The following is a 62,231-nucleotide window of genomic DNA, read 5'->3' as shown; positions in this document are numbered from 1 at the left end:
GCCTTCTGCATTGTAGAGGATTCGCGCTTTTTCAACGGAATACATCGAACTCCCGCCTCAAGAATACAAATTCATAGCAGTCGGTCTCATTCGTACATAAATCACTAGGATGTTTAAAGCTCAAAACATTTAATTTGGGAGTTTTTTTTTTTTTTTTGACTGTTTTAATTAGGGAGTTACTTAGGGGAGCTGCGCTCTTGCAAGGTGAGAAAGATGAGGTAGGTGTGTAGATCAACTACTTGTACCAAGTCCGCTTGCAAGTTTCTAAGGCTTTAGTACAAGATACTCAAAGCTCATGAAAATGAGGGAGTTACTTTGGCCTGATGGAAATAGTTCAAATAAACGGGTTTGGTTTAAATAAACTTGCTAAATGCTGCAACGTAATTCACGCGATTCACAAGATTGGCGCGCTTTCATTGCTGGGTTGCGGTGCAAAATCCGAATCCCCTGCCTATTTGGAAAGCAGTCTTGGACATGAAAATTGTGGTAATAGGGTTGTGCTATGGGGCTTTATAATCTTTTTCCTCATGGGCCAATATAATCTTTTTTGATGTGGAAGGGCCAAAATAATCTTATCCAGAAGAATGTTTGCTTACAATGATCTGAGAACTACTTACAGCGAGTGGACCGATAGCCAACGCTTTTTGTGGAGGATTCAGATCCTCTCACCACAGCCAGTGACCTAATTCTCGCGAGCTCTAGCCTTCTTTTCCGCAACATCTCTCCAGTGTCCAGAGGTTGAGATATTGATGAAGGGCAGGACTGAGCCAAAGCCCGAGGGGCACAATAGTACAATACATTGCCGTCTAGCTCTGGAATAGGACGGACGGGATATGACTGAAACTTTAGCGTGAGGCTCCATTGGTCCGAAGCCCATGGGAGGATTAGATCCTCCAACGCAACGATATCTGGCCCAACGAATTAAGAAGGCACAATATCGAACAAAATAGAGAGAGAAAGAGAGAGGCGCCGGAGTTCAGGAATATTAACAGGGAAAGAGGCGCCGGCGACTCTCCATTCCAACCACATTAACAGGGAAATCTGATTCCAACTCAAATTCCAGGTAGTTTATTCTTGCGAACCAGGGCCATGAGATGATCCGAGGGACCACAATCCTATTGGTTAGTTGTTGTAAATTAAAACACCTTCTACATCCCCAAGTGAAGCTCGGGCTGAGCTTCTCATATACAAGCTTGAATCCTACCACCTGGTTCACCTTTTGAGTTATGAATTTGCTTATATCTCGAGGTGACCCATATAATCAAGAAGACGAATGATGCTGCAGATTGGATGGCCTGACCAGTCACTGATTGGATGGGCCTTTTATATAGCCAGCCACTCCATGGGCATATTATAGGGATATTTGTCTACTATTACCTATTCAACTTCCGACTATCTTGTCCCCAGGCTCCTCGGATTGTATTTACCATAGGGTGAGATGAGACACCCGATATATCCCAAAAAAAAAATAGGAAGGGTGGGGGGTTTATATCCCGTTGATCCATTTCGGATCTTGCAAGAATTGGACCAGAATCACAGAATACCACACCAATCTCGACCTCACCTGGTCCTTCCTGGAGGCAACCCACACTCTCCATCTCTGTTGAGCTCACATCGGATTAATGGCCAACCCAAATCACATATGGGCCCACAGAGCTTCTTGTGACTTAGGACTTAATCCAGGTTGATGCGCTGAAGGCCCAGTCCACTAGACATGCTCTACTCCATAAAGCCCTAAACATAGATTATGTGCTGACTAGAGCCACCGGAAATTCTGCCATACATGCCTTTCTGATTGTTGCTCAACTACATTTACCGTTATGAATGATAAGGTTAGCAAATTAGTAAGGTAAGATTTTATTGAGGGCCGAGGCTTGTCTCTAGATTTTCATGTCAATAGAGGAGGAAGAATACAATAGCAGGCATCTATAGGCCTCCCAATTTTCCGCATAATAACTTAACAGCAGAAGAGAAGTTTGACCATTTTGCATGTTAATATGAAACTTATTGTGGCCAAAGGCTCGTAGGTTGGCATGTGAGATATTATCCATTATAGTTTATGGATCTCACGATTTTATCTTTCAAAAAATATCTTATGTAGAAAGGATGATTTCTTTCTATATAAGTTAGAATCTTCTTTGACTCACAATCAATGTGGGACTAATAATATCCTTCTTTCTACATTATAATATAACTTTTCACTCAAAGAAAGTTTGTGTATGAAAGGGAGGTATCCTCTTTATTTTTTACGGTATCCTCTTTATTTTTTACTACAATCTCTAGTAAAGAAAGAGTCCGTGCACGGACAGGAGGTTTCCTTCTTCCTGATTTTAGAGCTCTTTAAGGCTTTACAGTTACAATGTGGTCCCTTACCTATAGTATCATTGTTGCGATAAAGGACTCATGGTACGATAGAGAAGATATTGTCCGTTCTGATCCATAAATCTCATAATTTTATCTGTTAAAAAATGATTCACGTGAGAAGGATGACTTTTTTCTATATAAATTAAATTTTTTTTATAATTAATATAAAATTAATAATACCCTCCATTTTATATTATAATATAATTTTTATGATATAAATTTTTTTTTAATAATATATGATTATTGTGAATAATAATTCACCTACCAGACCATGAGCACTTGGCCGCAAAGGGCTTAATTTGACTTATATGCAGAATCTTCTCGCTTCTTAGCGTCAAATTTAGATTACCAGAAACAACTGGCTTATGAAGTTTGAATTTATAGATCCTTCATTATAATATTTTTGTACAATCTTCTCAAGTACCAAGGTGCTCCCGAGAACCAATACAACAAGTGAACCAGATTTCCAAGCCTCAAATTTGGTTCCCTGATATTAAGAGGACGGACGGGACACCGAACAGCACATCGAGGAGACGCAGTAATTGCGTCACTGTGATGCAATAAAGTGGTCTTGCTTGTCGGCATGGTGCTTTTGGTGGATGTTTGCATTGTTTCACACAAATTATGAACAATATAACCTCATCGATTCTCTAAAAGACTTTTAGATGCTAAATTAATGTTATCGTAGTGGATGGGAGCATTTAATCAGGGACCCTTGTACCTGAAAGAAGACTAATATTCAAAAAGTTCACTCTTGCAAGCTGTCGCAGCTCGTCAACAAACAAGAATGATGTAGAAGCCAATGGTGGGCAGTGGAGGATAAGGTACTAACGTAAAAAAGAGTGACATTTCCATAAATAAAGGCCACAAGGCTTTCACTGGAAGGTGGTGGCCATAGGGACGTTTAAGAAACCGGGAGGTCTGACCTCTCTACTTGAATCACAACCTCACTCCATCCCTTGGACGATTCCCAGCTTCATTGTGTTCCAGTTGGGCATCTCCACAGCACACTTTCTGAAGGAAAACACTTGTCAAGATGGGGCCCCATTGGCTCAAAAGTAAACCAAGTGACGAGAGAATTCTTAGTGCATCATATACTGAGCTGAAAACTGCAGTTGTTGGAGGTCTGACATTTTTATCATAGTCTCCATCGGAGGAAGTGTTCCCATGTAGCTTGCTATAGAACATTGGCAACTGGTCGATATCACCGACTGATCAATTAGGACGATTCGATTCACACTCAAAATAGCTGGCCTGAAGCCACTGGATGCCACACATTCTACTGCCTTTATTTTAGTACCAGGTGACCTTGTTTGAGATATCCCTTTAGGTGGGGGTGGGGGTGGGGGGGACAGCTGAAGTGAACCAGTAAGTGTGTGTCCATTGTTGAAGAGCACCATGATTGGTGGCCAACAATTAATGGGGGGACCAAGCACATCCCATGACTCTAGTTTATCCAGGGTTTGTGAGCCACTGCAGAGGTATAACAAAGAATACCAGTGACTCAAGAATATAGAATTACATAGCAACATCATTCCATTATCTTCTTCTTAGCCCACTTGTTATTCCACTTCTCTTCGTTCATCCAAGAAAGCACTTGTGACTTCTTAATTCTTCTATATGTTTCCAAGCAATTATTGTAGAGCTTCATACGTCCTTCTCATTCAGAGTCCCTTTTGTCTAGCTGAGTTGTTAGACACTTTGGACACTGCCATGCTTTAGTTGTCACAGAAATTAAAATATAAAGAAAGTAATCTTTTTCATGTATCTGTTCTTAGCTTTCGCTTGCTTGTGGCCGCCTGTGTCCCATCGTCGGAGGCCTAGTCACTATTCCGTTATGGCAGATCCAATGTCTCGGACCTTTAGATCTTGGTGGAGATTGCTTTTGCACCAATAGAAATGTACAATCTGCTTTTGTGGTTGCTACACGTTTTAGCCACTTGTATAGTTTGATATGGAGATATGTTTAAATGACCAGTTTATGGAACCAAAAGTCTCAAAGCATGGAACCATGTGTTTAATAGTATTTCCATCTTAATAACTTTAAAATGTCGCTCATTGAAAATTTTCTTGATATCATGATGATGAAAAAGTAGGCACAATGTAGGATGTAATTTGTATAGGTTATTTCACCTTAGATAGCTTTTGATGCCATTCGATGACATGTGAAATGTTAATTATCCTGATTCATATTATGTTGGGTCTATATTCTTCCAAATCCAGCTATAAAATGGCTGAATTAATTTGAGTCCGTTGTTATGTGCCAACTGGTGTTGCAAACATAAGTGTGAAAGATTAGCTGCATGAATCGGGGTTCATCCTGGTAATTTGCTATGCTCCTCTTATTAAATAGGTCTAAGATTCCAGTCATCATGATGTCCATTTGAGAAATCAAATTTGGAGCTGCAGGTTTCGAACTTTAGGGAAAAGACATATTCGAAACTTATAATTTCAAAATGTCGTGATTTGATTATTTTTTCATGAAATCCATTTCATCAAAATTGGCAAGTTTTAAAATTTGAAAAATAAGTCCTATAAAAGATATACCATTCTTTGCATTTCGATATATTTTTCTAAAATTATACTTCATTATTATTTATTTTAGAAAAACTCGTAGACAGCCAAACAACCTCAAGGTATCGAATACTGGTGACCATGGCCTGATGCCTGATATTGGCCTGTCCTAGTTCATCGAGAACGAGAGGGGAAAAAAAGGCAAAAAAACAGAGATTTCACAGGGAATCTTGTTCTATTTCGAACACGCAAAACTCTTAGTGTGGAGAACATCCAGCTAGCTGTGACACACTCGTATAGCTGCTAGCAAATCAACGAAATCAGCCGACTCGGTGGTTGGAAGGAGATCTTGTTGGTGCAACCGCGTTTCAAAGTTCAAAATCACCTTAAAAAAAAGGGTGTTTGCCGCGTAGTCTAACGTCAAACATCCAGGAAAGGGAGTGAGGAACCCCAGTGGTGACGTTTTATTTGTTTCTGTGCAACTATTTCCTCCTAACTTCGCTACAAGTGCTGTGCTTTTTCCAAAGACCAGATCCATCGCGTGAGCAGTGAACTTCAGCAAAGTGACGTGCCTTGGGGTCATTTATCCCGGGAATACTCTCGTTGAAGCATACTTAACTGTTGAATTCTAATAAGATTAAAAGAATTTACAAAGATGATCAACAGAAAAGATAAAAAATTGATGTGCCTTTATAGTCTTGACCTAGGTGGATTAATGTAGGTGCGAGCAAGTTCTGAGACTACTGATGAGACTAGGTTAGACTAAGTGCAACGGGGGGAGAAGGAGAGATTTTTTGAAGTAATCAACAAAACATCCTCATGTATAAGACTTTTCTTTCTATGTTTTGCTGACCGATCATCAAAGATCCAAACCAACCAACTTCGTATTATTTTGAGCTGAAGTGAAATGGTGATGGTGGTCACCACCATTTCGTAAAATTGATGGAATGATACGTTAAACTTGGAAGTTTATCAGTGAATTAGATTGTCGACTTCGAAATTTCTAACTTGAATTCTTGCATCAACCGGTCTTATAGTCATCCACATATTAGTTTGTGTGGACAAATCTTGCTCTCAAACTTCTATCAACAAATGAAAATCTTGATAGATTTTAAAGCTTTTGATTTATCTTAAAGTTTTTGCGGAAGGAATACTTAGATCAATGTCACCATTTTTCAAAATGATATGAGGGATGAAAGGCCAACCACTTCTAGATGGAAATAGTTATATAATATGGCAGTTACTAGCCTACAGAGTTGAAATGCTTGTCATAACAAAAAGAACTACATATGCCAACTAAAATAATGTTTCTATATATTTTAATTAACATGAAATGTAATTAACATGTGTGAATCATTTGTGAATTCCTGCATATAAAAGTCAAGTGGATGGCACCTTGATAAAGATATATATTAAAAAAGACTTCAATACATATTAATAGACATGATTGTTATAAATGGTAATTCTTGCTCAGATGGGAAGGCATGATACCTAACAAGCATTCACTCATAATACATATTATTAAATATGATAGAAAAAGGCCTATTGAGGATAGATAGAAAACAAATATGACAAATGAAATTAGGCTGAGAGAGATCATGCATATCTATTACTATTTATAGTAGAACACAGATTTTAAACAAAATGAAACTTGAAGAGAAGGTTTAAATGTTCTTGGAAAAAAAGTGATGGCCAAAATCTAGCTGAAAATATTCAGTATTCGAAAATCTCTCTCTCTCACACTCTCTCTCTTACAATATGGCAAAAAGTTAATTACATGCTACAACTATGCAAACATTTGAAAATTTTTATAGAAAATCTAAAGGTCAAATTCATTCATATTTACATCACAGCATGAAATCATATTGTCATTATTCAAATATTAGTTGATTATACTCAAAAAGAAATAATCTTTTAGCCCCTTCTATACCAAATCGGGTTGAAAATGTCTGATATTTTTTTTTTTAAAATGGACTTATAGCAATTCCTTCTAAATGATTACTATGATTAAGGTGATGTGTGATTTAGGATTCACATACGAGATGCATATCACATTTATGTGTGTGATTATTTAAAGATAAATAAAGTAGCTAAACATGCACTTTGGAGTGATTTCAAAGAATCAATCGGACCAAGCTTTGGCTTCATCTTGACTAAACTTACGACCGAGGCTTTAGCTCTAACCTCGAGACCTAAATTGGGTCGGATTTGAGTTTGCACCTATGTCTCAAAATAATCTTCACTTGTTGAGAGCTCACACCCAGCTAACTTAGTTTCATGAAAAATTATTGATTGGATCAGGTCCACTACAGAGTTGGTGGACCAGTTCAACCACAAATGAAGACGACTAAACACCGAGGAAAATAAAAGGAGGGAGAAAGGAGCCTCAGTTTCTCTTTCTCCATATCTGTTTGTGGTTGGACTGGTCCACCACCTAGTCCAACTGAAAATTTTTTTATTTTTGACATTACTAGTTAGTCTCCATAGTGTGATAAGAATGTGGATACAAAAGAATTCCTTATAACATGATATCAGCATGCTCATAGGAGTGATTGACACGGGGAGGACCACCAATTCCTTTCCTAAAGCACTAATGATGTGGTAAGATTCCAATGTACTAGAACCATTAGGACATATTTGAGTGGCCTTTAACTAAAAGCATGGTCATCACAAAGGAAACGGGCGTGAGAAACGACATGCAATCCGGGAGTAAGAAAAGATGGTCGGAAAGGGTTCCAAGTTTTTTTTTTTTTTTTTCCTTAAATCATTATTAAAAGAGATGGATAACTTACGTGAAACACACTAGAGATCAAAAGAGCACCACGAGAAACTACTACGTAATTACTTTCTAGCAGCTTCCCATCTGTTTCTCTAAAATGTTGGTATCTGATTTTTTTTTTTTTTTACTTGCTAGTTATAAAGGGACTAGAGTAGAAAGTTAATTACTTGGCTTGGCTTGCAAGACTAATGGGTGTCTAGAATTTACCTGTAAAAACTATAGATGCGACTGGAAAGAATCAAAAGTTACTTGTGGAAAATGCTCGACTACCCTTGCGTCAACATGGCTTAATTTCGTTGTCATTGCACGTTTTGATCAGCCAATATTTAAGCAACAAATTAAAACTTTATGGTCTATGAGGTAGCTTCCTCTCCCATGCTCTGGGGAAAGCAAGCATAGATTCAACTTACTTGACCTACTGTATGCTTCCAGAAGGAAGGAGATATTGATGAACATTGCGTAGAAATTTCTCAGCAGTCACATACCCTCAAAATATATACGTTGGAATCACTTCCCTTGGGCATGATGTTGTAGAAGTGAACAGACTATGGCATAAAATTCCATGCCTAGATAGAAATGAGTCTTTAAGGTAGGATTATTCACTATAGGTGGTGGAAAATTTGAAGTACTACTAGCATTTTTCTTTTTTCTCTCTGAAATTGTAGTTTGAGTGATTGATTCAGCCCTACCAAAGCTCAAACAGAATGCATAATTCTTTCTATCTCATGCCCCCAAGGGCATCATTGTCTGTTGATCTAGCAAAAGAAATACACAAACATTAAATTTGGATATGTTTCTGCATTATAATGATTTTCCATTCAGGTTTATTTCTTCTCTTTGCGTGTAACAAAGTTGATGAAGCTACGTAGACATAAATTTACAAATAGACAGATCTTACGGTTTATTTCCTTCTCCTTATTCTGAACGTTTCATGTACTCCGTTCAGAACAAGGTAAAAGAAAGAGAAGAAAAAAAGAAGAAAAGAGAAAAAAAACTAGAGCCTCTCTATTTAATTATTTTTTCAGCTATCGAATTGAACAAAGAAGCTTCCAAAGAAAACTGAGATCGAGTACATTCTTCCCTTTTATTTCATTTGTGTACACTAATTACAAAACCATGGAATAAGCAATCGGAACAGCTTCTAGTTCCATGATTCTTGATCCCCGGCAGTTCTTTGATACAGCTGGTTTAAAGGATCAAAAGCTAGTTCCCCATCTCCATTATTAGGGATGGGATCCCATTGACTGAAGTCATCCATTCCATAGAAGTACATGGGATCTGGCCACTCCATGCAAGGAAATTGGATCTCTTCAGCTTTCACTGATGGACTAGACGAAAGGCATGATGATGGTAAGGAAGTAGAGGAATAGGAGGCAGTAGAAGCACATGGTACTATAATCTCATGCGGTTGAATCATGGGCACTTCATCAGTACAAAAACCAGGGGATTTCTGAAGAAACGTGTCAGTCTCTATGAAATCAAATGAACTCGACACCGACACGCTCTTCTCTTCTTCTTGGCTCTGCGAGCACTGCAGGATTATGTTCTCACTTCTCTTGTCTTCACCAGCTACGACACCTACTTGTTCTTGCTGCTGCTGCTGCCCTGTTTGGTGGTGGTGTTCATCAGTAGAAGAGATGGGCCTGTGAGTGATGGGATCAATTCCCATCTTCCTCAGCTTCTTCTTAATGTGGGTGTTCCAATGATTCTTTATCTCATTGTCAGTTCTACCAGGGAGGTGAGATGCAATCTTAGACCATCTGCAAGGGCAACAGGGGACCAGAAGCTTGTTCTTATTAATAGTTAGCAGTTGAGGGCCAACAGAACTAGATTAGTTAATTTGAATAAACAGAGACAATTAATTATGAACAATAGAAAGGAAGAGGGGAGAGTGACTACTTGTTTCCAAGACGAGAATGGAGTTCAATGACCAATTTCTCCTCAGACTCCGATAGCAAGCCCCTCTTCAGATCAGGTCTCAGGTAGTTGGTCCATCTTAACCTGCAACTCTTTCCACACCTCAATAAACCTACACCAATACACCCTGACGTATCAAGCTTCATTCACAGTAGTCATTAGAAAAAGCACTTGAGAATAATATCCATATTTTCCCCCACCAACCTACATATTTTTCGAACAGGACTCATTATTCTTTGAAGGAGACTTTCACCATTGCCAAAAGCAAAACTAAGGCAAACTTTAGAAATAAATTCGCTAAAACAAGCGTACTAAAATTTAATTTTCTTGTTTCTCAATCAGCAGCATGCTCTCTTCTCTCTCTCTCTCTCATGTTTCCGAGAGGAAAAGGAGAGGAACTCATAACCCCATCACCTGTCCACCTTTCTGAACACCAACATCTATTAAGGGTTCAAAACATGTAAGAACGTAACCTGAGAAACCCAAAACCAACTTGTCCAAGACCCAAAGCAAAAGATTTCTCAAAAGGAAAACATCAAAGAAAACGAAACATAGGCTCCTCCTCATGTCTCAGCTGTATTTGTGAAAGCCAGAGGAAGAAAAGGGGAAGCCAAGGAAACAGAGGAGGGGGGGAAATGGGTACCTGCTAGTTTTGGGACAGCTCTCCAACAGCATTGGCCATTGGTGAGGATGAAGTCGATCAACTTCTTGTCCTCCTCAGTTGTCCACGGCCCCTTCTTCAGCCCCACCTTATCACAACATGGCTGCCTTCCCATTCTATCCTTCAATCAAATCTCTACAGCCAAAACAGAGAGCGAGAGAAAATTCCAGGCCAACTAGCCAGTTCCACGGCTACCAACCTTTATAAGTTGCACCAAGTACCCCCCGAGGGCATTGGCTAGAACCAGGAGAGCTCTTGTTTACACCAAGATTCATGCACACGTGTCAGAGAGCGGGGACTGGGGAGGTGGACGGCGTCACACGTGTGAAGTCGGTCTCTGACAGCGCCACCTCATCTGCTGCCTTTGCTTGCTTTTCAAGCCAGGACCCAAAAAGTCCACGTAAAGTTTTCTTCGAAGGTGAAGTGGGAATTTTGATGGTAGAAAGCTGAGGGGATCATTTCTTTTTTACTCTCTGCTCTTCACCTCCTTTCATTGAATTCATATGATAACTTTGTGAATTACATATTTATGAAGCTACGAATTTAGTCGAGTCACTGAAGCATCTCCATTTGTGTGATACAAGTGCTGGTGATACTAATCTAAAGAATAATTATAGTAGTACAAAAAAAAGAAGCTAATTTATATTATCTTGCTTGACTTCAAAGTACAGTATGAATAGCATTTTGCGTCACTCCGATTAACTCAGCAATATTCTTTCATATTTGGAATTTAGTAGACAAACGGTTCAGCTCATGTGAATCACTTCTACAATAAGATGGTAATATTATGAAGTTTCTAATGGTCGTATCACTGTTTATTGCGGCTGCGACAACAATTGTTCACCCTGTATCTTGGTGCGGTTAATACTACTAACTAATAGTCCCAGAAACTACTACTTGTTAAATCATATGCAATCTAGGTATGTCAATGTTTCTTAGAAACATTCAAGGACAATTTCCTAAACGTAGTTTCCTTCACTTTCTTGGACCACATTTTTAATCCTCTTTTTCATAATATCCAATCCATAATAAGCATGATATTTTCTACACTTTATTACAAACTTTCAAGGACAACAATCCCCTAAATATACGTTCCATCACTTTCTTGGACCATATTTTTTTCCCCTCTCATTCATATTATTCAGTTCTTCCATGGAACCATAATAAAAATGACGTTTACACATTATTGAAGTCGTGACATTACACTTTATTACAAACTTTGAACCATAAAGATATGTCATGTCCATATGTTAGAACTTAAAACTCGGGCAATCCCAGAACTTGCGTCTGTTGTTGAGAGTAAATAACCCAAATAACTCCCATATATTGAAACTAATTTTGACAATCTTTTGGATGTAGGACCTTTTGTTTTCATGGATACGGTATTTGGACCTACTCTAAATTTTACAAGTCACATGCACGCTAGACAAATATATTTATTAGTAAGAATTATAAAATGGCAAAGCGACGTGCGTACTCATCCTCCAGCTCTCTTTATTCAAAGATAAAGGAAAGAACTACTTTGACCGGCCAAGTCTCCATGGACATCAATGTTTCTGAAAGAATCATGGAGTTTTTATCACAGTCTTGGTTCTTCTTGCCTAAAGGCTCAACAATGACTTGCAGATGCTAACCAATAGTCTCAGAAACTACTATTTAATAAATCATATACGACCTAGGTATATTAATGTTTCTTAGAAACTTTCGAGGATGACAATTTCCTAAATATACTTTCCATCACTTTCTTGGACCACATTTTTTATCCTCCATTTCATAATATCCCATTCTTTCATGGAAATATAATAAAAATGATATATACGCTTTATTACAAATTTTCGAGGACAGCAGTTCCCTTAATATACTTTCCATCACTTTCTTGGACCACTTTTTTTTCCCCCCTCTCATTCATAGTATCCAATTCTTTCATGGAAACATAATCAAAACGACATTTGCACATTATTGAAGTCATGACAATTACACATTATTACAAACTTTGAACCATAAAGATATGTCAGGTCTATACGTTATACATTAGAACTTAAAATCGGGGCGATCCCTGAACCTTTGTTTGTTGAGAGTAAATAACCCAAATAACACCTGTATATTAAAACTAATTTCGATAATCTTTTGGACGAAGGACCTTAGTTTTCATGGATATGATATTTGGACCTACTCTAAATTTTACAAAACACATGCATACCAGACAAATATATTTATTAGTAAGAATTATATAAAATGGCAAAGCAATATGCACTCATCCTCCAGCTTTCTTTCTTCAAAGGTGGAGCAAAGAACTACTTTGACTGGCAAAGTTTCCATGGACATCAATGTTTCCGAAAGAATCATGGACATTTTGATTACTACCTTGGGTTCTTCTTGCCTAAAGACTCACCAATGACTTGTAGATGCATGCTTGGTGGACCAGGCTTGGGCTTATCCGTCAACCTACCAGCCTTTTGAATAATAAGGGATGATGCATTGAATATTCTTTAGCACGATATCCATTAATTATCATGTTTTTAATCAATTACCATGTGGGATGCTGAAATGCCTCCTTGGATCCTGTCTGGTCAAGCATGGTTATATTGGATCGTGCGTTTTGGTTGAACCCATTCCAAATGGAAATGGGTCAGCTTGGTTAGGTCGAGATCCATGGATTTATGCTTCTGAGCAGGTGTAATCAAGTCTAGCTTGTTAGTGGTTGATCTACTGCATCTTGAAATTGCAATATTATTTTTTTTTAAAAAATAAATCTAGCATTTGAATCATGGGCCACTTCCAAGGATAAGTCCTCACCGGAGAGGTGACAACTAAGCTAATAATATAATTTTTCTTGAATTTTAAATACTTACTGGTTTGGATATGATTATAATTATTTATTTTTCATAAGAAAATGGGGGTCAAGCTCACCTAGGGTTGTATTTAATTTTTCAGAGGCCATATCTCATCCAAAAGGATAAGGGGTCAGAACTCTTGTTTTGAATTTCATCCACAAGGTAGGATAAGTGGGTCATCAGCTCATTTCATTTTTAGACAGGTTTGGAATGATTTAATCAATTTGAAAGCTGGTCCAAACAAAAAAAAAACAAACTAACAAGACTAAACTTATATGTCAGAATGAGGTGACAAATTTGGAATCTCTTCACGACTAAAATGTGGTATAAACCGCCTTTGTATTATCTTCCGGTCCCAATTTTATTTTCTTGGAAGAATTATAAATAGTCAAACATTCTTATTTTAAATTTGCACTATGAAAAATGCCACATAAAAAGGCAAAGTGAAAAATAAAAGCTATCATGTATATATATACATGCGTGTGTGATTTTAATTTGCTATGAGTGGTATCTAGCTTTGTGTAAATATGAAACTATCAATTAAGAAAGTGGTGATTTTAGCTCAGATTTAACTCAAATTTAGGTGGTAGATCTTGGCAACATACTTTTCAATTTTAAGAACTTGGGTTATTTATTTCACTTCTCATTTACCTAGATGTAGCATACCTACTTGGGGAGACTTTACAGTTGCTTTGTTGAAATCTATCTCATAAATGATAACATTGATATATGGTAATCTCAGGCATCGTCGGAAAGACTATGCAATTCCATTATTTTTAGAATAAAGGAAGTTTTGCCTGGGCCAAGTTCCATGGTTTTGATCATCTACATTAACGGGGTGTTTGGTTCATATATAACGGGAAATGGAATCGGAATCAAAATAGTTAAATTTTTTGAAGCGTTTAGTTCGTGACTGGAATTAGAATGAAAATTTGAATACTTAAAAAAGAGTAAAAATTGAGTTTTAGGTGGATTGAATCATTTCCATGCCATCTTAGAATCAGAATCATAAAGGAACTCCTCACGATCAAATAGTTAGAATGGGAGTCACCTATTCTCATTTCAATTCTAGAGTCCAACTCTCTCCAACCAAACAGTCCAACTCTCTCCAACTAAACACCCTCTAAATTATTTCTACATAAAAAATTTACGCTTCTTTTCTGTGAGTTGTTGAATTATTTTTCATATTGGCTATTAGTGGTGTTAGTACTTGGTTATTATGATTTTGGCCGTCTATTTAATTTATGCAAAGAGGGAAAATTCTTATTTTCTCTGTACGTTGATTGTTTCCAACTATTTTTTCCCATCAAGGAGGAGAGGAGTTGGAATCCCCTTGAAATGTCATTAAATAGCCTCTCAAATCTATACATCCTCACATGGTGAGAATGGCAATGGCATTCCACTGGAAAGATAAAGACAGACAAAGTGAGAAACAATAGAGTTGATTCTCTCCTCTCAAGAGGGATTCAACGAAACTAGAAACGGAGAAACCTAGTGTATTTCACTCATAAAAACTGAAAAGCCAGGTTCCATTTATAATGCAGCTTGGCAGCAGCTCAAGGACCATACATACTCCTTTTCAGGTCTAGTATCCTTCTCCCAGGAGGTGGCTGCCCTAACTAAATATTGGAACAAACAAGAGCCTACAAAAACCTATATAGCCCCATCAATAACTATATATCCTTCTCCCAAGAGGTGGCTGTCCAACTATATATCTCTTACCTTCAGGAAAAAAAAAAAAGAAAAGAACTATATCTCATGGAATTAGCCTTTTTTTTTTTTTTTCTTCCCTTTTTAGTATGGTATAAGGTGTAGCGTTGGCTGGTTAATGGGAAACATTGGAGTATGATCTTGTTTTAGTTTTGATGCTACAAAAAGTGATTATGTCTATATAGATAGTTTCAAGCCAGCAATCTTCAAACATCTAAATATTCCTAGAGCTGGCGGTATGTTCCATACTTCCATCTTAGCGAAAAATTTACAGGTCGTCTGCGGCAAACCATAATTTAATCCAATAAAAGTAATCAAGATGAGAACAGCGGCAGTACATTGTGTAATCGATGTCTATACACTACTAAACATAAATATTCAAAAAAAAAAAAAAAAGAAAGATAATTAAAACATAGCCTATGCTAAGTATCCCTGATACCAATTATTTTAGTAATCCATTTGTTATTATCATATGACCCTTTCATTTGTAGGTCAAATTCCTATCCAGTATAAGTCATCTTTATATTAAATTTTAATCTTTTTCGTTCAATCAAATAAAATCACACACGCGTATGCATATACACACACATACACATATTGAATTGATATTTCTATTTGTTTGCAATACTACCGTGAGCTATCAGATAACAAGTACTGAAGATCTGTAGTGCTCCTCCATATGATGAATCCCAACTAGGATACCTTTTTGTTTACTGAATCTGTTGCGGCCAATCTCCTCGTCGTCTGATCGCCGAAAACGAGCGCCTGCAAAAGAAGTCTGCACTAACCGGAGATGACTCCAGCAGAGACCCTCCGACGATCAAGTCAGAGAAGAAACTAGGCAACAGTAGACAAGAATCAAGAAACTCAACGAGAGAGAGCGAGAGCTAGGGAGGAGGAGGGATTCAAGGGGTTCGAAAAGATCTCCTAGCACAGTTGCCTTCCCCGATATATATAGTGGAGCGCGATATGGCGCCGTCATTAATGACGCAGACAATGGAAGAATTGTCAAATCGTCGAGGACTGTCAGAGCCACCGTGAGGTTGTCAAATCGCCGTGGGACTGTCAAATCACTAGGGTTGACCCATGCCTTAAGTGGGATAATGTCCCAAGGCGGCTGTGCCGCATGCCGGTGTCAGGACTGGCAGCCTCCAGCAGTCGTACGGTGTTTGGAGGAGCCGACCGACTATAGGTCGACGGCTGGTTGAGGGGCATCGAGCGGAAGCCCGGGAACCCTCCGGCAATCAGTCGGGCGCGTTGTGGGAGTCGGGCATCGGGCTCCATAGTTCGACTGATCGAGAGCGAAGAAGATCTGCCCGACCGACGTATACTCGGTCGGTCGGCGACGGCAGCCGTCGGTCGACAGAGTCGGACGCTGGTCATGTAGACCTGACGATGAGTCGACGTGAGTGGGATCGATCGGTATACCCCAACAGGGTCAACGTTAACAATAGCTCCGAGCATGCATCATACGATGGGTCTGACAAGTTTTTTTTTTTTTTTTTTTTGGTTTCGCCCTCTTCCCCTAAACTAATATGTACAGAAGATTGCAAGATTCGAAGGAAAATGCGGTGGTGAATTGACCACTCACGTACTTTCAAGATTGTCAACAGCTTGAAGCTGTATTATTTTGCCTTTTTAGCTTAATAAGTCTACTTAATAAAGATACTTATTAAATATGCGGAAAAAATGAAAGGATCTGAGATCAAAGGACCATTTTAATAACATATCTATGAATACTTGAAGAACTGAGTGTGAGCAGACTCCTGAAGCGATCAGAGCCGGACGAAGTGGTACTCGGTAACATCGAAGTGGTAATGAGAAGCACATGCGTGGCTAAGATGGGAAAGTTGAGCAACGAGTACACCGACGGAAGAGTGAGACAACCGGTAACAAGAATCATGCAACAAAGCGTTAGGAACTAGAAGCTCTGCTGAAACCACCACGCCCAGTTCAGAACGAGAGAGAGAGACTTTTGAATCTCTGAGGTTGTAAGAGCACGGACTCCAGAGATGCGATATTAGATCAGTGCTAATCGCACCTCCCATAAAGTTTAACATCTGCTCACAATTAAAATAAGAATTAGAAGTTCATGTACATTTCACTGTTTTTGGAATTCTCACATGTCCAATAGTTAACCTAGTCATTTGGATAATTTCGGCCCCAACGTGGTGCGGCGTACCAATGGGCTCTAAGTTGCTTCTCTCACAGGCCAGACGATGTTCTCGCATGCACTGTCATCAAAAATTAAAATGCACGTCCAGGATGGGTCAAAGTAAAAAAACCGGTTCACTCCTGGGGTTGGAGTTTCCAAGGAAAGCAAATTGAAAATTAATGCAATTTCTTTTTCGTAAAGCAAAACAAGGAGAGAGAACTTCAAAAAACTGGGCTCCCAACAGAATATTAATGAAATAGGCATCGCAAGGGGAGATAAATTTGTTCTTTTCTATTGACTTACAGTCCATCTACTCCAGTCCCATGCTTAAAGATTTAAATCTTAGTTTAGAATAAAGGATCATCTACTCCAGCCACTACTTAAACCTTGCTTTTTACACATTTTCACATGTTTCTCTTGACATATTTTGTTTACTCAATGAAGTATGTTTCTCGTTTCCTGCATTGTCTTTTGCTGACCACTGTTTCCTGTCTCTCCTTCACATTGTTTCCCACATCAATTTCCCCAGTAATTTGTGCACATTCATGTCTTGGAGTTACCTAGCAACGGATAATTGTTGAACCCCCAGTTCTCAAGCTGCAGATCATTTGATCCATCAAAACCACTGTATCATGCACTACATGCATGCACAGGTTGAGTTTTGATATAACAAGAAGTAAAAAATAAGAAAATGATACATTTGATCATGTACACTTCAAGCATGTCATAACCATAACCATACATTAAGTTAATACTCTAAGCTATCTAATAAATTAGATCTGAGGGTCAGAAGAGAACATATACTTACAACATCCTTATTATCACCATACACTGCTGCTGAAGGTGCGATGCTCAGCAACCATCTACAAATAACTGGAACTGGTGGAGCTGAATCAGTTAATCAACTTGATTTCTTGATTACGGTTCTCCATGAATTGTGCAACCTTCTTAGGAAGATTGGTCAGTACAGTGCGCCCACCATCATGGCCAATCATTAACAACCTCCCAATCTTGGCCCTCCATTCTGAGCTATACCTCTCATTTTTCTTGTCATGAACCACCCTGTCACAGTAGTTGAGCATTGTCCCAAGGCCAGTATTTGGTGTCCAACCATATTCCTCCAAAACACAGGCCTCTCCCTCTGTTAAATCTTCTCCAACCTTTTACCAAAATAGATATGTGGTTTTACAATGCAAAGATTTAACAAAATTAAATAAATAATCTGTTAGTAGTAAAGCAAAAATAGATGGTTCTTCATTAACATGCACTGATAATGGTAAAGCAACTCATCAATAAAATCCCAAGACAAATGCAAATAATGTGGTAGAAAAGAAAATCATTATGCAAAATGGTTTGCAAACCGACTATCACCACACATAAATGCAATGCAGAAAATGTAAAATTGCCAGTTGAGTAGTAATTTTCATCACCATTTCTCTAATTTATAATTATACTATCCACGAAACTTACTCTAAATAATGCTCAACATATGCTAGACTATGTTAATATTCAAGACTCAGATTCAATTCAGAGAAGCATATTTTGCCTAACTAATCATCTATGACACCATGGGATGGGCAAATTTCGGTAAATAGTAAGTTCAATTATATTTTTTTTTAATTCATGAAAGCCTTAAAAAATTGCTTATGAACAATCATAATGAAGCAGTAGAAGGCTAATTTCGATTAATACGCAAGCTCAACTATCTATACAAATTGAAACGTTTATAAACTCACCATGAAACAGGTACTAGGACTTTCTTGGAACAGCCAATGCTTAATGTCAACTACATGTACTAGATTGCAACATTTGTAAATTCACCATGAAACAAGTAATAGAACTTGAAAACAGAAAATAATTTCTAGACTCAATGCTTATAACAGCATTTTTATGTATGTATTTTAAAACATGAGCATTTAAGATAGTAAAACTATTATCTATGAATTTATAAGAAAAGTTGCTTCACCACTCGAAAGATATTTTAACAAGAATGAAACTCATATTCAACATGAATTCTCAAAGAAATTCACTACTCAAAAGTGCGAGTCAAAATTCTTATCCGGATTAAGATAAGCCACTAATGGCTCAAAAATTCTTATAAGAAGCAAGAAGTTCAAGAAAATTAGCCTGAAGAGCCAGAACTATTCAATTTGAGCTTTCTGTTCAGTATGATTATTTTTTCCCCTAGAAGAGCAACAATCAGCAATTGTCTGTTGTAATGGTGACCCTTGCCTGAGAGTACGAATGAGCGAATGTTATATAGAAACATTATTTACATGGACCACTCTACCCTCTCATGAGTCATTATATTTCACAGAAAATAATGACGACTCAACATAACTTCAACTTTCCACATACACTAGAAAGCCATTGAGTAACTCATGCTTAGCTGGATTTGGCCTGCTTAATTTGTAAATGAGCCTGATCTAGAGCTGGAACAAAACATCCAAGCTCAGCTCAATTAATCTTGCAATATGAAAAATAAATAATCATACACATCAATATATTATTTCAGCTATTATAATATGAAGAAAAAGATAATATCAAATCATCAAAAATTAACATGATTTATGCAAAAGGAACGAATTCTAATTATTCAATTGAGACAGCCTTGAGGAACCTCAGGCATTGACCAAATCTCTTGAACAAGCTATTCATGAAAGTACGGCCCAAAACTAAATGACTGGCTCAAGAGCCTGGCTTAGCAAAGCTATGCTGTTCAGCCTAAAGCTCAATGACCTGGCTCAAGTGCATAGCTTGGCCGAGCTTTGCTCGTTTACACTCCTAATTCTGGGCATGTTTCAAGGACTGCTATCAATAATTCAACAGCTAACTTGGCCACCGATTTGACTCAACATAAAGAAAGGGGCTATTACGTGACAAAATTATAGAGAACATGACCCTGGGAAGGATTTAAGTTTTTTACATTTCTCTAATTTTCATTGATGTTGGTAGCACAATTCTCATGCAAATGGACAATTTTCTCTTGATTTAGAACAAATGGAGGTTCCATGATGCTCATCTTCTTGTATGCATATCTTGTTTCCTGGCATGCATGCAATAACCAAAATTTAGGTGCATGAACAAAATTCAAGAATGCAGATGGCTCCACCACTTTAGTTCATGACAATAAGGTTAGGAAGGTCCAATATAAACTGATTGGGATAATGGAACTGGTGCATTAGTGTGTACCAAATTTGAGTAACTTAGCCTGCTGAACTCTTGGGTAAGACTTGCCACTAACCAGCACATATGGATCTGTTTCCTGAGACTGACATTTTGGGTACAGGGACAACATTTCCATGTTTACATTCTGGCCTTTAAAATATATAAAGATCGTGAAATGACTTACAAAACCTTCAGTACTAACTGAAAATGCAAGATGACACTAAGGTATAAATACTTGTTGGCCGTCTTTTCTTTGATTTGCAAGGAACCTAGTTTTTGTTTTTGTTTTTAATACTGATAATGAGACTCCCATGTTAGACTAGCTTCAACAAACTACCATGCACCTACAGACCTACCCAACTCTCAAAGACTTCATGGCATTACATGGATCTATCTTATGACCTGTTGACATCATGTAAGTTGCACTTACTAGGCTATAGAGCCATACTCAGAAAGCAGGATGATTAACCCATCAAGATTTCTCCTAAAAATATAACGCAGGTTTACTACCTATAGCTCAGTTGTTCAGTCTTATCTACTTTTATAGGAGTCTCTAAATCAACATGTCCCAAGACATTTGGAGAATTGTTATGTCACGAAGAAGCATTGCCGCATTACTGAAAATGCTCATGATGTATTCATCTGTACTTCCACATTACAAGATTCGATAAAAATATCACTGTCTTTTGTATCCAATAAAAATTTCTGTTCTTTTCCACTTGCAGCACTGTATTTAAAGGACACTTGCTTTGCTCTTCCTCCTTGGCAAACTCATAAAACTATATTTTAATGAAGCAATGCCCATATGTCGTAAATATACCTCTAAGTTACAATCCTCAACATAGTAGCTGTATAGTTTAATGCATGTCATAGTCAAGGGCACAAACTTATATTTCCACTTTTCTTTAGGATATCTCCACTATGTTTTTTGTAATCTCAAGCATTAATCATATATCCCTATGAAGTTTTTTTCTCAACTTCCTCTGACATTATTGACCTTTCGCTTAAGCCTTCCTCCGTTGGCTTTTGGGTGACCTCATCCTATAAGAGGCCTTCATCAATCATGTATGTGCTCATAATTCCCAAAAGTTTCCGAAATACTAATAAGGTCCGTTAAAGAAATTCTTTTAGTGATGTCCTGTCCATTCCATTCCCCAGCAACTTACCATCCCTGTCTGGATGATGCTCTCACAAGCCTACCATGTCGTTATTCCAGGCAGAGCTACGACCCAGCAATGGATTTGATTCAGGCACTGATCATTCATACTCTTTAGTTTGTCCCTTTCACCATGTCAAGCTATTCAGAAATGCAGCCATTTGACATCTACAATGACAGAATATCATTGATCAAGACCACCACAAACTTATAATGGGACCTTGTTCCTCTTCATGTAAACAAGATCCCTATTGGTTGCTAGTAGGTCTACAATCTCGACAGTTTACTCAGAAGCATTGATCAACTAGGACAAAAACATTGCTCTTTGTTAAAGATGACCATTCTTTTTTTTACTTGATTACCCTTAATGTTATTTTCTGTAAGCATTGATCAATTAGGACAAAAACTTAACCCTTTTGATGGAAGATGACCATTCCTTTTTACTTGATCACACTTGATATTGTTTTTAGTTAGCTTCCATATTAAATCAAGAAAAAATGAGAATGCCGTCACAGGGCCTTTCACATTCTCCTTGGGCATGATTATGGCACTTCATCCATTGATCCTTGGGAACTAGCAACATGTAAGCTCTGGGAACTAGAACGTGGGCTAAAACAGGCTCCTTGGGCACGATTGTAGCACTTCAACAGTTCAACCATTCATCCTTGATGCATGCCTTACCAAGATAAAATGAACACAAGATTACAATAAAAAATATTATCACACGATTCATCCCCTTTTCTAAATTAATAACCAGAAGATGCTATTACCACCACTACTCATAGTTGGATGGCGCATAATTTTGATACATATTTATTTGGTATTCATCAGCCTTTTATGGTCCAACCTAGACACCAAATTTAATATCCACATAATAATGACTAACAACAATGGTATTTAGATCCTGTAAAACATATCAACCAATTTTTGGAACATAAAGGCTCCTGGCTATGGTAGATGTACTTTGTGAAACAGAAAGATTCTTGATTCTAGAGATTTGACTCAACAAATCCATGTACTCAATAAAAAGTATTAGGATAAATAAAAGGACGGTTATCTTAAATCCTACTTATAAATATTACAGAAATATGTCTGCATAAGCAATATTTTTTTCCCTTTTCTGCCTAACTTGACTTTAAGTTAAAATAACTTAAAATGCAGTTCAAAGAAAAAGAAAAAAACAGAGAATCATTTTTTTTCACAAAAAAAAAAAAGATGATATATCAACAATTGCAAAGGAGAAGAATGTCAATTAATTTTTACATATGTCTTTGGAAAATTACGAGTATGCAATAATGCAAGTGCAGCCCCTTCCACAATGTCGCAATGACAAAGAATTACAAAACAGAATATGAAAGTCTCACCAACAATGGTTTGTTCTCGATTAGAGTGGTCCTGCTACAGCTGGTGAGCTTCATGGCTGTCACTAACCTCTTGATTTGCCAGGGAATGGGCAAAGAGTCCACAAGCTCAAAGAAATAAGTCGCGTACCCATATTCTGGACGTTCTAAGACTATTCTGTATCAAAGTTAATTCCATGAGTCATATTGTGATTCACTCAACTAACTAGTGAATTGGAATTCTCTTTAGAGGAGACACCCCAAGGAACAAAGGTTACCTGTTATGCCTCTTAAAGACAAAAATAAATGACTGCAGGTCCCTACACCATCCCCATTCAACAGAGCTGTTACGAAAATGGAGATATCGAGTCTACAAAATGTGAAAGCACAAGTACCAATAATAAATATGGTAAGAATATTAGTTTAGCACACCACAATTAGGTAAAATTTTATGGGGCTTTTTACATACATATCCTTGCAAATATGACATTCAATATTGATCTTCTGAAATCACTATTTGCATAGACACCCCTCAAATCATCTAGTTTTTGCAATGACACCTGTCCCTTGAGATTTTTGACTAACAGTGCTAAAAGAATAACCGCTTTAAGTGTAACAAAAGACTATTACATATTACGCTTTTGCCTTAATATAGCTGACAAAAATCAACATTTAATTTATATTGTAAAGAGATAAGGGCATTAATCCAAAATGGTAATAAAGTCATTTCACACATAAAACAGTTATTATTAGAATCAGCATACCTGTAAAAACAAGAAGATTTGCGTGGTATACATGCAAACAGTGATTTTTGAAAGGTAAATATCCAACAAGCCATATTTGCAAGGGGATATATGCCAACAAAAAAAAAAAATCCAACTTTTTAAAACCCAAAGGTGTCATAGAAATTACCAACCTGTTCAATAAGGGAAATTAAGCAGGCCAAACAGTAAACAGCCTTTGACCCCTTAATATGCCGTGCAGTAGAAAGTTTGATTAGAGATGCTCGCTCGGAAAATAACTGAGACACAAAGGGGAAGAGAACTCAAAACATATTGAGTACAAGCTACAAGAATAAATAGAACTTTGCAACTTTGGCATTTAACTCATGCCCCCTTATCTTGAAGATGTTGCATTTGCATCATAATCACATTAAGTAAAATTTTGCATGTGCGATATCATCTAACAGAGCAACAAAAAGCGAGTAAAACTAAGCAAAATGCAACAGCAAGCATAAGCCAGTCTTCCATATAAGAGTACAATGCGAACAGAGAAGAAAGAATTAGAATTTACTGAAAAAAATTTGTAACTTGATTCAGTCCAGGGCCTAAAGATTGTTAGAATGCACTTGTTTTCATCCAAGGCAGAAATTAGTTCAGATCTAATAATCAATTTAACCGCAATAACTGGGATCAAACAACAACTGGAAGGAGCACAGTAGCTGATATCTTCCAGCAAGATTGCATCCCTCACTCCCAAACTACCTTCCAATTTAGATCAGTATGGGAAGAATCTTGGTTTCTGGAATCTGAAGTGGGTGACCGAGCAGGTGCAGGTGCAACTGTGGTGAACCGAATATTTAAAGAACACTTGAAAGTCACCAAAGGCATAGAAAGCTACTTAGGAAGTGGGTACATGTTTGAGTTTTTGGGGAGTTCCCAAAGTAGATATGTTATCCTAGATAGAAGTTTCTTGTCAATAAGGGAAGAAAAGACCCTGATTGAAACATAAGGTCATAACAAGGTCATTAGGTACGAAATGAAATGTATTCTTTTTGAATGGAGCTAATATATGGGTGCCCATGCAACATCCTGAATAAGGTCAGTCCTGATAGGATGACCAGGTCCAACACCAATGACTTAAGCTGTTGGACATGATCTACTATCTCTAAAATGCTCATTATCAAAAAGTCATGTAATTTGGAGATCCCTAGTCTATGTGTCCAATGGTCACAAATAGACAATTTAAATAATATGAAAGAATACATGGTTTTGAGCCACTGGATGCATGGGCTAACGATCTCTAAATCATATAATTTTTTACCAATAAACAATTTAGAGATAGTAGAGTATGGCTCAAATCATTGGTGTCAGGCCCCCTATCATTGATCATGAGTAAACTTGTCAATGCTCCAAGATCTTTCCACCTAATATTTGTTAAGATTCATACTAAAATAGAAGGATCGACCTTTCATTAATAATAAATATGGAGATTCATATGCCAACAACCACTAGTCGGCCTGAAAGAGAGCCTGAAAATGGCTGGATTTATTCTATATGCAGAGGAGCGTACGTATGGGTTAGGTTGACCATGCTCAGTATGTGGCTGTTTGACTTTAAAGCATTGTGATAGTACACAATCCTCCACCTCACCACAAGAGGAACTCATCCTCGAGTTTTGAAAAATATAAGATCAAAAGAAGATTGAATTGCTGAGTTGTACTTTGATACAAAACCATCTACCGTGCTCAACACTGAACCGTAGATTGTTAGTGACGTCACGAGATCTGTTCAATGAGATTTGAGCCAATGTTTTTAAAATCAGATCTATCTTCAAACAAGGTGCAGTCTATAAAGAACAGACACGGTTATGGAATACTGATACAACATGATACATGTACATGCAAATCTTGAAAAAGAAGGAATGATATGACTAGAACACATCAAATGAATATATATGTATTTATACATTTATACACACCTACATACATACATAATCTGCATATTTATGTAAAAAAGTACCCATGAGGTATAGTAGGCTATCAAAATATCACTGTCCGTCCGTATTTTACATGAGGGCATTAACTTTGACAAGCTCATCATTATCATTCAAATGGCGACTCCAATTTACATTTCATATTAAATATTAATATTACATACTACAAAATTGACTTTCATCATTAAAAATTTAAAAGGTTAACATAAAAAAACACAGAAAGAAAGCCATGCCCTCCCCCTCATTTTTGGAGGCATCGAGAAAGTATCTCAAGTGTATTCAAAAAGTATCTGAATTTTTTTATTTTAAAGATAGGATATTTTGAACAAGTATTGGACACAAATCTGAGAAGTATCTGATTTGCATTGGTATCAAAAATGGAAGCGACAAATGATTCAAAATATTTGGCTTTCCAGGATGCAGCAGTGTTCGGTCTAAAAACAGCCAAGTCCATAAAAAGTCTGCCCCTTTTAAGATATCTCTAACCCAAAAAGGTCAATCTCGTTCCAAGTCCTGGCCAACTTTCTGCAAAAAATAGTTGGCATTCGAGTCTTATTACAAAGTGAGACAAAGGATGGTCAAAATCGGCACCTAAAGGCCGAATGGCCTAGGTAGTGGCCACTTGTGCGAGTTTATATAATTTAATTTTTACTCCTGCTTTTTTAATTACACTTTTTTAACTAATTTTGGCTGCTTCTAACTTAAGAAAACAATATGGGAATGAAAATAGCCTATATTAACTTTCCTAATAGACAACCCTCATCTCCCTCAATCCATCCAGCTCCTCTCTCTTACAATGCACACTAGGCAAAGAATTGCCCTCCACTCTAACAGTTGGCACCCACCTATCCAGCAGCCTTCCAGCCTCTGGCTGTGCCCCAGCAGCTCTCTGATCACTGGTAGCCATGCTGGCTACATATAACCACCTAAAGGTAATGGTTTTTTTCCCATTTTCTCCATTATCATATGCTTTCCTTTGTCTTCCCTTACTGTCTTTCATGTTTGTTCTTCTTCTTTTCTTCTCCACTTTCTCTTTTGAATGACCTTTCCCTTTCCCCCTCTCTTCTCCGCATTTCCCTTTCTTCCTTCCTCTATATCTTCTCCTAAAGTCCTCTTCTTACCATTCTCTTCTCCTAGGATCTTGTTACCTTATTGTTGCCTCTCATTCTGTTCCTTTTCTTTCCCCCCTCTCTGTCCGCCGTTGCACGTTTATATTTGACTTGGTGCACTAGGATGTGATCAATAATACCTTGGTTTTGATTAATCCTGTCTCATATATTATGGTGTCTTATTAGGCCATTTGTATGTATGATTTTCTTTCTGAAAAGAAGAAGAAGAAGATAAGTTTATTGATCCTACAGTATGCCTTTCATAATTTTTTGGGTCTTCTTTTAAAAATGGATTGCCTAAGTCACTAGCAATCCACCTAATCAACCAGACAACATGGGCCTCCACAAAGTAGGGACTGCCTGACCACCTTGACAACCATGGTAGGACCAAAGTTGGTTGTTCCCCTGCTATATGATAATTCAGCTTCCTGTTTAGGGCAACTATCATCTAGAAACATCTAATTAATGTAGTAAATACCATGTCATTATTCTGCTGATCAAGGGCCTGCATGGTATATATACTTGACCATATCATATGATAGCTTGGTTCCAATAGAAATGATTAATGGCCACTGATTTGGTTGATCTTTGGTTTGGTGTGCTAATCTGCGGCAGTGCACTGCACAGGGTTGTCATGGCCCATAGCCTGGACACCTAGATAGCCCTGGTTAGATGATTGGTGCTTTCCAGGCCTTTGGGCAAGGTTGCCATGCCTAGGTTGGTGCTTGGCTACGTAGGAGCTGCTTTTGTCTTGGACAGAAGCCTTATTCATTGATTTGTTGAAGGCATTAAAATTTTTTCAATGATTCTCTCTTTAAGTAGAAAGTATTTACTTCAAGGAAGTTGTCCATTTATAATGTGTCTCTTTAGATGCCAACCGATACTTGAACATGTTATTTTCCTAAGAAGCTTTAAATATTTTAATCACTTAATGAAAAACCATCAAGAACTGAAATAATTTAATCATAGCTTTCATTATTGCATAACTTTAGTTGACAACTCTACTGTTTATCAAAATGATATTCTTCAATATGCTATTTGTTAACTATTATATGACTCTATATATGGAAAAAAAAACAATTTTATTAGTTTATTGGATTTTTTTCACTTAGGTGTGTGCCTTGATGTGTAGGTAGGGCCTTTAAAGGGGTCCAGGACTGCCTAGGTAATTTGACAACCTTAATACCATAGTTTTTCATTATAACTAGATTAGCATGCAGTATGCACAAGTTAAGGTATGCTCACTAGACGTAGATCAGAGATTAATCGGTAGGAGAGGACAATATGCTAAGATATGAAAGAACTGTATCATTCTAATGGATCTAAAACTAAACACCCTCAAATAATGTTGGTTAGTCCAGAAAGGGCGAGAATGTAGTCATATATGCAACATGGCATGGGTAATTCTTCATGGCGAGAATATCACTAGTGATAAACTTGTTGTGAACTAAAACATCTAGACTTTTCCAGAAAAAAAAGGCTAGAAAAACAACAACAACGGCAGCAGCAGATCTTGAATGTTTAAAGAACCCCAAATATGTAATTTAAGCTTGCCCTCTACATATAGTGGAAATTCCTAGTAAGACCATAAGATTTTGTTACAGATGAAGCCACCCTTTACTGCATCACATGCTCTCACCTGAATAAAACCCTTACTTCACTTGAAGTTAGCCATTCATGCACTAGAACAGATAACCATTGGTGTGCAGATTTTGTTCCCTGTCATAAAAAATTGACTTCTTTGATATGATAACTGATTGCATGATGCATGTGTTTATTCCTTATCTCTTAGGTTTGAGTTATTCATGTTCAGATAATTGTTCCATATCAAAATACAACAGCTTTTCTGTACAACAGCATCCGGCAATCATAGCAGGGGCATAAGTTTTCCTACCCTCTCCTACAATAGTGACCCAAGTGAAGCCAGGATTTTACTTAAGAAAGTGCAATCAAGATATATATACATATAATGCATGTAACAAGAAAATAATTGTACTCAATAACTTTAATATAAAAAACAAAAAATTGCAGTAACTATCATTTTTTGAGGGAAAGGGGCTTATGATTTTTTCATTCATAAAAATCAAGAGAGTGGATGACATGGAAGGTTATGGTAATGAAGAAAGGAATAATGATGTAACAACAAATAATTCTCACAGATAACCCTTAGGGCCTATTCTTTTGTAGGTAAATATCATGAGAAAGTTTGTCAACTTTTCAATTGACCAACTTATCCATGTTCTCACACTTTTCAAGATGGGTAAGTTACTATCTTATGTATATCATCTACCCATTAAATGAAGGAAGATCTTACCCACCTAGCTGGTGGCTAAATCATTTTCCCATAAATCGGGAAAGTAACCTTTTTAATTCATTCCTAATATACCTTTAAACGTATAATAATATGATATAATATAATATTTATATAATATAATATAGTATAATATATTACAATATACTGTAATATATTATAATAATATATAACAATATAATATAATAATATAACAGTATATTATATTATATATTTATATGATAATATAATAATAATATAATATGTTTTATATATAATAGTATATATTAATATAATATATTATACTATATTAGTATATAGTAATAATATTATATAATATATAATATATCATACTAATATAAGATATTAATGTAATATATTATATTAATATATAATATTATGATATGATATGATATTATATATAGTAATATTTATATAATAAAGGATATTATGGAAAATATGGATAGATCATAATAATTTATCTAGAAAAATAGTACTATAAAAGAATATGGGTAAATTATTTTTCTGTCTCAATGTTGCCTGAAAAATACTTATCCAGAAAAATATAATTTTCTTAATAAATCTTTTATCTGCAAAAGAACGGGGCCTTAATATTAGTGCCTCAGTAATCACAGTTAGACATAAGGCCACGTGCTTGGATGGGGGGCCCCTCACAGGCATATTTTGGGCAGGCAATGGAGTTCCCTAAGCTGTTTGTCAGAGTATCGATGCAGCCAAGGTTTTAAAAACCGCAGTATGAGCCCATACCAGTCAGTGGTCAATATGATACATACAGCGGCACTCAGGCCATACTGACACGCAATTCAGCCAGCATGATATTATAAATACAAATCTGTATGAGGTATGTAAAGAGTCAATCTGGCAGTCAATAACAGCCAGTGCAACTATACCAACAGTTAATCCTTGGTTACAGCATTGCTCATGAAGAGAGAGTAACAAATATTTCCTTTTCTCTATTCTCGATATAAAATGATAAAATTCCTATACACATCCAGTTCCTTTTCTTAACTCTTTGCTATCTATAATAGAGAGACACCAACACCCAATTTTTATAATAAAGTTCCAGAATATCCTTTAAAACCAGATAATGTAGACTAGCAATAAACAAGAATGACAAAACTAAAGGAGAATTGTATCGAACTACACAAAATATAAATAATTCTACAACCTGGCAGCTAGGGACAGCAAACATAACTAAAACCCTTGCAATAGTAAATAAAACCTGGTGGCTACCTGGATTTCTTCCAAAATTGTAGCCAATCACAAGAACGTAATCAAAGAAATGTTCTGCAGAAGCCTGTCACGAAATCTTTGTTATTTGCTATGAGGCCTGCATTTTGCTCCACGTGATGCACTCTTGCAACAGAAAATCAGCCAACTAGAGAACTTGCAATTTCATCTCGTGCCCTCCCCCCCCACTCCCCCCACCCAGGGAAAGCCAATCAAGTATCACATTTTAAAGTTGGACATCATTGAAAAAACAAAAAAAAAAGAAAAAAAAATTGGTCCCACAAATTTAACCTCTAGGATTTTCACCCTTGCCATGGCATTTAACTCCTCACTAAGTTATTGGGCATTAGATCATCCCCATCATGTGGTTGACCATATTTCCTCAACTAAGTGACAGTTGATGTGCCAACATTCAGACAGTATTTGAACCAAATTAAGTATCAGTTGCTTAGAATGCTATGTGTCATCTGCAAGAAAAGCATTTAGTCATAATTCAACCTGGAACTAATTATCATAGCTACCATGATCCAACATTATTCAAGTCTACGCAAATTCTGCACCAAAAATGTAGAGTTTCATAAAACCAAAAATAATTTTTCGCATGCAACAGTTTCCAGGTTCCGTTAGAAATATATAAAATACAGGATTCCTTTCTGTTGACAACTTGACATCATGATATGACATCTAAAAAGTAGCCTAATTGCTCATATTGAACTCCAGAAGAAGAAGGATATGCACCATTATAATAGAAATACATTATGCTTAATGTTGCATTACAAAATTTCAGTCATCAATAATACTAGCAAATAAATTTGTTATGCATGCAAAGTTGTCACCATATACTGGCAATGTCTAAGACGAATGATTGATTGCAGAAATGGATGCACGAGTTCAATGGCATATTACTAAGGAAAAAGAAAACATCATTGTGGTATGTATCAAAGCATGCACGTTGAATGATAAATCAGCCACCTTAGTCATCACAGTTTCAAGCTCTTCAAAACTGTCATCTGTGGAAGAAACCTCTAGTGGTTCATCATCTTCTACATCCCCATAAAGTTTAATTTCCTCAACTGTTATTCCTTTATCTAGTAGAACCTGCCCAAAATCCAGTACTTCAAAATATGGCTGAATGTAAAACTCAAATCAAATCTTATATTTACCTGTAGAAGTCCAGGAGCATCTTCCTCAAGTGCAGTTTCCACTGAATCCCTGCATGGATTGTTTTTCAAATTGTAAAGAAAGTAGATTTCTAAACAAAATGACTGTAGAATATAAAGATGAGAAGAGAAACATGATAGGGGATCAACTACAGACGTTGCAGTTTTTTTCCTTCTCCTCCGAAGGGAAAAATGACTTGATTTGGCATTTATAGAGTTGATAGAACCATCTATTAGATAATATGGCACTGCTTGTTGAGAGCAATTCAGATTGTTTCCATAATCTAAGTTAGAAACAATTCCTGAAATCGGCATCATAGCATGTCCTACTTTGATGGGATCAATCACATCTACAGAGAGTTCATCGAGGGTTTCCCTCTTGACATTGGCTCCTAATGTATCAGACTCTGGAAAGCTGGACAGATGATTCTCACACATGCTCAATAAGTCACTTTCCAAGGGTTCAGTCTTCACTTGAACTGAATTTGATAATATATTACTAGCACCAGCATGTTCTTTCTCTAGAAAAGAGACCTGACCAGAACAATTTCTGCCAGACTCTTCAAACAAACTGTCACCACTCGACGAAATGTTATCATGATTACCGGCCTTTGCTGAAGACTGAGAAACTGTACAAGAGTTCTCTAAAGAGGTACCACTCATAAAACCAGGAATTTTACTGCTCTGAAGTTTTGGAGCTTCTGAATTAATTACATTTTCAGGAACAGAATTCTGGTCAGAACATAAATAGTTAGTTGACATGTTTTCTTGTGAATTATTTCCATTGAATGAAGAGTTGACTTGAAAATGATCATCTTTTGACAATTGAGTATGTGCTCTAAAAACCTCTGTTGAATAATTACTTAGCAACAGGCTCAAATGATTTTCAGCATTTGCTTCAGGAACACTGTTGATGCGACTTTCTTCCAAAGGTTCGACCTTTACCTCAACAGGAAAGGTTGGGAGTATTGAATTATACACCTGATTGCTATCATTCTGGTCTACAGGTGTCTGTCTTAAGCATGACATGTCAGCATCTGGAGTACATGGAGTGGCTGTACAAGTACTAGCTGTACAGTCCTCCTCTGGTGAATTTTTATCAGCACTATGTGGCACAGCAGCATTTATTCCAGAAATATTTTTAGGAAAATCTTCTTCCAACGGTTCAACCTTCAATTGGACCTGTTGGGCAGATAATTCAGAACAAAGGGGCTGAGAGTGATCACTCACACATTTGTTGCTTTGAACTTGTGGTTTTACTTCAGGACGAGATGTCTGGTATACAGATATGTAGTTATTTTCATGATTTTCAAGAGAGTGGCTATCTTGCAACAATATGCTGAGTTGGCAGTTCAGGGAAGTTTGCAAATATGGATCAAATCCTGCAGTAGCACTGTCAGGAGAATCGAACATTAAATTATTCATAGATTTTGCATCATTACTTTCAGGAACACTGTCAGCACAACATTCTCCAATCGGGAGTTGTGCGCTTGGAGGATGAATAAAAGGACCTGAAGAAATATCCTGTACAACATTTACCGAGCAGAGTTATTAATTATCAAAAACCAACAAAGTTATATCAAGAAATGTCATATATCTTTAATTGAAACAGATGAACAAAATGCAAAATGTTTGCCAAATGACCTTGATGGAAAAATTAACTAAGATTTAGGACCTGATGCATATAACAATAATAATAAGCTGAATAACAATACTTGAACACAACAAACAAGTAAAATAAAGCTTATATAGCCAGCATTCTCAATGTGGGAACCCAGGCATATGTAATAATTATACATAGAAAATCATGTGCCATGCAGAATTCAGCAAAATATTCTACAGAATTAAAATCAACCTCGATGGAACAAGTATCTTATCAAAATCCATTTCAACTGAAATACCATCTTAAGTGATTGAATAAAACATGGCAACTCTTCACATGTTTTCACTTAAAAATTTGAAGGTCTCTTTTGAAAAAGCTTTATGTGAAAAAAAAAATCTCAGAAATGCTTACTGAAAAGGTTTAGGATGGCAGAAATTGACCAATAAGATGAACACATTTCTCCCTATCGCAAAGCTGAGATAACATAATGTGTTATATAAGAAATGTGATATTGCTCTCCTGACTGCAAACTTCATGGAGCAGATGGCTATAAAGACATGTTCTGAGCAAAATTTATCAAACTGCCTCAATTTCAGCCACTCCTTGGAGTTGCTATTATGGTCCCATTCTGGAATAGGCATTCAAGGCATATGTCAAGCTGCCAATATATCTCGTGTTGATTGGCATGAATTTAGCCTCAGATTCCATCTTTCAAGGGTCAACAGGAGCACAGAAATAAAAGTTCGTCCTTTTTTCATCTTTGAAATTTAGTAAGCTAAATAAATCCAAATGCTCCAGAATTCTAACAGCGTGATCCAGTTACTGTGGATTGAGTTTGCGGGGGGTTGTGTTTGAGAGTGATGGATTATGTGCAATTCCTAAATTCACTATTTTTAGTTCACTGGCCTCCATTTATGGAGTCTATGGGATGTGACCAAGAGGAGCTGAATTCATTCTTAATACAAGCAATGTAGAGCTTTTTCCCTCTTTCCTTTATTTTCTTGTGCTTCCTATCTCCCACCACAAATCTTTGTTTTATGTGCAATAATTTGGAACTCTAACCATTTTTCTTAGGTCATCTACCTTCTTTAGTTCTCCCCTCTTTATGTTAATCTTGGAGCCACTAATATTTCCTCGCAAATTCCATTCACACAAAATTCAAGGAAAAAAATGTTCGTATCTTTTTCATGCCTAAGAAACATATTGCAGCTAATTGACAATGAAATAAGCACTAAATGGCACAATTTGGTATAATTCAAGTCTGTCCAGTTCATCAATATCTTTCATGTCACAACAAGCATAAATATTGTGCTTGTCTACCTGCAGTAGGCCAAGTATATCCTGTCCACAATTTTCAGTTCCCAAATGATTCCTGGATAGAAATGGATGAAAAAAAAAAAATCCAAATTGGTTAGCATACAATAAAAAGATAAGCATACAAAGATCATTTGAATGGACACTTACGTCAGGGTTCCATCTTTCTCACTTCTAGAAATAAATCCACCATCTTGAGCATGTAATACACTGTTTGGACAGGGCTTTGATGTACAAGCACTGCAATCTTGACACCATCTTGAACCATTGAGATCACCAGAAACTGAATAAGTGCTTGATAACAGCATGTTGCAACGTTCTTGCAGTGTGACATGATCAAGATCCTCCTTTTCAGATTCCCTTATAAACACTTCCATATCAGTGTCCTCTAAACCCTCCTTTTGAGGATTTGTTTGCATATAGTCAGAATGCTCAACTTTTATTCCAGTACTATGATCTGGCAGATTAGATAGTTGCAGCAGATCATTCCCTCCTTGTTCAACAGTATGACCTTTGAATCCAGAGGAAGCTATCAGATTTGAACTGCTTATATATTCTTGAGTATCTCCCAAGCTACTAGCATCTGGGAGATGCTCGCTATTGGAATCTGCTGCATTAAGGGAACAAGGTCTGACTAAATCAGAAGTCATTGCAATTGAAACGACAAGACCTGAAGTTTTGTTTCCTTCAGAAACCAAATCACAGTCACCCATGGAAATATCCTGCATGATAAACAGCTCAAGCAGCACCATTTAGCTGAAGAAAATAAATGAACCTAATGAGAGATTTCCCAATAAAAACAAAATATTGAAGAGATCTAACAAAAAAATGAGTAACTACTAGAAGGATGTGCCAATTAATAGAGAGAGAGAGAGATTTGTGAAAGACCAGCTGCAAGTTGACATCGGAAAAAATGAAAATAGCAGCATGTTTTACATAGATGTGACAATCTGGTCAGCTTTTACAAATTTATTGGTGACTTACCCTAGTTATCCACTTTCAAGTCACACCTTTGGCAAGTTGACCGATTCCTCTACCATGAAAACTAATAGGTTAATGGGAAGAGAGAGAGAGAGAGAGAGAAGATGCATTGATATTGATAAGTTGAAGGTGACCAAAAGCTAAAAGCACATGTCCTGAAGAAGGCAATCAATCATCTGCATGTATTTCTTAGTGCTCCTAACAAGGCTGAATAACTATTGAGATTATCACCTTCTATTCCAGTCTCATTAGTTTATGCATCCATTAACAGACATTTTAACTTCTTTTGATTTGAGAATTTCAGAATACAAAAAAGTAGGACCGTAAGGCACTAGTATGTGATGCATTCAACAGAACCTCAAATACAAATGAAAGTAAACCAGTTTTCATAAGTATATTTGTAGTTGGTGTACTCATCAAACTGAGAACTGAAGATCAAACTTGGCAAGTCGATTGTTAAGCAATTTTATATAAACATGACAAACCAACTCCAATTATTTTACGTACGCTTCATCAAAAATATTATTTTACTGTGCTCGCATGTTGTGCCACAGATTGGGTGGTCACGAAAGATCAATGTTAAGGTGTATGAAACCATTGAGCTAATCAAGGCCTACTGATGGGCAGAACATTTTAAATCATCGCCGTTGTGAAATCTGATCGTAATCTTGGTATCAATAAAACTTGGTAGCCCCAGATGCAAGCTGAAGGTGGATAATAGAATCATTTTACTCCTACCAAAGTAGCAATAATGCTACCTATGAAGGGATAACCCTAAGCATTCTCTTTTTTTGAATGTTATCAACATAAAATGGTAATGTTACATATTTTTGCTTCCCATTTATATTTGCCTCTATTCGAGGCTCCAACTTGGGTTATCAAAAGAATTCATAAGCTCAGAAGCGTAATTGATGGAAAGAAGAGAGGCTATGGGTGCTTTGTATCTGGTTCATTGGAAAAATGTTTGCAAATCTAAGACTCATGGGATCTTGTATCAAAAAATTTAGTAGATCTCATTACATCCTTATTAGGTAAATACCTGTGCAGCTTCCTTCGCTCCATGGAGATTGGTTAGAAGGGAAGTTGACCAAGCCTTTTACAAAGATAACAGATCGCCTGCTAATGGTGGGACTTCTTTGGGTGTTTCTCCTTTCTAGGTGAGAGCTCTAAAGGCTAGAGCTAGGTGTTGCCCTAAATGCAGAATGCATGGATGGGAGTATGGCTTCTTTATATTCCCTTTCCTAATATCCAGGGTCTGGTGCTGGATCAAGAGGCTTCAGTTACATTTCCGACCACCTTGGGGAAGAAAAGGTGCCATGATCTCATTGTAAGGACTGTGGAGGATGATCTTTTCTGGGGTAGTATACCAAGCTCCTAAACCTTCTCTGGACTTGAAGAATGTAGGATGATCCAACAGATGTGGTCTACATCAGGCATGTCTTCAGTAAAATCTCTTGCAATTAAATTTTAAATCTTGCTGGATTGTCTTTGGCCAAAGCCCAAAATATTTAAGAATCATCCGGCCCTTGAAAAGGTAAGATCTTCATTCAGTTGGCTATTAAGAGCAATTCTTCTGAAAGCAGACAACTTAGACAAAAGGTATTGGCCTCACCCCACTTCTTGTGTGTCATCTGGATTAGCATTGCAATCAGGATTTCACCTTTTCTTGAGATATTAAACCTCATCTGCCATCTAGAATTGTTTGATCAGCAAGACAAACAAAAAGGTGCGGGTGGCATCTATTAGATCCTGCTGAAAGGTGTGAAGGGCAAAAAAAAAAGAACATAGTTAAGTTCAGGGTGGGTTTTGGATCTTTTGGTAACAGCAGCTTAGTGAAAAAGTTGGAAGCTCAGGATTAGGATTATCTTTAGAGAGTTCAACATTTCCCTGATGATTTATATAGAGAGGAGTCCTATCAGTCTGAATACACATCAGTAATTAAGAAGAAATGGGGAAAATGACCTCCATTTTTTAGCGCTTTTTTATATTTGTAAATCAAATTTAAACAAAAGGCCAATATTTATAGGATCAGCCTAACTCACCTTCAAGTTGTTTTTCAAAATTTTGACATTTGCTTGAACATCATCAGATATACAAGATCTTGTCCTCCAGGATTCAGCTGCACAAGAGGATTGCTCCTGATGGAGCTTGCCACCAGCTAAGAAGCCTTCCGCAGACTGGTGAACATCTGATAAAACTTGGGATTTGATTTTTCTTTGCTTTGAATCTTCAGTAGAACAGTTATCATATTCATCAAGCTCTCTCCATCCAGCACCAACCCTATTTTCATTACATTTGGTTTCATGATATCCTGTTGTCTGCATTTGTGATTACATCACAGTTAGTGAATAGCAGAAGCAAAGTTTGCTAAGGTAAGAGTGGAAAACTGCTAGATCAATTTCACATAACAGCACAATTAATGATGCGTGAAAAGACCATTATGCACTTTGACAACTGACTTTTGTTTGTTTTTAGTTCCTTCTTCTATGTTGATACAATGTTTAGATGAAGCTTTCCCATTTATCCAATTAATCTGGAGTATATAAGAGTTTAAAGGCAGAGCAATAGACACATTAGCAGATGCTTTCATGGTATTGAAACTAAATGTTGATTCTCTCCTGAGGATCAGGACCTACCAATTTGGCAACAATTAGAGTCTCTGCTTCAGCAACAATAGCTTTTACAGTCTCCGGAGACAATCCTTGTGCATTCTCATAAAAGATTTTAGAAACAACTAGCTCCCTCTCCTTGCCATTTCCAGTGCCAAGATGATACTGATGCATCACCCAATTGGATTTCTCAGGTTTCTTGCCTTTTTTCATGCTCGCATAGAGAACCATTATCTTTTTACCACCCTGATGACTCCCATCAACAATGACTGGTCTAGTCTTACCCACCTTTTGCCAAAAGATATCTTCAGAGTCATCATTGTGTACCGTCCAATGCTTTGGATTCTTAGTATTATATATCTTGAATGATCTATGAAAGAAGTAGGATACACTTCCGTCCTTCTTGACACCTATTAATTGGCAATTTAAGCTGAAAGAAATGCAGAAATGATATATGTTGCAGGAATAAACCCAAATTTTCAAGATACTTACCAGGTAGTTTTTGGGGATGGGTGTAACCAAATCCATCATCTTTATCAAGGGAAGTAATAAATTCACTGATTAAAGGATGAGGATCAGCCTCCCCTTTGCCAACTTTTGCACGAAGATGCCAAAGTAGATCTCCATCAGATGGATCAAACTTCACACCTCTGGGTAACCCTGGCCACTCCTGCAAAGGATAATAATACATTATAGAGCTAACTTACAACCAACTGGTTTTGAGCTGCTAGTGTTATAATATTACCAATTCTAAAAAAAGTACATCAAAAGAGCTAGCCTTCACTTCAGAAAGGGATCTCCAACAATTAATTGATCATAAAATACAACAGACTATGAGGGATAGATGCAACAATGTGGTGGCGCAGCAATTTTACAAGAAGCAGTCAGTAAAACATAAACAAGAAAATTGACCTGAGATAGTAAAACTTTATCAATCACTAATACACCGTGACTGGCATGGGGGAAAGGTCCCTATGAAAAACTTGCAAGAACATCCCACAACATGATTGTTGCTTAAAAGCAACCCTCTGTTGTTATCGGAGAGGGGGAAAAAAAGTAGGGATATTATAATAATATTGTAATATCTTGAATCTTTCTCCTTTTTTAATTGAAATTACATGCAGTAAATAACAGGCAATCCCTGCTTATCTTTTAGCAACCTTGAGTTGCTCCAATTTTATCAAGTGAATCCAAAATTTGAGATTACAGATCAACAAGACAAACTTGACACTATTCCATACAAATTGCTAAAAGCATAATTGAAGCCAATAAAGATGCATTTCATCTACCAGTCATGGTAAATGGAAAGACTAATTACAGTGTGCATACCTAGCATGTGTATTTAACAAAAACAGTTACAAACGTACTGGTGATATTATACAAAAGAAAATTATCACAAATAAAATCACAAAAATATTTGGAATTTGTCCATTGAAATATGAAAGAAATTTGCCAGAAAATTCCTCTTAGTCATGGTCCTCTTTTGCCTGAAATTCATGTTACCTCTTTTTTATATATTAAAAAAAAAAAACATGACCTTGTTCTCTAGCAATTTATTTTGAAAAAATGCATATGCAAGCACCTTTCTCCAACAAGCAGCATGGTAAAAAATAAATGCTTCCCTTGAAGCCCATCCCACATTAAATGCATTCAGTTTTTGTATATCAAGAGGGCATTTCAAGGTGGTTCACACCCTGCACTGCTGCAAATTTAGCACCACGCCCGTTACTATTAATATCTTGTGATCCAGATAACATACTTTTTTGTGTACAGCACCCTTCATAACTTTGAAACCCATAATTTTTTTTCTACTTTGTATTACAAAATAATATAAATTTTTAATTGCATAAGTAAAATCTAAAACTGAAAAATAAAATCTGCTTTCCCCAAGAATAAAAATAAAATCCTCTTCTTTTCATTTTATTAGACTTTCGGCAAAACAATCTAATGTATATTGTGCCTTTGCTTTAAAATAATGTTGTAGATGCATCTTAGTCGCATCTCCTATTACTTTGTGAAACAGATCTGTAGGGAACTTCTGCCTACAGACAGCTCAATGCTAAAAACCTCTTTTGAAACAAGCCTCACATTAGACATGCTGAACATTATTTTTAAAACCAGCGGACAGTTTAACCACTAAGCATCCACTTAAACAATCCATATTCATTGGTCTAATCAGGCACTGTAATGAGTAATTCCTGTTTGATAAGAGCTCAGGTTGGGCTCTCTTTAGCACATGGGACCTTATGCATAGAAATGATACAATCTCAGAATTTAGTGGTTACAATGGAAAAAGGCTTGTTATGAGACTGCAACAAGCAGTTATCACAAGTCCTAAACAATGAGCATTAAAAACTCATTACAAAATACCTCACTGAAAATACTGAAGAAACTTAGCTGTAGGGTTGAAAAATTGGTCTCTAAAGTGAAATGTACTAAAATTCTTCTAGAAACATGTTCTTTGATCTTATTGATAAATAGAATGCCATCACAAAATACCACCTAGAAACTTTTGCCTTCAAGTGCATTTAAAAAAAAAATAAGCAAGAATTAGCAAATTGAGATCAATAGCATTTTACAGATTGGAAATAGAGCATCCAGTCTTTTAAAAGATCAGTTCAATTGGTCCCCTTGATCTTCTTATCCCACCAGATCCTCTAGAGTAGAAGATAATAGATAAGTATCACAGACCACATATATTAGCAAAATTAATAGCAGCAACACTTGGAAATGATATATATCATTTATGCAACAACAGTGTAACAACAAAATGAGAGTTAGCAACAGTTTGAAGAAGAGAAATGATAGTCAACTAAAAGAAAAGTGCGAGAAAAAGAACTAAAATAGGTCACAAGCCATGAGGAAAAGACAGAGTCTAGAATTCAAGACCATATGAATGAGATATGTTTTCATGGCTTCTGAGATAGTGCCACTCTCCTTTGAACTGCTTTTTTAAAAAAAGGGAAGAACGATTAAAATACAGAAACAGAAACCATATGCAAGATAATTTTCTACTGTATTGGATGGACCCATGCAGATGAATCTAGATTGGAGACAAGATAGAGGAGAGCAATAAGAAGAATTTGCTCAAGGAAGGAGTAGAAAGGGGCTTGATTTTGTTTAAAAGTACAAGTTATAGGGGCATTCATACTAAAATTATAATCCAATATCAATTATTGCAAGTATTACATCAAACACTTGAAATCCAAGATGCAAGACAATAATACTGCTGGCACTAAATCAAACATCCATGATTTGAGATGCAAGATGGCACATGAATACATCAGAAAAGCATAACTATAACTCTATGGAGCAGGAAAGAATAAGAGAATCAAGAAAAGATTTTGGGCCCAGGCAGTCTATCAATCAACGTATAAAATTCAATTATTTATCAAAAGCTCCAATGATGATCAGGAAAACTAAATTTTATGTAGGGTAGAGAACTCACCAAGTTGAAGTACAAGCTCAAGCAATCACCCAAAAGGAAACACAAAGTTGATGCAAGAGTTGGCAAGAATGATGGCATACATAAGTGTGAAAAAGTTTGACTGCAAAAAGAATAACATCTTCACTGCATTGGGATGACTCGGTTTTCGATCTTCTATATGAGGAGAAAACATTAGCCCATAATAGAAGTGGCATTGGGACTCTTGAGTAATAGAAGGAAGATCTAAGACACAGACCATTAGATCTCCTAATTCTTTAGTAAATATAACAGCCAGAGGACATGGACTCTTAGTAAATCATGAAGACATTTAATTTCCCAGTGATCATTAAATCTCCAAAATGGGCTCTTTTTAGGAAACACAAGAGCAAGAGAACATGGGTTCTCTTAGTTGCCCCTGTTCTGTTTTAAGGAAGTTGTCAACTGTGACCTCTTTTAATTGCTCATGATCTGTTTTAAGTAGTCGACTGAGAATCGAATCAGCCCCTAAAATCTGTAATCTAGCTCTGATATCCCCAAATCCATCATTAGTTTAGACAAATTTAGATAGGAGTATTTTTGGAATAGTTGTGTTCTTAAAGCTGTTTGTCCTGTCTATAGGATAGAGGTTTTTTTAAGCAAAGTTCGCAAATATTTAGCCTTTATAAAGTTGCTAGGGTAAACATTCATCTTCTTCATTATTTATCAGCTCCAGAAATACATAAAAATCATAAATACATGGAAACGATGAACAAACAACCTTAGTTCCATAAATACATGAAAATAGGGCTGGAAATGGGCCGGACTGGGCCACACCCCTCCGAGCTCAGCCCAAAATTTTTTTCAGGCTTCGGGTCAAACTTTGTCCCAAAACTTTTTGAAAAACTCAGGCCCGGGCTCGGGTCGGGCCCGGCCCGAACCCAATTGGGCCAGCCCAATCCCTCTCTTAAAAAAAAGCCTAACCCCCAAAAAAAAAGAGAAAAAAAACCGTTGTATTGAGGAGGCTAAGCCCTAACCTCCGGCTCCTCTGCCTTCCTCTACCTACACACTTGTTTTCATTGGAATCCATGTGCTTCAGTGCCACCCAAGCGATCATCTCCCTCTCAAACCTCCAAACATGGTTGAGGCCGATGAGCAGCTCGGCGATGGCGGCCTCCACCTTCTCCCAGTTGGCGAAGAAGAGCATCTGGAGGAGGAGCACGCCGTTCTGGGGCACCACCGCAAAGCGCTCCGTCTTCCCTCAAAGCTCCGCTCCCCTTACCACCCGAGCGGTCATCTCCCTCTCAAACCTCCAAACATGGTTGAGCCCGATGAGCAGCTCGGCGATGGCGGCCTCCACCTTCTCCCAGTTGGCGAAGAAGAGCATCTGGAGGAGGAGCACGCCATTCTGGGGCACCACCGCAAAGCGCTCCGTCTCCCCTCAAAGCTCCGCTCCCCTTGCCACCGCACGATGTCGTGCGCCACTAGCCCCAACCACTCACCAATGCTCATCCATCGGTGAGCGCTGTGAGATGCCGCCTAGCCACAAGGTTCTTGGGTCATAGAGCGTCAAGATCTTGTCCTTCTAAACATCTGATGATGGACAGTGGGGAGTGGGCAACATCCGTGGCCTTGCGGCCGCTCAGGATCTCAAAGTGGAGAATGCTGAAGCTGAAGACATCGATCTTGGTGCTGAGATTCTCCGGGGTGACATTGCTGGGGTTGAGGTGGCCAAGGGTCCCCACCGACGGTGGGGGGGCGATGGGCACGGGGCTCCAACTCGCAGCAAATGAAGGGGATGCAGATAGAAGATGGACCAGGGGCTAGGGCTTAATTTGATTAGGGCTAATTGATTAAACCAAGTAGCTACCACTAACTGATTAATTGATTAGGCTCGGGCTAACTCAGGTCAAGTATTTGGGCCAAACTAATTTGAGTATGGAACTAGACTTGGATCGGATATTCGGGCTACTAATCAGGCTAAATTCGGGCTCGGGCTCGAGCTGGGCCCGAGCTGGGCCAAAGGTATGCCCAAGCAGCCCGAAAAACAAACAGGCCCTATATTAAGGCCCAAGCCTGGTCTGAATTGTTTCGGATCGAGTCCGAAGCCTGATCCAAAGTCGGCCAAGCTCGATGGGCCTTGGGTCAGCCTGAGATCAATTCCAGCACCATATGAAAAACATTATTCATTAGTGCAAATACATGAAAAAAATGAACGAACAAAACCACACTTTTCCAAAAGCATCAAGAGTACTTGAAACCAAATGTGAATATTTAAGAAAATAACTATGCTTCTAATGCAGAGTCTACTTGTTTGGTCAACATACTGCAGCTTCATTTCTAACAACATTTTATTCAATATTACAATGTTTAAAAATTAAGATCTTTAATTTTTCATCATTAAATTTCCAGCAATGTTCTAGTTGTCAGCATAAAGGAACAGGAACTACATTATAGCATATTTTGACCTGGTTTAGAATTTCTACTGGCAAGCTTGTTATGGGTGAATATAACTAGCATACGTAATTTTTGTTAATGGCACATCTTGCTTCATTTCAGTCACTAGCGTCAGAATTTTCTGTCAATATGATGTTTTAAAAGCCTGCTAGGGTCCTCTTTACATTGGTGTGCATAAATCTCACTCATATTTACATTGGCATGCATAAGTATCACTAATATTTACATTGGCATGCATATGTATCGCTAGTATAAGATTGAGTCATGGTTTACCATACCACCCAATACCACTCCATACAAGGCATATCGTACCATAGCGGGGAGAAACTAATATGAAATCTCACTTCGAATCGGTACAAATGTACCGCTCCGTACCAACGCATACCGATCCATACCGACCTGAACCAAAATGTACCAAAAAAAAATTGAAAAAAATGGTTTAGAAGCTATTTCGGCATAAGAAGCATACCGTACCGTACCAAAACAGCAAGGTACCAATTCAGTACCTGGTACCGAGATAGCGAACATTGAGACTAATAGTGATATCGGTCTGCTTTCTCTCATGGCACTGAAGTTACCTAGATGCTCACATTAAAGGCAATGCTGGCTCAAGTTATGTCAGCTTCCTATGGTAACTAGTACAAGCATGATATATACCAAACCTCATATGATAGGCTGGTATTTTCTGAACCACATTGGATAGCAAGATAACCAGCATGACCATGCCCTACTTTAGTACTACAAGGGTTTACTCCTCTCCAAAATTCAGTCCTTTATCTAAATTTCATGTCCATTTACAGTACTATCCGCTGTATGATAAGACAACATCTCATTCAGCAAGAAATTGTAGCTAAGATGCTCCATTCACCCAAATAAGCACAAACTTAATGTATGGTCTCCTTTGTGGCATACACACACAAAAACAAAAAAAAAAGTAGTTTCTCCCAACAGCCAGTGGTTCTGAGATCAAGAGAACTTTAATAACTTTATCTAATTTCTCAACAAATTCAAGAAAATGTGCAACACTAAATTTAAAGCAACCGTCAATCCTATGACAAAAATGACCATTAGCCTGGCGATTGGTGATCGTTTTTAGTTGGCCCTCATCAAAAAGGCAGAAGTGCCTTTATCCCACTCAAACTAATAATGGGAATCCACATGTAACAACCTCAATGCCCTGGTCAATGGGCAGCAGGTGCATATATCATCCAACTACATGCATTAACAAATTATCATGTCATCTTATGATGCCCACTTGATGTTGGATGTCAACAGAACTATCAGGATTATACATTTTAGCATGGTGGTCTGTCTACAGCATTCTTAGCCCTCTAGTTCTCATTCAGCACCAACATAAGAAGTATTAATGCTTACAAATATTCACTATCTAAAATGATGGTCTCAAAATCAGGTTAGGATTGAAGCAATTTGACCCTTCTCTCGTTACGATTAAGGTTGTCTCCTGACACGATAATACTTGCAAGTTGCAACTATACTTTGTGATTCCAGAAGTAATCATGCCAAAACAATTATGATTCCACAGGCAAATCAATGGCACTATACTTTATGCCTCAAATATCCATTTCGGCAAGTAGAAGAGGAGTTGACTATCTGAAAATGCTTGTGTCACAATCAATAATTTTTCTAGCCCTTAAAACCTAATTTATCTGAACAGTACAAGTTGCAACATCCATATGATTATGTTTGATCACAGAACACATTATTCTTATTTTGTCCTTTACTTGCTTGTGTCTGCACTGTTTATGCATAATGTTAATTTAGAGACTTGAATCAGTTGGCTTTTCACAATATGGTGCGTGTGTGAAATTGATTAGAGACAATATACATAACTATATAGATAAAACTAAATAGGGCTTTCATTTGGTTGAGGACTGTGCAGAATTTAGATTTAAAAATGTGAAAGAGAATCAGCAACAGAAAATTGAACAATCTACTATTCTTGTGTTTTAAATCCAACTCTAAAGGTAAAGCTAGGCTGCATTAAGGATGCCACACACTTTTGAGTATCATCGGATAACCTAGGGGGCTAAAAATATGGTAATGCATCCCAGGTTTATATTGTATCAAGAAAAGCGATAGAAAGTTCAGCATTGATAATCATCTACATATTGTATCACCGTATTGACGTGAAAAAAGGCACCACAAAAAAAAAAAAAAAAAAAAAAAAAACTTTCCTTATATTCTTGTGCATGATGTACTATTAATAAAAGCACACTTCAAAAGTTAATTCCATTATCCAAGAATATCAGATAATTCACTAAAAGAGTTGCCCGAAATAATAATAAATGCCAATTCCAACACCACATATCAAAGTAGCATTCAAGCTCTGTGTTGTTGATCAGCTAAAAATCTACGTTGCCATATTGGCAAGCAAGAATTAAAGTTTTTTTGGGGGAAAAAAATATTTAGTGTGTAAGAAGAATAGAGATAGAAAGAAAGCTAAACAAGATAACCTGTGAAGCTCCAGGAGAGACCCGCTTGACAGCCATATCTACTGGAGGCCTGCTGTTAGCCATAGATGGGTTACCATCCACCAACATAATGGTATCAAGAACAAGATTACAAGAAAGAGGCGTTTTTTTTTCTTTTTCTTTGTCTTTTTTCTTTCCGGGGGGACGGGAGGGTGTGTGGGGGAATGGGAAGAAAAGAAAATTCGGTAAGAAAACTGAGATGAAGAATCGAAAGCTTACTTCGAATAAACTGGGACCGAAGGGGACGACGTGCTCGAGAGAAGCAACCGCCGCCGTTTGATCAGCGGCATGTAGTCAAGATCATCCATCCAGCACTTATCTCCTGCCCTAATCTTGACCTTGTCTGTAGACCCGTCGATAGCAATGGCGGAATCCATTCCCAGCTAGGGTTTTCTCGCGCCAACGCCTCGGAATTGGAAGCCGGCCATTCCACTGGAGGAGAAGAAAGTGAGGGAAAAGGAGAAGAAGAAGAGGTGAAATCACATAATTAGGGTTTGAGAGAGATGGAAAGGTTGAAGGAAAGAGAGAAGGAGAGGAGAAGAGGAGAAGGAAAGGTGATACCTGCGCATTCTGGTCGCCGATATGGAGCGGGTAGGGCTTTCGCCGAGAGAAGGGGAAAAGACCCCTCGAGCTTCCGAGGCAGAGGGGCCAACGGGCACTCGGGCGGTATGGATTCTTGATTGGTATTCTAATACTCCCAGCCAGCGCATGATAGGCATGGCCCGGAATGACATGCCACGTGACGGAACTTTGGAGTCAACCGATAACCAATATGCTTGAGGTTTTTTTATTATTATTATTTTTCAACAAACTAAGTATCCATTCTGTTGAGGTGTATCGAGTTACGTGATAATTTGGCAATTCATAAAAATTATTTATTAAAAAAATAATTATAAAAAAAATAAATTTTATCATATTTGATTAATAAAAAATTAATTATAAAAATAATATTAAAAAATTATTATATTTGGTTGGAGATAATACTATATAGAAATACAATAAGATTTATAAATATAATCTTCAATATAAAATAATTTTTTAATATTAATATAGTATTATCATCTCCAATTAATTCTTATACGATGATTATAATCATAAAGTCTATTACATAATATTATCTTCATCTTAATTATTTTATAAAATTTTTCATTGAACAAATTTGAAAAGACATCCGAACAAATTCAATGATTACACATATAATTTTATTAGAAATATTTTTATCAAGTATGAATTATTACCATTCAAAAATTTATCGAATACCAACTTCTATCGTATTTATTTTATATTTTTTTATAAAAAATAAATATAAGATCCATCAATTTTTTTATCATTTTTTTTTATACTAAATATCATAATTGGGCATGAAATTTATTTTTCCGTGTTGGATTGCCTCTAATCAAATGGATTCTAATTCTTTGGGATATGACCAGGGTCATAAAATTTAGATATGCAATGCGATCGTGATCATGTAATACTGTAGCATGTAACAGGTGCTCGAGCACAGTTCAATAAATATTTGGATGTTTTTAATTGAGGTTTAAATGTTCTTGGACAATTTTAAATTGGATGATTTGGCAATTTATGGATTATGTTCATAGATTTGTACTGTGTCATGACATGTATGAAGTATGATTAGCTCCATGTGAATCATGACGTATTATACTTGCAAGTTTCATTGGGAAAAAGATCGTGGTATTTTGGTTTATGTGGGATCCAACCCTCAAATCTATTTTTTGTTATAATGATTTTGCATAAAAAAAACATAAACTGGTTGATTCTTGGTATGGTGTCAATTATGATCATGTGTGCCTTAGTATTGGAAGAAATATATTCGTAATCAAACAAATCTCCATATTCCAAGAGAAATGAGATCAAATATTATGAAAAAACCTCCGAAATCCGGACAATGGAGGACCGTATTGGAAATTTTGAGCAACAGAATACAAATATAATTGATTTAATGATCAAGCCGAGTTGTTACCATGTGAACTCTACCTTTTGATAGATTTTAGTTAGGAATATGCTTGGACTCCACCATACTGCCAATCAACAATTCAGTAATAAGCATCATCCGTCAAGTCCGATAATAATTCTCAATAACGCAATATCAAGCATCATTTGCCAATCTAGGTAGCACATCTAAGCATGATAATTTACAGTTGGATATGTAAATAATATCAGAAGCATTAATATCTTAAATTAAAAGTAGGAAAAGAACTTCTTTACAAATGAAATAATGCAATTAGGATTTTGATCATCCCTCAACAACAGTGCCTTTTTTGAATATGCTACTTTTGATATAAAAAGTACATAATATATGTAAATATGAAATTAGTAACTAAAGACTCGTTTTCATGATAAAAGTTATAATATAATATTCCCTCTATGGCTAGAGTAGGGGGAAGTGGGGAGCAGGGCGCACGTACACCTCTCCCTCTCTCGAGTCTATTAAAAACTTTCACAGCTTCCTATTTTGAATAAACTGGTCCTCCATAGCAGTCGATTCTATATGCCTCTTTGTTTAAAAAAATGATGGTTGTGTTTTTTTTCGTGGAATGCATGTTTTTCTCTCATTTTTGTTTTCTCCTTTTGTTACAAGAATCCATAATTTCATAAATTTAAAAATTTGAAGATTCAAATTTGTTAGTGTTTTAAGAAGCACAAATAAAGTTATGAGAAGACCATATAATAATTTTAAAATATGTGATTCCTTCGAGGATTATTGCATGAATTTTATAACCAAAAACAGATTAGCAAAAGGAAATAATCAATAAAAACAATTAACTAAAAATCAGGATATTTATTTATGATGGATGAATATAATTAAGTTATGCTGTGTGTTTATTAATAATACCTCTTTGAATGAAATTATTAGTTTTGCTGGTCCTCTTTCTTCATCATGATGCTGCTAAGCAATATAATCATTTTAATGCATAGACAACTACTCATTAATTTTAAATTGAATTCAAAGAGAATATGAGTTTTAGATATGTGAAGCACATAATTTGGCAACAAACAACCTCTGAACAGAGCCTCCTTTGTGCACCATATCTGAGTTTAATATTCAAAAAAAAAAAAAAAAAAAAACACAACAATCCCTTGTTCGATCCTTGGACATTCAAATTAGAATAATTAGTTAAAGCGATGTACTTTCAAAGTAATAGAAATAATTTCTTTAATTTATAGAATAAAAAAAAGTGCAACAGAAATGAAATGATGCAGTATAAAGGAGGACTTGAATGAGCAAAAACAATTCACTATAAACCAGAGAATGTTGTGATAGGTCCTTATATTGTCATTGAGGCTTGATGTATTTTTGATTTTTTTTAGATTAAATTTATGTTAAATCTTTCAACATTATATGCATTTATTATTTTCTGACTGTGATTCTCCCTATGATTTTCCCAATGTATTTGAACAATACGTACATCACACACGTCTTGCAAATTTGTACTAGCTATAGCAAACAAATTACCATGTTGCTAATAGTATCATCTAAAGGTACACATGTATATGATCCTTCCAGCTATATTCTAAACAAGAACTGAGAGTTTTATCAATAGTGTATTTTAGTCATATGATATATGTATATCGACCAAGATAGTGCACATAGTGAAGTTAGTGGGATATATATTATCTATATTTGTACAATCAACTTGATTAAAAATTCATTTACTATATACATTGTAAAGCTTGTCAATCATTGCTGGCTAAGTTGCATTGAAGAAGAGGTTTGAACCCTAATGAACTTTGAGAGAAAATAAGATTTAGTAAGAAATTAAAGAAGCCATACAAAAAATCATAAAAGAAATATCTTAGTATAAGCGGACTCTGAGAAATTTTGAATAAGGAGGAAGAGAGATAGTTTTAGACCAAGAGAAAAATATGAGATACAATGTGTTATAAGTTAAAATTTTTTAAAAAATATCTTAAAATTAAGATTTTAGTTAATATAATTGGATTATAACCAGTTTCCTAAAAATAAGCATACATTATGACTACTTTTTATTAAAAAATATAATGCAGTTCCTCCGAAGGATTTGACAGACAAAAGGGGTGATTTTTTATCTGATGTAATTAATTTTTAAAAAACAATGGATATCCATCTCTATATGATCGAGAAAACAAAAAATAATATTGAAATTTTGGTTTTCCTATTTTCCTTCTCAAACCTTCTAAATCATGAATGTACTGGAAAGACATCCAAGCTGTGGCAGTTCTTGATATGTTAGCATATCCCTAGCATCATGCACGTGCGATCTAAAAGAAAAGAATGCCAGGGAGTTCAGGGAAAATGAGTAGTACTCTCAACATCCTTGAGCTCATCTTTTAAAATGCAACCCAGGTTGGATGCATATTTTATCCGCTCGCTACTTTTCCATCTTCACACGTAGGGATTGAGTTAGTGCCTCCCTTCCCCCCGTGTACTCACACTCATTTCTTTTAATTAAATACATCATTTCACGTGGACGCTAAAATTGAGAAAGAAAGAAGCACATCATGCTATACGAGAAGTATATCTAACAAATGAGTTTTGCGATGGCGGATCAATCTTACTTTTATGTAGGAGTAAATATTTATTACCTTTTTATGTTATTTTTATTCTTTTGTTACGGAAGACTGCCGGCAACTACCTTTCCTCACTCACCAAAAAAAAAAAAAAAAAATCCTCTCTCCTCCTCTCTGTCCCTTTTCTCACCCTAGTTTCTGCTGCCTCATTTTCTAGCAATCGAGGTTCGGCCAGGGTTTAGCTAGGAGCCCAAGGTTCGCCGGCAGCAGAAAATATAACTCGGCATTGATGCATCCAAGTACAAATTAACAAGGATGAATAACTGGAAATGTGGTTATTTTGGGATGAGAGATGAGTGGAGAGCAAGAAATTGGGTAACGCAGAAATCGACATAGGAGTATCAGTATGGTAGCTAGGTAGTAGAAAGAGGGAGAAGTTGGCAGAGAATGAGTGGTGTTTTAGTACATCAATTAATCTGAAAGCTACTACAAATTTTGAGCTGTTAGAAGATTTTATATATTAAGATTTAATTCTATATGTAAAAATTAAATATATGCAGATATCTTAAGCTCTCTGACTAGAGGCACATAAATATGATCAAATTTTTGCTTTGATTTTATTAATATGAAAGTAATAATCGATGCTCATAATTATTGTAATTAATAATTTGATATTTATTAGTATAAATTGGATGTTCGAATAAATTTTTATATGACCATCGTAGAGTTACTTAGAAGACTTAATGCACAAAAAATTTAATTCCATTCATAAAAGTCAATTATATGTAAATATTTGAAACTTCTCATGATCAACATTTTTTTCACAAATTTTCTATGGACTATGGTAGAGATAAAACGCTACTCTCTCTTGGCAAGCCAACGACCCATCAAAACCTTCTTTATTCAAGACACTTTCGATTGGTATCGAGCTTGCAATGGATGGAGAACCAAGTTCGGAACGGACATCAAACACTAGAACAAAATCGTTACACAAATTCAGTTTAAATTTTCATCCCAGCCATTCATCAAATCAATCAAAATGCCCCTCGTGATTCGCCCGGACCCCTCCCCAAAAGACCTTCCCGCCCATCGCCTGCTTCCCGTACGCACCCCCACGCCCCTGCCCTAATGACACCAAAATCTAAAGGTAACAATAGAAAATCTAAAAAGCTGCGTCCGAGTTCGAAATTTGACCGTTGTTTCCAGCTGGTCGCCACGTCAACAGTGGGCCCCAGTGGGGCCTTCCGCCACTGCCAAGATGCTCCCAGGGTACCTCGAAACGGCTAACCGGTTCCTCGTCCGGATCCACCGCCTCGCTCTGCCCATGATCCTATGCTCCAAGGAAGATCTGCCGTCCGATCGCTGACAAAAGGCTTGTGATCGAAGGGATCGGATGGGAGTCCCTGGAAAGACCACAAAGCCCCAGTCCCTCCTCTTCTTGGTTCCCCACTTCCATAAAAGTCTCGCCTTTACCATATTCTCCTCTGTTTTGTTCCACCCAACTCAACTCAAACCAGGGGGAAAAAGGCCTCTTTTTTCCAAAACATTCTTCTCTTCTTAGATTTCTCTCTTCTTCTCGCTTCTTCTACTGATATTTTTATTCTTGTTCTTTAGATTTCTTCGGTCAAGGGGAGGAGAAAAGGGGCTCTTTTTCCCTCTTCGTGCTTTGTTTTCTCCGCTGTTCTTCTTCTCCGGTGATTTCTTCGATTTCTCGATTTCCTATCTTTTACCTATTCTAGTCCCCATTACCCGATTGCTTTATGTGATTGGAAGGACGAAGTGTTCTTCTTTTGAAGGGGAATCGATGGCGCCGCTTCTCCTCTTGCTTCTGGCGATCTCGGTGGTTTATGCGGACGAAGGTGCGGATTCTCTTCTTCTCTGATGTCAAAATCTTTCTCTTTTCTCCTTTTGTTTGCGTTCGATTCATTCTTCAAGCTATTTGATTTCAGACAGATTTCTTACTCTTTACTTGTTCGTATTTTTTTTTCTTCGGCATTTTTGGATTTTGCGAGAAATGTTAGCTGAGAGGTAGGGCTTTGTCACAGTCCTCTCCTCTCGAGCTCATCTATTCGAAGATTCAGATGTCCTACAGATTTGTCGCTTTATTTGTTTCCATTTACAGTATTACTTCAGTCCAGTGTTGTTGTAGACTTATAGGATGGAGTCTTTTGTTTTATTTTGCGGAAAAAGCATTAGTCTTTGGGCTGATTGATGTGGATTTTTTTCTTCTTTAGCTCACCGTATTTCCCCATCATGGCTAGATGTGTTTATTAGATTTAATTTACTTTGGCCAATGTAACTTGCTAGGTTTTCTGAGCTGGTGGATTGTCAAAAATGTGCGTCCTTTTTTTTTTTTTTGATAAGAAAAATGTTTGGCCTTCTTTATTGCATGCAGTGAACATAGGACCGACCTTTACCCAAAAGTAAAAAAAAAAAAAAGGACCTTGGGTAGGTTCCTCGTTGGCGGGTGGAGTATCAAGTCAGCTATCATTTCTTGTTCCAGATCTTGCATAACTACAAACTATTATATATTCCAAACGAGGATGGTGACACCGATATTTTTTTTTTTTTGGGAGTCGGTCGGGAAGTTTTAATCCATGTTAGAAAACCACCATCTTTCTATTTGATTTGGGGTGAGTGGTTGATGCTGTGCTATCAACTAATATCTCTATCTGTCTCTCCATATATATATAAATATATGTTTCACGAAAGGATGGTAACCCACATTTTTCTGGAGTGGTCGGGATTCGGTAAGTTTTAATCCATGCACGTTGGAAAACCACCACCTTTTTATATGATTTTGGGGTGATTGGTTGATGCTATGCCATCGCGGGGTATAATATAAAAGTATATTAAATTGTTTAGGTAGGTAGTTAACGTAAAAAATTTTCAGAGTAATCACTCTTTTTCTTTGAGCCGAGTTGGTGTGACTGGAACGAGTTGACTCATGTTTGTGATGCGATGGTGACTATTGTGTGCTGCGGACCTGCGGTGAAGTGGGTCCGGGCTCTGCAGCGAATCTCTTTTAGAACATAAAATCAAAGAGACCGATCATTATGTAACAACAATAAATTCCTCAGCCACCGTGAGCACATTTGGGAGCAGTAGATTCGCAGGCCCCTCAAGCATACCAATGGAGGCATCTTGTCTAACCTTAGTTTTGAAAGTTTGTTGTTTGCTTAAAGGAATCAATGGCGGATCGACAGCGAAATAACGTGGGCGTACAGTGGGGGCAAGAATTCAAATCTTGGGGCGATTCGAAGTCGGAAAGACGTCCGTTCGCCGACTTTATGTGACATGTGTTGGTGACGTGCTCCCGCTTCCTCTCCGTGTCCCATTATCATCGACCGGCTTTAATCAACGGCCAATAATCATCGTGTTGGATTGCCTGGATCAATAAACAATTGGTTTCTTATCTGGTAAATTTGTTTTATTGCTTTGTCTCATTGGCTTTATTGTTGTCTTCGTATGCTTGCGAAAGCGGCAGTATGGTTTCCGCTTCTTCCGCTCGTCCTCGAGATCCGATCCCATCGCGCCTCTGTGGGGACCCGGGAGTCGATCAGACGCTCCTATGGAAATGCGATATCTATCAATCCGATGATATGGGCCCATGCGTGAATAGACGGTGATCTGGTCACCTTATATCGTTCCGACGATTCGAGCCCTGGGATTAGAAATAGACGGCGGATCTCGGGACTCTCATAGACATGTCTGTGCAGTTTGCTTTCACGAAACTGTTATCACCATTCTGGTTGCACGTGGCGCCCGTACCCAGTTGTCTCCCGGATCAGTTTGTTGCTCGACAGCTAGTCTTCGATTGCTGTTCCGCTGGACCACGTTAGCAGATATATCATCACGATCGAGTCCCTTTTTTTAGTTTTTTTTTCCTTGCTTTTCTATCTTTCTCTCTTTATTTTTTTTTTGGTAAGTTTCTATCTTTCTCTCTTTATTTTTTTTTTGGTGAGTTTCTATCTTTCTCTTCAAATAATAAACATGTCACTTACTGGTTTATTTGATTTCAAAAGGTTTTTTTATTACATTTGCGCATTTTAGCATTTGCTGAGGGCTTTGGACTAACGTGCGCAGGGGCGTACATTGGGGCGAACATCGGGACGGCGCTGTCGGACATGCCGTCGCCGACTCAAGTGGTGGCGCTGCTGAAGTCGCAGCAGATCCGGCACGTGCGGCTGTACGATGCGGACGCGGCCATGCTGGCGGCGCTCGCCAACACCGGCATCCGCGTCACCGTCTCCGTCCCCAACGATCAGCTCCTCGCCGTCGGCCAGTCCAACGCCACCGCCGCCAACTGGGTCGCCCGCAACGTCGTCGCCCACGTCCCCACCGTCAACATCACCGCGGTGGCCGTCGGCTCCGAGGTCCTCACCGCCCTCCCCAACGCCGCCCCTCTCCTCGTCCCGGCCCTCCGCTACGTCCACTCCGCCCTCGTCGCCGCCAACCTCGACCGCCAGATCAAAGTCTCCACTCCCCACTCCTCCTCCATCATCCTCGACTCCTTCCCCCCTTCCCAGGCCTTCTTCAACCGCTCCCTCGACCCCGTCATCTCCCCTATGCTCAAGTTCCTCCAGTCCACCGGCTCCTACCTCATGCTCAACGTCTACCCTTACTACGACTACATGCAGTCCAACGGCGTCATCCCTCTCGACTACGCGCTCTTCCGCCCGCTGCCGCCCAACAAGGAAGCGGTCGACGCCAACACTCTGCTTCACTACACCAACGTCTTCGACGCCATCGTCGACGCCGCTTACTTCGCCATGGCTTATCTGAACATCACCAACGTCCCCGTCGTCGTCCTCGAGTCCGGCTGGCCCCACAAGGGGGACCCCTCGGAAGAGCCCGATGCCACCGCCGACAACGCGGACACCTACAACAGCAACCTTATCCGTCACGTGCTCAACAGCACCGGCACCCCCAAGCACCCGGGCGTCCCCGTCCCGACCTACATCTACGAGCTCTACGACGAGGACCAGCGGCCCGGGACGCTGTCGGAGCGCAACTGGGGGCTCTTCGATGCCAGTGGGGTGCCCGTGTACACGCTGCACCTCACCGGGTCGGGGGTGTTGCTGGCGAATGACACGACGAACCAGACGTACTGCATCGCGAGGGATGGGGCGGATGCAAAGATGCTGCAGGCGGCGCTCGACTGGGCGTGTGGGCCGGGGAAGGTGGACTGCTCGGTGCTGATGCAGGGGCAACGATGCTATGATCCTGACACGGTGGAGGCGCATGCGACGTATGCGTTCAATGCGTATTACCGTGGGATGGGGATGAGTTCGGGGACGTGCTACTTCAATGGGGTTGCCACCGTTACTACCACTGATCCAAGTAAGGAAGCTCTCTCTGTTATTGAACATTCAATTTGAAATTATTTTTTCCACCCTCTTGTTGCCAGAAATTTGCATCCGGCACCCCACCCACCACTTAAATTGGTATTAAATTTAGTGTTTTTCTATACAAAATCAGCATGCCTTTAGTCATTAGTTTGATGACTAACATTATGTTGCCGAGTTCATGTATAAACCTCGGGGCACACTCCAGGAATCCATGCATCAACTCTATAGTGATATAGCATGAAGCTCTATAATGGTATATCACCATTCACCACTAAACTAGCAATGGGAAATATCTGCTCCATTGCAATGGTGGAACAAGTATGCCTGTGAGCGTCTATTACAGGGTATGCAGAAACATATATATAGCATGCGGGCACTATTTATTTTTGTTTGGTATAGCAATGGTAGTTATTATTATTATTATTTTTTTGCCCCAAATCTTACATGAGCCATATCATATTTTTATTATATAAGCGCAAAAGAATTACACATCTGAACTATCTAAAATTGGTGTAATAAGAACATGCATTTTGTTTCATATTAGTTATTAAACTTCAGTAGTTTAGCACTTCTGCTGTATTCTTGTATGTAGAAGATTAACTCATTTGAAAATGCCTATGTGCATACAATTTGAGTATGTATGCGACTAATTTAGAATTGTGCCATGAAAGATATTGCTTCAGAAAGGCATTTGATTGATAAAATTTATGTACTTATTCTTAGGATGCAAGATCAAATTATGCCAGTTGTTTATATCTGGGTATTTCTTTTGATGCAGGTCATGATGGCTGTGTATTTCCTGGAAGGTATGTCGCTTTAACCTAAGAAAATGTCAAATTGCTTATGACTCAATAGTGTTAATATATAGTATCAGTTTCTTGTATGCAATTTTTTTTTTTTTTTTTTCTGAAAACAAATATTTTAGATGGTAGAAGTAAAAGCCATTTGCAATCATTTAGCTTTGTTGGCCTGGCCTGTAGGTGTGATCCTTGTATATTATCCTATGAAGTCATTCATATTTTCATTAGAAAAGACCAAAAGTTACATAAACCATATGGGTATAGTCAGACAGCTCACTTTGATGACTTAATTTGAATAGAAAGTAATATAGGTCATGTAAATCTTACGATTGGCCTGGAGTCTGGCATTTTCTTTGATATTTATACTACTTAAGATCAAAAAGAAATGGGAGAGAAAATTGTATACCCTTTCCTCTTCCTTCTATTCTGGTCGGTTAAATGGCTAAGATATTTTGTCTTATATATTGAATGGGGTTTTGAATCATTTGATAAAATCAAAGATGCTTTATGATATGCTAATGTTCTTAGAGTTCTTATACTGACGGAGACCCCTTTGTTTGTGGAGTTGGTTTGAAGTGTCAAAATCCGATATGAGATTCATATAACAAATGTCTCACCCAGTGCATCATAAAGTAAGAATTCATTAACATTGAAAACACAACTTAGTTACCTTGATAACGCTTCTAACAGGACATTGTTTACGGTGATCTGGTCAACAGTGACTAGGCTAACCTCTGTTTATTTGAAAACTATGCTTCAGAATCTGTTTTTTCTTCCTTCAGTTGGCTTATGTGATAAAAGTAACTCTGTGACTGCCTTTAGGCCTTGGTGCTTAAGAGTTTGTACTCTCTTCTTGTTCTCTTAGATGTTTTAGTCTTTTGAGATTCGGCTATCTTGAGCTATGGGGGTCATATTGTTTTGGATCTAAGAGTTATTGCGTTTACTTTTGGAGATCATTATAAGTTACATGCTTTTGGAAGTCAGTCCGGCTTTACAGCCATGAAATTGGGATGTGTTATTGTTTCTCGTGCAGTGGTGGAAAGAATGGCACCTTCTTTAATGGCACATCGCTGGCACCTGCATCAAATTCCACCTCGGCTGAATCTGCCTCCCCTCACAGTTTCCATGACACCAAGTTGCTCTTTCAAATCTTCGGAGTCCTGCTATTGAGTCTGCTATTCTTGTAGTTCATGATCTCTCTTCTTTTTGTTCAGAGTGATCTTGGATCAGAAGCCTTGGAATTGAAAATTGGATTGAATGTGGACTTCTGAGGGGGGATGTGCTTCCTTTTTTCGATGATGAAGCTTGCTGCATGGCACACCCAATTTTGTCTTATGCTTAGGCGAAGGATTTTCATGGAATTGGATTAGTTCATTGCCATTCCTTTTGTTTCTGTTTCTTTAGTTGGACTGATTGCAAATTTTTGTACAAAGAGATCTAAGTAGTTGATGATCCAAGAACTAGAGACTGTTGCTCTTTGATCACGCTCATGTCAACTGACATGTTATTTATTGGAATTGGTTTGTTCCTTTTCAATTTTTCCTCATCCTTGCGATATGTTTATTAGATTTTGAAAACCATTTAAATCAATTAACTTGTAGAGGGTATTGTTTCAAGGCAAATACCAGTGTTGCATAAAGTCTTGGCTATTTCGGTTGAACAAATTAATAAGCTTCTAGTAGGCGTTTGCATCTTCATCTCTAACGTCACGTACTCATTTGTATTTCTAGCAGTTAATCTTAACCTTTTGTATATGATCCTGATGTTCTCGTCAAGGGCATTTATCTTCATACCAGCATCTCGAACGATGAAAGCGCAACCAAACACGTCCCTCAAAGATATGTAGAAAAGTAAAGCTTCAGGTACTACAATGTGACAATGAGCATTGATTCTGAGATGATGAACAGAATGTACATGACAAAAGATGGATGGTTGCGCATTGTTCTTCAAATTAAAGCTATTTGATGGTTTTTGTGTCTGGGGTAGAATGCTTGGCATATTGGGCCTTAGTTTTGTCTTTTAAGTTGATGTTTGGTGATCCAGATGAGATTAGATGATCTTAGATCACTGATGATCTTTATCCAAGGATAATTTGATTTTTGATTATCTAAGATCATCATGTTTAGTATGTTATATTTCAGTAATTAAAAATTTTCAGATATTTATAATAATTTATTTAGTATTCGATGGAAATTCAAAATCACTAACTGTATAATATTTAAATTATCCTTCATATATTCTATAAATTATATTTATCACTTATATAAAATATATTAAGATCCATTATTAATATATAACATAAAATGATATTTATTAATTTTATAAAAATATATTAATTATTATTATAGAATTAATATTTTTTTATAATATATGTAATTATTTCAATATCAGTACTTATTTTGATTAAGAAAATTAAAAAAATAAGATAAATAGAAGTAATATATAAAAAAATTATAATATAAATATAAAGTATAATAATATATTTTTATTATATTTTAAAATTATAAATAAATTATGATATGATAATAATAATATAATATATAATATTGATATAATATGTTAGATATATTGATATACTAATTTTTTTTATTGAACCAAGAGGTATTTTTGTCACTAAATTTTGGTCCAATATTACCATCCTAGGATTGTCTTCTAGAGTTGTCTTCGATATCTGACCCCAAGGATGAGTTTTTTATCATTGAGATAGATAGCGATTTGATGAGTAATGGTAATTTTGGATCTCTATCACACACGATTATCTAAGCAAATATGGTGATATTGTTATCTTTAGCCGCATCATTCTCGATCTTGACATCATCACTCTATATCAAGCGCTTTAGATCCGTTCATAATTATGGGAACTCTATCCAAGATCACGCCCTTCTACTTTGGGAGGTCAAATAGCTGTGCCACTGGGTTGCATGGACTTGGCATGGCAACCAATTTAATGTTTGGAACAAGACTGTTGCCAACGGTACATCGCTCATGGGCCTGAATAACACTTTTTGAGTGAACAGGTGGGGGCCCATATCTGCGAGGAGGCGGACACGTCAACTTTGGTATATTAAAAGATCTAGAAGGGCATTTCGGTAATTCCAAATCCAACGACACCCGGTCGTAACCCTAATTTTCTAGGGCTACAAATACCCGATCGCCCCCAGCTAACTTTATTCCTGTCCATCTAATTGGCTTTCGTGTCCTGTGCCTTTTTATTTTTCTAAAAGTTCCTGTTCTTGATTTAATTTTCTCTTATTCTTCGTCTGATTAGATTCGATCTTTCCTATTTGTTTTCATTTGCTTAATGTATTAGTGTTATTTTCCGTTGAAGCACTCTTTGCTTAGATCTATGGCTTGGATCGGATCACCATCGATCCAGAGCTTTGGGATACAAGAGATGCGAGATCGATTGCTTGGTACCTTTGGACGTGCGGTTTCCTGATCTCCCATGGATCCTCGCGTTTTCTCGTAGGCTCTACATCATTCTCTCCACTCTAATCTCAAGAAATCTTTTTCTTTCTTGCGATAATTTAACTACTCTGCTTTTATTTTGTGCTTTATTTTGGAATTTTGGGCTCGATGATGATTTATTTTGCTTTAACCACACCGAAAGAGAAGCCGGAGGAGAGGGGTCGTTTATGGTCCCCAATTTCTCTTCTTTGGTCTGTTGATCTTTTGCTGGGTGTTGCCTGGGGATCTCTTCCTTCTTCTTGTGGGAGTCTCGCTCTCTTTGGGGTGGTTTTCCCTTGGGAAGAGGAGAGGAGTGAAGGCTTCGGCAAGCTTGGGAGCAGCAGATCCAGTTGGGTTCCCATGTGCGATTTTCCTCCGATGGACTTTCTTGGAAGTGGAAAACTTTGGCCATAAGACTGAGAGCTCTATTATATTAATAGTACCTTTTGCTGAAGTTTTTCTCTAATTCTTGATCTTTTTTAGGTCTCTCTGTGGCAAACTTGAATCAAATCAGATGGACCAAAATTCTAATTTTAATGAATCGGATTGTTAAAGAATTGTTCGATCTCGGTGGATATTATTTTTTGTTTTCAGTGGATTTGCGCTATTACGGTTTAGATTTGATTGACACATGGGTTTTACCTCAGTTAGTCTTTCTCGTCCGCATCACGATATATCAACTCCATTTATCTCATCATATTTGTATATTTGTATCGTGGAACAATGCCTCTTTATGATCTTTCGGTGAATAGCTTAGAGACACTATAAAAGCAAATCTTTCTTAGATGTTTGTTTTATTTTTATTTTTTAAATTTTTAGAGTGAGTTTTTTATTTTCAATTGTTCTTTATTTCAGTCTTTGATCTTTTGCTGAATCGATTTGGATTGCAAGGTATATACCTTGAAACCTAAGGTTTTTTTTTGCCGAATGATTTAGGACAATAGCATTAGGTTAATTAAACTCTAAGAATTGTACGGTTGGGCCTTCAAAAAATTATATCATGAGTACTAATTATTTTTTAATAATTTTTTGTTTTGTTCATATACTCAAAGTGAAATGTGATACTTTGTTTAAGATTCCATTCTTTTTGGTATCATCAATCTCCTAAAATGTTAGCCTTCTTCAACCAATAATTGAGTTCTAGGTGATCGAAAACAGGAGAATATCATCTTGTTTTACCTCGTCCGAGTTCATAATAAAGAAAAAAGAAAGTAAATTGTCGTTTGAGAAAAAAAAAAAGGAAAATTCGTTTCGCATTTACCTTATTGATAAAACTCCCGAAGAGAAAATCTATAGGAAAGTGCATTGGTACCAATGCTGGAGTTTTGTGGTAAATTTTTTTTGCATTAAAGCATGCAACATGAATCACCATTAACTTTTCTGAATATTTTAGGAACATAGTGAAAATGTTATATGTTCACACACCTAGCAACTTATATTTTATAGATGGTATAGCCCTAAACAGAAGCTACCCGAGTAACATATTCCCTGTTCAAATCATATTACACCACGGAGTCATGGTATATTCAAACAAACTCCATAATGAAAGTAAGGTATGGAGACTTTTAGTACTTATGAAGTCATAATAGTTGATGAAAGGTCATATAAAAAATTGAAATCATATGATTTTATAAAGTTTAACTTTTAATTACGATGAGATCTTGAGTGCTTGATAATCGTTTGGCTAAGATCGTTTCTATTGGTTGGAGGAATTTGTTGGATTTACTATCAATGTTGATTTCAGAATTCGTTGTTGGGTTCCTTCTGTATTATGTGCTGAATTTTTTATTAAACAAATAGATCCATCTTTTACTCTGAGATATGAATAAAGAATCTCTAATGGCTGTGAATTTTGCTTGAAACTTTATCTCAAATGGGCATTAAAATGGCATTCAGTTAAAAAAAGCTGGATTCATATGTAAAATTTTGTATTAAATATTGATGATATGCATGAACATTGAAAATGCCTGGTAAAATAATAAAAAGATCGGTAAATAGTTTTTCTTTTGATAGAAGGCTCGGAGGTGATTAGCTATACAATATGGGATAGCCCTTTTCCAAATTTTGTAACATTGACGGTGGGGTTCATCCTTGTCAGTTGATCCAAGTATACATCCAAGTATACAGAACTGGACCAATGTC

The 62,231-nt window shown here is 37.3% G+C and overlaps 3 protein-coding genes across 8 annotated transcripts; 1 reads left to right on the top strand and 2 right to left on the bottom strand.

Moving 5' to 3' along the window:
- Positions 1-8,461: 8,461 nt before the first annotated feature.
- On the bottom strand, positions 8,462-10,431 carry LOC105041083 (transcription factor MYB20). The gene is made up of 3 exons (XM_010917879.4): positions 10,218-10,431; positions 9,557-9,686; positions 8,462-9,417 (listed from the first exon to the last, which is right to left on the bottom strand). Exons 1-3 carry the CDS (start codon positions 10,348-10,350, stop codon positions 8,799-8,801), a joined length of 882 nt encoding a protein of 293 aa, XP_010916181.1. The 5' UTR covers positions 10,351-10,431; the 3' UTR covers positions 8,462-8,798.
- A 7,077-nt stretch (positions 10,432-17,508) lies between these two features.
- LOC105041085 (uncharacterized) lies at positions 17,509-46,690 on the bottom strand. Of its 6 annotated transcripts, none has more exons than XR_831337.4 (15): positions 46,544-46,690; positions 46,202-46,414; positions 45,965-46,016; positions 38,123-38,300; positions 37,658-38,040; positions 37,064-37,339; positions 34,191-34,762; positions 34,047-34,098; positions 31,281-32,647; positions 31,127-31,175; positions 30,936-31,061; positions 23,515-23,619; positions 22,877-22,968; positions 22,623-22,771; positions 17,509-18,094 (listed from the first exon to the last, which is right to left on the bottom strand). XR_831337.4 is itself a non-coding variant. In XM_010917880.4 (15 exons), the coding sequence occupies exons 2-15, from the start codon at positions 46,357-46,359 to the stop codon at positions 17,828-17,830; spliced, it is 3,831 nt and encodes a 1,276-aa protein (XP_010916182.1). In that variant the 5' UTR covers positions 46,360-46,414; positions 46,544-46,690; the 3' UTR covers positions 17,509-17,827. The 6 variants fall into 6 exon arrangements, 4 of the variants coding, with proteins under 4 accessions (XP_010916182.1, XP_010916183.1, XP_073110403.1 ...); XM_010917880.4 differs by having other exon boundaries at positions 22,623-22,776; XM_010917881.4 differs by having other exon boundaries at positions 22,623-22,776; positions 45,965-46,013.
- A 5,250-nt stretch (positions 46,691-51,940) lies between these two features.
- LOC105041086 (glucan endo-1,3-beta-glucosidase 3) lies at positions 51,941-58,178 on the top strand. The gene is made up of 5 exons (XM_019848869.3): positions 51,941-52,185; positions 52,288-52,350; positions 54,578-55,834; positions 56,621-56,648; positions 57,676-58,178. Exons 2-5 carry the CDS (start codon positions 52,296-52,298, stop codon positions 57,827-57,829), a joined length of 1,494 nt encoding a protein of 497 aa, XP_019704428.1. The 5' UTR covers positions 51,941-52,185; positions 52,288-52,295; the 3' UTR covers positions 57,830-58,178.
- Positions 58,179-62,231: the final 4,053 nt, after the last annotated feature.

The sequence above is a fragment of the Elaeis guineensis genome, chromosome 3 (assembly GCF_000442705.2).
Source record: "Elaeis guineensis isolate ETL-2024a chromosome 3, EG11, whole genome shotgun sequence".
NCBI classification, from domain to species: domain Eukaryota; kingdom Viridiplantae; phylum Streptophyta; class Magnoliopsida; order Arecales; family Arecaceae; genus Elaeis; species Elaeis guineensis.
The sequence above is the reverse complement of the archived record's forward strand: the minus strand, read 5'-3'. Positions and strand labels throughout refer to the sequence as shown.

What these genes read in the sequence shown, in the direction of transcription:
- LOC105041083 (XM_010917879.4), bottom strand. Translation starts at nt 10,350, where the DNA reads ATGGGAAGGCAGCCATGTTGTGATAAGGTGGGGCTGAAGAAGGGGCCG. An exon ending in AGCTGTCCCAAAACTAGCAG is followed by an intron (nt 9,687 to 10,217) that starts GTACCCATTTCC and finishes GTATTGGTGTAG; the next exon opens with GTTTATTGAGGTGTGGAAAG. An exon ending in CATTCTCGTCTTGGAAACAA is followed by an intron (nt 9,418 to 9,556) that starts GTAGTCACTCTC and finishes TTGCCCTTGCAG; the next exon opens with ATGGTCTAAGATTGCATCTC.
- LOC105041085 (XM_010917880.4), bottom strand. Translation starts at nt 46,359, where the DNA reads ATGGATTCCGCCATTGCTATCGACGGGTCTACAGACAAGGTCAAGATT. An exon ending in CCATCCCCAAAAACTACCTG is followed by an intron (nt 38,041 to 38,122) that starts GTAAGTATCTTG and finishes GCCAATTAATAG; the next exon opens with GTGTCAAGAAGGACGGAAGT. An exon ending in TAATTTCCCTTATTGAACAG is followed by an intron (nt 22,969 to 23,514) that starts GTTGGTAATTTC and finishes CACATTTTGTAG; the next exon opens with ACTCGATATCTCCATTTTCG.
- LOC105041086 (XM_019848869.3), top strand. Translation starts at nt 52,296, where the DNA reads ATGGCGCCGCTTCTCCTCTTGCTTCTGGCGATCTCGGTGGTTTATGCG. An exon ending in CGTTACTACCACTGATCCAA is followed by an intron (nt 55,835 to 56,620) that starts GTAAGGAAGCTC and finishes CTTTTGATGCAG; the next exon opens with GTCATGATGGCTGTGTATTT. An exon ending in GGCTGTGTATTTCCTGGAAG is followed by an intron (nt 56,649 to 57,675) that starts GTATGTCGCTTT and finishes TTTCTCGTGCAG; the next exon opens with TGGTGGAAAGAATGGCACCT.